Source organism: Helianthus annuus, chromosome 1 (genome assembly GCF_002127325.2).
Source record: "Helianthus annuus cultivar XRQ/B chromosome 1, HanXRQr2.0-SUNRISE, whole genome shotgun sequence".
NCBI lineage: Eukaryota > Viridiplantae > Streptophyta > Magnoliopsida > Asterales > Asteraceae > Helianthus > Helianthus annuus.
Window position 1 is genome coordinate 145,323,550 of NC_035433.2, and position 72,089 is coordinate 145,395,638.

At 36.1% G+C, this 72,089-nt stretch overlaps 6 protein-coding genes across 7 annotated transcripts; 5 read left to right on the forward strand and 1 right to left on the reverse strand.

Moving 5' to 3' along the window:
- Nucleotides 1–574: 574 nt before the first annotated feature.
- Nucleotides 575–1,650, forward strand: LOC110921617 (protein NRT1/ PTR FAMILY 1.1). Of its 2 annotated transcripts, none has more exons than XM_022165966.2 (4): nt 575–729; nt 797–1,014; nt 1,247–1,346; nt 1,427–1,650. In XM_022165966.2, the coding sequence occupies exons 1-4, from the start codon at nt 627–629 to the stop codon at nt 1,495–1,497; spliced, it is 492 nt and encodes a 163-aa protein (XP_022021658.1). In that variant the 5' UTR covers nt 575–626; the 3' UTR covers nt 1,498–1,650. The 2 variants fall into 2 exon arrangements, with proteins under 2 accessions (XP_022021658.1, XP_022021659.1); XM_022165967.2 differs by having other exon boundaries at nt 583–729; nt 1,247–1,331.
- A 2,535-nt stretch (nt 1,651–4,185) lies between these two features.
- Nucleotides 4,186–7,043, forward strand: LOC110923600 (protein NRT1/ PTR FAMILY 1.1). The gene is made up of 4 exons (XM_022167668.2): nt 4,186–4,396; nt 4,488–4,705; nt 5,417–5,949; nt 6,043–7,043. The coding sequence occupies exons 1-4, from the start codon at nt 4,201–4,203 to the stop codon at nt 6,905–6,907; spliced, it is 1,812 nt and encodes a 603-aa protein (XP_022023360.1). The 5' UTR covers nt 4,186–4,200; the 3' UTR covers nt 6,908–7,043.
- Nucleotides 7,044–14,853: 7,810 nt separating this feature from the next.
- Nucleotides 14,854–19,595, forward strand: LOC118481025 (protein NRT1/ PTR FAMILY 1.2-like). The gene is made up of 4 exons (XM_035976104.1): nt 14,854–14,998; nt 15,066–15,283; nt 17,606–17,847; nt 18,472–19,595. The coding sequence occupies exons 1-4, from the start codon at nt 14,896–14,898 to the stop codon at nt 19,556–19,558; spliced, it is 1,650 nt and encodes a 549-aa protein (XP_035831997.1). The 5' UTR covers nt 14,854–14,895; the 3' UTR covers nt 19,559–19,595.
- Nucleotides 19,596–22,737: 3,142 nt separating this feature from the next.
- LOC110933823 (bark storage protein A) lies at nt 22,738–32,226 on the reverse strand. The gene is made up of 5 exons (XM_022177029.2): nt 31,773–32,226; nt 31,592–31,659; nt 31,198–31,353; nt 30,359–30,598; nt 22,738–23,230 (listed from the first exon to the last, which is right to left on the reverse strand). The coding sequence occupies exons 1-5, from the start codon at nt 31,993–31,995 to the stop codon at nt 22,862–22,864; spliced, it is 1,056 nt and encodes a 351-aa protein (XP_022032721.1). The 5' UTR covers nt 31,996–32,226; the 3' UTR covers nt 22,738–22,861.
- Nucleotides 32,227–48,475: 16,249 nt separating this feature from the next.
- LOC110883506 (exosome complex exonuclease RRP46 homolog) lies at nt 48,476–54,965 on the forward strand. Its single transcript, XM_022131240.2, has 9 exons — nt 48,476–48,632; nt 48,887–49,012; nt 49,966–50,079; nt 50,605–50,705; nt 52,672–52,692; nt 52,776–52,848; nt 53,329–53,396; nt 54,475–54,607; nt 54,717–54,965. The coding sequence occupies exons 2-9, from the start codon at nt 48,907–48,909 to the stop codon at nt 54,830–54,832; spliced, it is 732 nt and encodes a 243-aa protein (XP_021986932.1). The 5' UTR covers nt 48,476–48,632; nt 48,887–48,906; the 3' UTR covers nt 54,833–54,965.
- Nucleotides 54,966–60,182: 5,217 nt separating this feature from the next.
- On the forward strand, nt 60,183–61,241 carry LOC110933818. Its single transcript, XM_022177024.1, has 2 exons — nt 60,183–60,399; nt 60,505–61,241. The coding sequence occupies exons 1-2, from the start codon at nt 60,183–60,185 to the stop codon at nt 61,239–61,241; spliced, it is 954 nt and encodes a 317-aa protein (XP_022032716.1).
- The last annotated feature ends 10,848 nt before the right edge of the window (nt 61,242–72,089 follow it).

Here is a 72,089-nt window from a genome sequence, read left to right on the forward strand (position 1 = left end):
CCCATAGATGAAACAACCCAATTGATTAACCTTGTGTTAACCAGTGTTTCAACAATTGGGTTAACTTCATCTATTTTTTTCTGTAACGAGAAAGATAATTCGGTCATTTTATATGGCTGAATTGCCCCTCTAGTTAACAAAATTACATATAAAATAACCGAATTGCCCTTCTCATTAACAGAAAAAATGGATGAAGTTAACCCAGTGAACTAAAATGGCAACGGTGAAACCTTTTTGAACCCACAGACGAAAAATAAAACTATTGAATTAAATTGACAAAATGGTCCAAAACACAAGGACTAAAATGGCATTTAACTATAAAAAAGTTAAATATCAAGAAAAACAAGATTAATTTTTTTTTATTCAATCATTGATTGTTGCTATCTAATTAATAATATCTTGATTTTCTTGATTACAATATCGATCACAGATGTGACAGAAAAAGCATATGCTATATATGTCTCTTTACTCAACTCCCACGTGTATATTTTTAACTTTTGTGTACTTGTCACTCAAAATATTCAACATAATGAATTTATTAGTTCTTTACTTCTTGATGATCAACGAACATGCTTCTGTCAACTCCTTTTTATGTTAACTGAAATCAACCAAACCATCAATCATCAATGGAAGAAGAAGACTTGAATATTGAAGATCAACAAACCAAATCACTTCTTGACACTAATCATGATCACAAGGGTGGTATGAAAACCATGCCATTCATCATAGGTATCACCAAACTGTTTAATCATATTCTTCGAAAACCTTTCGATATTGATTTTGTGTTTGCGGGCAGTGAATGAAGCGTTTGAGAAAGTCGCGAGTTATGGATTGTTGCCGAACATGATACTCTACCTTACGGAGGTTTATAACATGCAAGCAGTAACTGGAGCAACCGTATTGTACATCTGGTCAGCGTTTTCGAATGGGCTCTCACTTTTTGGTGCTTTCGTTTCGGATTCTTACTTGGGTCCATTTCGGGTCATTGCATTCGGGTCTCTCTCCACCCTTCTTGTAAGCCAAGATCTATGTTTTTGATTTAGTTAGGGGTGTTGATCAGGTTTATTATTCGGGTTTTGGGTTGTTTTTGTCGGGTTATTCTGGTTTTTTGAGCATATTCTGCGCGATGCGATCTAATAAAAGTAATTCGATGTTATGTATTTATGTGAGAATGCGAATCTTCAAATACGTTGGAGGGTATGTGTTGCTAACAGTTTTGTTATTGATAATGAAATTAAAAATGCAGGTACGTAAGTGTCGGGCTCTCAAGGATTTAAGGCTCGGTGTAAGGAATGAATCCGAAGAACATTCGATGGAAGCTTATTACAATAGTAGACAACTATCTGGTTATTCGTTATTATGTGATTATTTAAAGATATATGATTTCACCGTTTACTAACATGTTGGTTATTTATGGTGACCGCAGAACATCGGATTTTCACGATGAACAAGTCAACGGGAATTGAGTCGAAGACCAAGGATTGTACGGGGATGTGATCACATGTTTGAAGTCGTTTGTAATATAATTTTCTTGATTATATATGAATGAGATAAAAGATTTAAATTAAGCCGATTCGAATGGCTTATTAACAAGTTGTATGACTGTTAAGAAAAGAAATTTTAAGGCTCGTATTTTCCGCTGCGTCGTTTTAAGGTTAAACATGTCAGAGTCTTACACCAGTACTCAATCGATGGTCACGTTTGTTCGGTTAAATTTAAAAACTCAGACCCATTGCAATTGTGGTCCAATTTGTTCAAATACATAAGGCTCCATAGCACAACATATCACATCACATCACATATCATGTGATGCGCACATCATAGAATCACATCACGTGATCCGATCTCATAACCGCATATTTGATGCTCACATACTACAAACCAAACTGGTCCAAAATATAGAAATGACGGTTATTAATCAGGTTAAAAATGATAACTTAGTGGTACAAATCTACCCATTTAGCTGAGTGTTAAAAAGAAATCTTGTTTTGACATATTATGTAACTTGTCTATTTTGCCACCTGTTTCCGTAATTAGTTGCTTATCTAACATGTGTTATCTAGCATTTTAGGTTTCTTAACAAAACGTGTGTTGTTAGAGATGTGAACATTGGTTCTTCGAGCTCGAACCTTTGTGGTGTCCCCAGAGTCTAAAATGTGGAATCCCTCAAATCCCTAATCTACCAGTGTGATTGGATTATCAAGAGGATATGCTTTCCAATTACCTTATGTAGTTATGTTACTCTAATCCAATCTATTTTGTTTAGTTTCTTAGAATTACTATGTTGTTATTCAAACATATACAAGCTCATTATTATTATTATTATTATTATTATTATTATTATTATTATTATTATTTTATTATTATTATTATTATTATTATTATTATTATTATTATTACTTTTACTATTTTATTATTATTATTATTATTTATTATTATTATTATTACTATTACTATTTTAAATTATTGATTTTCGGTATTCGTGAAAATGAATTCCTGCTATATATATATTTTTCTTCAAGTGTTGCTTCTTAATAATAGGTTTTCAACTTTAGCTCCTTTGTGCACATGAGCCCATCTAATCTAATGGGTGTGACCACGGCGTGGGTGGATTTTTCGTGGGTCGCCCTACGAACACACAAACCTTTTTAATTAAGGAATATGCTAGAGAATAGTAATAAAGTTTTAATAGTGTTTCAATTAAGTCACTAATAAAATTTATTGTTTCGATTAGATCATTGTACTATATTTTGGTGTTGTAATGTTAGATATTTTACCTGAATAGCAGGTCATAGTCCTACATGACATTTATTTAACCTTTTTTTTATAAAAAAACATGATGACATGGAATCAAATAAAAGAAATATAATAAATCAAAACCCAAAACGGTCCAATATTACAAATCGTAAATCAAATCAAACATATATAATAAATTACAAACAAATCAAAACCCAAAACAATCAACTTTAACAATTGTAACCCCTAACAATTGCTTCTTTTGAGTCTCCATCACGCATGCAACCACCCATTTGCTTAGGATTATTTCCATCTCTGTACAAAACATCCTCATCCTTGTCATAGTCTTCCTTCATGGTATGAAGTTCACTATGGAACTCTATGTCGTGGTGTAGGAGTAATTAGTATTTTCTTTTATTAAAAATTTACTAACATCTAACTATTTTTTCACGATTTTATAAAAAAAAAATTGATAACATTTTAGAGATTCTGAAAAAAATCACATTTTTTTATTTTTCGCATTTTTTAACTTTTCTACAATTTTTAAAAATTTTTTTAAACATGTTTCACATTTTTTTTTCTAATCCATTTGGCATTTATGTGCCATGTCAACAAATGTTTTAAATAAAAAACCCAAATAAATGCCATTTAGGATGGATGACCTTCTATTTAGGTAAAATATCTAGGACTGAAACATCAACTGAAACTTGAATGACCTAATTAGAAAAAAAGAATTACGAGTGACCTAATTAGAACAATTTTGAAACTCGGTTACTATTGTACGTACAAAGTTAACCCCTTTTAATTATATCTTTTCAACCCAATCACTCAACCATATCACAATCGTTTTGGCCATATATAGGAAAGCTTATTAACAATCTTTATGTGGAATCCTCAGTCTCACAATGTCATTTTATATGGCTGAATTGCCCTTTTAGTTAACAGAATTACATACAAAATGACTAAATTGGCATTCTCGTTAACAGAAAAAATGGATGAAGTTAACCCAGTGGACTAAAATGACAACTGTGAAACCTTTTTGGACCCACAGGTTAAAAATGAAACCTTTGGATTAAACTGGCAAAATGGCCCAAACCACAGGAACTAAAATAGCATTTAACTCTATTATTTCAAATTATCGATTTTCGGTATTCGTGAAAATAAATTCCTCATATATTTTATCAAGTTTACTTCTTATTAATCAAGTCGAACTCGAGCCTCAAATCTCAGCTCGATTTGTAATTCGAGCTCGAGCCGAGCCAGCTCGAATTGAGTTCGAACCAAGCTCGGCTCGTTTACAGCCCTACTTCTTAATAATACGTTTTCAACTTTAGCTCCTTTGTGCACATGAGCCCATTTGATGGGTGTGACCACAGCGTGGATCGCCCCTCGAACACACCCTTTTTAATTATATCTTTTCCACCCAATCACTCAAACAATATCACAATCGTTTTGGCCATATATATGAAAGCTTATCAACAATCTTTATGTGGACTCCTCAATCTCTCAATGTCACTTGAATCAAGAGACCATCGATCCACCATGGGAACACACTTGAATCAAGAGACATCGAGCATCAAAGCCGAGTTACAATCGAAATTACTCCACGACGATCACCATGTTCAAAAGGGTGGTCTCAGGACAATGCCCTTCATCATAGGTACATACATTATTTGTTCATCACTTTCGGTTTCGGTTTTGGTTTTGGTTTTGGTTTTGGTTTTGATTTAACTTTGTGTTTTGTTTTGTAGTAAATGAAGCATTTGAGAGTATTGCAAGCTATGGATTGCTGGCGAACATGATCTTCTATCTAATGGAAGTTTATCACATGGAAGCTGCAACCGGAACCATCGTACTCTCCATTTGGACCGCGCTTTCGAATGGTCTCTCCGTTGTTGGGGGTGTCATATCCGACGCTTATTTGGGTCGATTTCGGGTCATTGCAACCGGGTCTCTGTTTAGTCTTGTTGTAAGTCCATATCATCCATATTCGTGTTTTCGGGTGGGCATGCAAATATGGGTCGGTTTTGAGCTAAAACCAAATAAAAATCCTAAAATTCGTGTTTTTGGCATGGCATTTGAAGTTGAAATTTTTGGGATGAAAAAATCTGGGGCCAAAATTATTTTTTGTTAGCTAATGATTGATTGATTATTCCACTATTTTGCCTTAATTTTTTTTGTTACACCATTTGTCAACTTCTTAACTTTCAAAAAATAAATCTTTTAATATGTGGGTCCTTAACAACTTTTTTTCTAACCCTTTTGGCCCCTATCACTAATCCCATCCATTTACTTTTAGAGGCCAAAAAGGTTAGAAAAAAGATGTTGGGGGCCAAAAGAGTTTGGAAAAAAGACGTTGGGGGCTCAGACGTTAAAAGATTTCCTTTTGGGATACAAGTGATATGACCACAGGGGCCAAAATCGTAATTTACTCTTTAAAATTTAAAATAAAAATCTAAATTTCAATAATAAACAATATGAAATATATGGTTTTTTTTTGGTTCTGCTTTTTTGGTTTTTAGAAAAGGAAAAACTGAATCCGAACCGTAAACTTTGGTTTAAAGAAATACCAGACCGACCCGTTAGTTTTTAGTATGGTTCGGGTATTACGGTTAATATGGTTTCGGTTCGGTTATATCGATTTTAAATCTCACCACTAGTTGATTTTTTTTTGCAACAGGGGGTGACATTTCTCTGGTTGACATCCATTGTTCCACAACTAACACCTTCATCTTGCCAAGGGCCGGACACGGGTTGCGCCCCGCCAACACGAGCCCAACTCGGTTTCCTCTACGCATCTTTTGGTCTAATGTCGATCGGGTCGGCTTGCATCAGACCGTGTTCCATAGCCTTTGGTGCAGACCAGCTCAAACACCATAACAACCAGAGGCTCATCGATAGCTACTTTAACTGGTACTATGCTGCCAACACGATTTCCATTGCTATTGCTACTACTGTTGTGGTCTACATTCAAGACCAATTTGGTTGGCGGGTCGGGTTTGCAGTTCCAGTTTTGGCCATGTTCTGTTCTGCTCTCATGTTCTTACTTGGGTCACCTCTTTATGTCAAAGTCAAAGTTGACAAGAGCCCATTTTCGGGTTTGATTCAAGTCTTAATCGTTGCGTTTAGGAACCGTAAGATCCTTCTTCTTCCCGATGACTGCTATAATCATAGCAATGAAACGGATCGAGTTGAGCTAACCGACAGTTTGAGGTTCGAAAATTACTCATTACATGACGTGTTATCTAACTTGTCTATTTTGTCACCTCTAATTTTATTTTGTTATTATCTAAATTTGTATTTTAGGTTTCTTAACAAAGCGTGTGTTGTTAGATATGTGGACATTGGTTCTTCGGGCTCAAACTCAAGTGGTATCACCACAGTCGAAAATGTGGAATCCCTTAAATCCCTAATTCGGATAATACCTATTTGGTCATCGGGCATTCTACTATTCGTAAACGTGTTGCAAACGTACCCAACACTTACACTTGAAGCCGAAAAAATGAACCGAAAGATCACCTCAAGGTTCGAGATCCCGGCAGCATCTTTCAGCTTGTTCATGCTTTTGACAATCACAATATGGATCCCATTTTATGACCGTGTTATGATCCCGTTTCTAGCAAAATTTACACACGAGCCTCGTGGCCTCAACCTAAAAACCCGAATGGGAGTTGGGATAATATTGTCAATCATAACCATGGTAGTATCTGCAATCGTGGAAACCATAAGGCGTGATTTAGCAAACTCAAACACGACGGTTGTCATGTCAGCAATGTGGTTGGTCCCACGGTTTGTATTACTAGGTTTAACCGAAGCGTTTAATGCAATTGGACAATTGGAGTTTTATTATTCCGAGCTCCCAAATAGTATGTCAAGTTTAGCAACGGTTATGTTTATGGTGAGCATGGCGGTTGCTTCGGTTGTTGCAAGCCTTTTAACTAATATTGTGGACTCGGTTACTAGCCAAGGAGGTGACGTAAGTTGGTTGTCGAGTGATATCGACGAGGGACACGTGGATTACTATTATTGGTTGCTTAGTTTCTTGACTTTTCTCAACTTTGTCTACTACTTAATTTGCTGTCGTGTTCATCAGAGTTTTTCTTCTTCGGAAAGTAGGTTGTCCCATGCCATCGATAAAGAAAGTTTTGATGGCATTGAAGGCAAACCTTGAGTTATAACTATAAGTATCTAAATACAATTTGTATGTTGGGTAAATAATAGTTAGGATCGTTATAAGTTATAGCGTCGTTTATTTGGAGCTATAAACTTTTGTTGTTTATGTTTATTTTTTCCGGATGTTTATCAAATAATCTGTTAGTATCCTGCTGATATGAACTCGAAATCTGAAACAGAAAAACAGAAAAGTAGAAAAGAATCAGTAACAGTGAACCGAGCTTGTGTTTGACACAATTCCCTTAAACAGATTCACGATCTGTTCCCAGGGTACGCCGGTTCAAAGCAGCAACAGCGCACAGCCGGACTTGAGACTTGCCTGAAAAGAAACATGAGAGATGTCGTTGCAGAGATTGAGAGAGGAGAAGTTGTTTGATGGTGTGTCTCAGCTGTGTTGGTATGATCTAGTTTTATAGTCACAGAACTCATAACTGAATTCTGGACATTAATTGTAGCAAATTAAAAACCAAATAATGGCCATTAGTACCGTTTTAAAACCGATATTAGTAACCGTTTAAAAATGAAACTCAATAATGATCATCATCATCAATACTGAATAATCATTTCAGTTTAAAACTCATTAACAAGAACAAAAGTTTCAGTTTCAAAGACTAATTAAAAAATTAGTCGGTCTAGAGCGCAAAAACTGCCTCACGTGGGCCCGGGTTTTTGGAGCTGCATTCGTGTCCACAGGACGTGCGAGCACACACGAGTTCAACCAAATTCCAGTTTCGAAACTCAATTTGTGCACCCCCTGCACACGCGGGTAGGACTTGTGATAAAACATGTCATAAGACTACATTTGGTTGGTTAAGGTTTTACCTTATAAATAACCTTTCCTTTTGTTCCCACACCAATGTGGGACAAGGTGGTTTTACCACTTGAGACTTTCATTCACACCAAAACTTCCGACAATCCCAATGGAGGTCGATCTCAGAAACAACATTATTCCATTTGATTTCAGCAGTTGAGTTTTGCATACGATAGGTAGGTGTTACCCTTTGAACCTTCGCTCATGAAATGCAAATGCACTTAGCCCACTGGCTCTGAGTAGGCATCAATGTCTTTGAACTCGTCTGCCGTTTATGTAGACGACAATACATTTCACACAAGACTCTCCCTGAAAACTTCAAGTCCTTATAGTTATGTTCATTATGGTCATGAACATGAGCCTGGTTCTGCAAGAGCCATTAAGTATTGTGCCCCAACAATACCCTTCGAAGCGACTCCACTTCTCTCTCACGTAGGTGATTCACTATGTATGGTTACCTTAGTCGAATCATTAAAAGCCATAGGCTTAGCCTCACACTTGTCAGTTTTAGGAATGGGCTAGGAAGTTTATTAAGCTTTGTAATAAACTCCCTTTTAAATACGTAGGGTTATCCCCCACAGTGACCTCACTCATTCATACAATTAGGTTTTCCTATTGAACTCAGTTCTCGGGATCTCCAGTCTATTGAGCTACGTTTCCATCATATGAACTTAATTTTTCAAGGGCTTAAGTTCCATTCCCATAGATGACTTCTGAACTAACTAACTAACTATCTACTTAGTTCAGAACCGAAAGATCACCTCGAGGTTCCAGATCCCGGCAGCATCTTTCAGCTTGTTCATGCTTTTGGCAATCACAATTTGGATTCCGTTTTATGGCCGTGTTATGGTCCCGTTTCTAGCAAAATTTACACACGAGCCTCGTGGACTCAACCTGAAAACCCGAATGGGAGTTGGGATAACATTGTCAATCATAACCATGGTAGTGTCCGCCATCGTGGAAACCATAAGGCGTGATTTAGCAAACTCAAACACGATGGTTGTCATGTCAGCAATGTGGTTGGTCCCACGGTTTGTATTAGTAGGTTTAACCGAAGCGTTTAATGCAATTGGACAATTGGAGTTTTATTATTCCGAGCTCCCAAATAGTATGTCAAGTTTAGCAATGGTTATGTTTATGGTGAGCGTGGCGGTTGCTTCGCTTGTTGCAAGCCTTTTAACTAATATTGTGGACTCGGTTACTTGCCAAGGAGGTGGCGTAAGTTGGCTGTCGAGTGATATTGACGAGGGACACGTGGATTACTATTATTGATTGCTTAGTTTCTTGACTTTGCTCAACTTTGTCTACCACTAAATTTGTTGTCATGTCCATCGGAGTTTTTCTTCGTCAGAAAGTAGGTTGTCCCATGCCGTCGATAAAGAAAGACTTGATAGCATTGAAGGAAAACCTTGAGCTTCAATTATAAGTATCTAAATACAATTTGTATGTTGGGTAAATAATAGTGGGGGGATCATTATAAGTTACAACGTTTATTTGGAGCTATAAACGTTTGTTGTTTTTGTTTATTTTTTCGGGATGTTTAGCAAATAATCAGATACAGAAAACATAATTTTTGTGAATGAATATGAGGTTCACATACATGAATCTAACACTAGCTTGAGCATAGAGTTCGATTCAAATTAAAGCAAGTTCCCAAAGTATTCCATACATCAAATGCATCGATCTTACAAAGAGTTTGTAAGATCGATGTAATGAAAAATGAATAAAGATAAAATAAATATAATAAATTAAATAACTATGTATTGTTGAAAAGATATATAAATTATTATTATTGTTTTTTTACTGAATGAAATTTTTCATTAAAATGCCAAAGTAACAAGTTACAAACAAGTGGCAGATAAACGGGCAACAAGCTGCGCCGCAACCCCCTTTTGAATTGCAAAACCAATCCTGCTAAAGACAAAACGACCCTTAAAGGTTGAGGGATTACTATTCACAACCCGTTGAACCCTGTTTAGGAATTCCACAGCCTCTGGGACTAGGGACCCAAATGTATCAAAAGCGAATGGGATAAACACATGTTGATTCTCTAAACATACCTTCTCATGTTTAGCGACCTTGCTTGATTCCGCCTTCAACGCAGCCTGACCAGCAACAAACCCATTATCCCTGAGCCCAACAAGAGGGGACACTCCTGTAAGGTCCACACAAGCGTGTTTTCCCCTGGCCCACCCAAACACAAGAATATCAGCTGGTCGAAGAGTAGACCTCCCATCGAGCGGGTCCGTCAAAAAGTTCACCGGAGCCTCCTTTTTTGCTAAAATCCCTGCCCGCTTTAAAAGAAATTTTAACTTGTAATATAATTTTTTATATTAATATTTTTTATTGAAAAAATCTAATTTAAAATGTCTACGTTTCAGTATAAAATACAATGTTAAATTATTAGAGGATGATGTTGTATTTGTAGCTTGATACTGCATAAATGAAAGTTGAAGGACACATTTAGTCTTTTGTAAATCTACCCATTAAAAAAGAGTTGTTAGGTAGTTATATCATCATATACATATAATTGTTTTAGAATGATACTCTTTTGAATTTTTTTTTAACTGCCAATGAATCTTTCAAATTGTTTGTTGGCGAAATTCATCACATCGGGATACACTCGTCTCCGAATCAGAGAAAACCCTCACTTAGGACCGAAGCCCATAAACACTTTGAATTCTTTATTTAAATTGGAATTCTTGAGAATCATCTATTGTCCATATGACGCCATTGAATGGGTGTGGCCAGGTCGTGAGTGGATTTATTCTGGGGTGACTCACAATCATTGGGTACAATAACTTATTCATAATTTCATATCACAATCTTTTTCTTTATTTTTATTCTGTCAAAACTGTTACACACTTTAAAAAGGGAAAATTATGGCAGTGGCCTTTGACCAAGGCAATTTACAAAACTAGCCATTTGACCATGCATAAAAAAGCCCGGTCACGCTCCCCCATCCCAGTGAACCGTCATTTTTATGCACCTTCAATCCAGCCACAAGCAAGCGGACACGTGTCCTCCTAGCTGAACCGGCTTTATGACCTCTGACCGCCGAGCCGTTTCATGCCCAAGCCGAGCCGCTTCGCCCCCTGCCCCACAAGCTAGCCAAGCCGCTACAAGTACAAGCCATGACCTTTCAAGGCCAAGCCGAGCCGCTACGTTTTTGTGTATATATATGTTTACCACAATTACAAGCCATGACCTTTCAAGGCCAAGCCGAGCCTCTACAAGTACAAGCCATGACCTTTCATGACTTTGAGATTTATGGTGTTAAATTTTCAAAACTCTTGTTAAATTTCAGTAGTATTTAAAAAAAAATATCAAAATACATCAAAATATGTCAAATTGGTTTTTAAAGTATAGGTGGGACAAATTTTTTCAATGTTGTATTTTTTAAGAAAATGACGTTTTTCTTAGCTTTAAAAAACCCAATCCCATACAGAAGGAGTTCTCTACTCTGTGTTCTCTCCTTTTCTATGGAACCTCTCGATTTTATGCCAATTTTTTCATCGGGTGGGTTACCTCTCGGTTTTATGATGTTTTTCTTAGGTTTAAAATCTCAAACTCATTATATTTGTAGTGGGTTAGGATCAAAGAAAAGCTTTTGTATTTAACAACTTTTCTTTGATTTCATTTTTGCTTTAACCTTTATATACGCTTGGTTAGCTCTCGGTTATTTTTAACTTCAATGTAATACTTTTCTCCATATTTTTTTTATTGTTTTCAGGCCAAATAAACATTACTCAAAATTACTTATCTTTTTATTAATTTGCAGGTATCATTATTGGAGTTTATATCGGCAAGGAGATGGAAAACATGCGACAAATATATATATTTATGTCAATTTCTCATCAGGCGTGTTATGTATTGGCTTTCATGACGTTTTTCTTAGCTTTAAAATCCGGAGCTCACTTTCATTTAATGTTGCCGTAATTTGTAAATTAAATTGTAATTTTCCGGTTAATATATGATAAATTTTATATTTTATGTACATTGCAATAGACACTAAATAAGACAAGACTTTATTTATTAAGATACAATAGCAAATAAACGAACAAGCATTTATATAAACGTACGATTAAACTAAAAGACTAAGAAATAAAAATAGACTATTCCTAAGGCCAATCACCCATAAAGAATGGGGCGGCGAGACCGAACGATCACTGTCACGACCGTCAGATCTTGGCGAGTACCAACATGTACGATGTGGGCTCTCCGGTGTTGGGCATCGAGTGTCCTCCTCCCCCCACCATTCTACGTATTCCTCTCCCGGGTCCGTTTCATAGCCTTCCGGTCTTCCTTGCTCCAACATCTGGTTAGGTTGATGACTGTTTGGCGATTCAATTTGAAGTGTGCTCATTGCTAAATCGTATGCCAAGTTCAAATCTTGAACTGTTAAATCGTCTGGATGTTCTTGCTAGTAATATTCATAAACAATGGTTTCGTTTTTTAGTGGTTGGTTTGCAGCTGAGGTAATTGAAGGTGGTGGGTTTATAGTTTCTTGGTTCAGACGACGTCGTCTTAATCACCCAGGTGCGGGAAGTATTTGGTTCGAAGGTGGAGGGTTCGGCCGACGTCGAGTGGATCGCCGACGGGGTGTGGATACCACTGGTTCGATAGTATCTTGGTTACCTACACCCATGTTGGTGTTCATAGTGAGTTATGTTTATTTTGAAGGTGTAAAGGTGTGTGTGGATGTTGGGGGGTTTATATAAGAACGAAATTTTAAAAATAGTAAATGAAGTCATCGTAATTCCATATAAATAATTAAACACTTAAAATAAATATCACTAAACAACATTTGGACGTGGTAAACATCGTCATAAATACAGTTTATCGGCCATGAAACGTCTGTATGCTAAAAAAATTTGAATTGTTTCACCGGATCGATTAATTGGTTTGTCTGTTACTAGATGCTCCATAAGCATACACAGATAGACTCCCTCATTTCCTGAGAGTGACCTGTTAGACACCATGTATTCTTCATTAAGCTCGAAAGTCATGCATTTTTCCGGTTTGCCCGTCTTTTTCCAATACCGCAAATGCACCAACAAAGCTCCTAAATAAACGGCGATCTTTGTCAACCGTGGGTGAATGACATTTCTGTACTTTTCACCAACACATATGTCTTCACATGCGTATATAACTAATTCTTGAGTTACAAACTCAAGTCGAAGCAGCAGCCATTCCCTATTTTCCAGTGGGAGTGGGAAAAAAACGTAATCAACGTCGATGAAAGAAGGAAATGGGTTTAATTTACCATTAGCATAATAGCCACGTTTTTAGTAACGGAGTCTAATAAATTCTCATAAAATTGTGGTGGTAGAATAGTCCAACGCAAGTTTAGCATTGTATCCCTTTGAAGTTTTCTACTCCTCCAAGCCATTAGTCTTCCAACCCATCCTTCAATATGCTGTACAAGTATCATTTATTAATTGTTAAATATGTTAACACCAAAAATAAATTACTTGAATCAAAATACGACATATTGTAGAAAGATATTCCTTGGCTATTACTGGGTAAGTATAATTGGGTACTGTTTTCATAAATTTTTTTTTATCATTTTCGTCAAGAGATAAATTTAAATCAGGAACTTTGAAATTGTTTAAAGATGCACAATCAGAAGAATCAACATATCCTCCTTGAATGACATATAATTGAAATAATTCAAACGGTTTACTCTGAGCCAAATTAAAGAAAAAACCAACATCATTATCATTCATTATATCGGTCGGATCTGTAAACGAAGACATCCGGTAGGATATCCGAGTAATATTTTGAATATCACACATCTTGCGAATATAACTTAAAAAAGTGATGTAGGAAAAATTGGTTTCAACTTCTAAACCACGTCTAATAATACAATCGTGACCGGCAACATATTCGATGTTCCCGTTAACAACCTCCCAGTTTCCCCCGGTGTATATCACAAACTTAACACCCATGAGTTATACTAAACGCTACCAAAGTATGTATTCAAACAAAGAAAACGAGAAGACAAAAACACATGTGTGCAAAATCCAGATGTTATATATATAGTTACGAAATTATACATAAAAAACACATGTAAAGGCTTGGGCATGTGTTGAAAGGTCATAAAATTCAAATGAAACGGCTTGGGGTAGGTGGCAATGCTGAAGCGGCTTAGATCCAGGGTGTAGCGGCTCGGGATGGGGCGAAGCGGTTCGGCTTGGCCATGAAACGGCATGGCTTGGCAGTACCACAAAGCGGCATAAATCAGAGATTGGGCGAAGCGGCTCGGCTTGGGCATGAAACGGCTCGACGGTCAGAGGTAGCGGCATAAAGCCGGTTCAGCTAGGAGGACACGTGTCCGCTTGGTTGTGGCTGGATTGAAGGTGCATAAAAATGACGGTTCACTGGGATGGGGGATCGTGACCGGGCTTTTTTATGCCTGGTCAAATGGCTAGTTTTTTAAATTGCCTTGGTCAAAGGCCACTGTTGTAATTTTCCCCTTTAGAAATATCAGAATATCTCCAATGCATCTTTTGAAGGATGCTCTGTTGTAAACTTATGTAGTTATGTCCTTAGGGTGCTCTTAGCAACTAAGAGCATTCTCACTTATGGCATCTAATTCTCTGTGTTGTGTTTTTAAATATAAAGCGTATAAAAAATGGTTGTAAATGGAGGAGAGAGAAAATTACCATATAAGATCAAAATTAGAAAAATTTAAGAATTCGTTTGTGTGTCCAAAAAAGTTTCACCGTTGCCATTTTATTCCACTGGGTTAACTTCATCAATTTCTTCTGTCAATGAGAATGGCAATTTGGTCATTTTATATGTAATTATGTTAACTAGAAGGGTAATTCGACCATATAAAATCACCAAACTTCCCTTTTCGTTAACAGCAAAAATGGATAAAGTTAGCCCAGTTGATTAAAATGACAACAGCCAAACCTTTTGAACCTACATAAAAAAAATAAAACTTTTGAACTAAACTGGTAAAACGATTCAAAAAACACAGTGAAAAAAATTACATTTACTCTAAAAATAAGTTAGATATCAAGAAAAACAAGATTTTATATTTTTATATTCAATCATTGATTGTTGCAGTCTAATTAACAACAATATCCTGATTTTCTTGATTACATAAAAAGCATATGCTATATCTCTTACTTTTTAACTGAAATCAACCAAACCATCAACCATCAATGGAAGAAGAAGACTCGAATATTCAAGATCAACAAACCAAATCACTCCTTGACAATAATCATGATCACAAGGGTGGTATGAGAACCATGCCATTCATCATAGGTATCACCAAACTGTTTAATCATATTCTCCGAAAACCTTTGGATTTTGATTTTGTGTTTGCGGGCAGTGAATGAAGCGTTTGAGAAAGTCGCGAGTTATGGATTGTTGCCGAACATGATTCTCTACCTTACGGAGGTTTATAAGATGCAAGCAGTAACTGGAGCAACCGTATTGTACATCTGGTCGGCGTTTTCGAATGGGCTATCGCTTTTTGGTGCTTTTGTTTCGGATTCTTACTTGGGTCCGTTTCGGGTCATTGCTTTCGGGTCTCTCTCCACCCTTCTTGTAAGCCAAGATCTTTTTTTTTTTGATCCAGAGAAGTTAGAGTAAGGGGTGTTGATCGGGTTTATTATTCGGGTTTCGGGTTGTTTTTGTCGGGTTATTCTGGTTTTTTTGAGCATATTATCTGGTAACCGATCCGTATCATAATCGGTAAATCGGGCTCGTGGGATTCAGCTAGGGGTGTTGACCGGGTTTATTATTTGGGTTTTGGGTAGTTTGGGTCGGGTTATTCTGGTATTTTTGGCATGATATATTATCCGGTAACCGATCCGTATCACAAACTGGCTCGAGGGATTCAACTAGGGGTGTTGACCGGGTTTATTATTCGGGTCTTGGGTAGTTTGGGTCGTGTTATTCGGGTATTTTTAACATCTAGGGGTGTTAACCAGGTTTATTATTTGGGTTTTGGGTAGTTTGGGTCGGGTTATTCGGGTATTTTTAACATTATATATTATCTGGTAACCGATCCATATCACAATTGGGCTTGTGGGATTCAGCTAGGGGTGTTGACCGGGTTTATTATTTGGGTTTTGGGTAGTTTGGGTCGGGTTATTCGGGTATTTTTAACATTATATATTATCTGGTAACCGATCCGTATCACAATTGGGCTTGTGGGATTCAGCTAGGGGTGTTGACCGGGTTATTATTCGGGTTGTGGTAGTTTGGGTCGGGTTATTCTGTTTTTTTAGCATGGTATATAATCCGGTAACCGATCCGTATCACAAACGAGCTCGTGGGATTCAACTACAAGTGTTGACAGGGTTTATTATTCGGGTTTTGGGTAGTTTGGGTCGGGTTATTCTGGTATTTTTAGCATGGTATATTATCCGGTAAACGATCCATATCACAAACGAGCTCGTGGGATTCAGCTAGGGGTGTTGACCAGGTTTATTATTCGGGTTTTGGGTAGTTTGGGTCGGGTTATTGTTGTATTTTTAGCATGATATATTATCCGGTAAACAATCCATATCACATACGGGCTCGTGGGATTCAACTAGGGGTGTTGACCGGGTTTATTATTCGCGTTTTGGGTAGTTTGGGTCGGGTTATTCTGGTATTTTTAGCATGATATATTATCCGGTAAACGATCCGTATAACAAACTGGCTCGTGGGATTCAGCTAGGGGTGTTGACCAGGTTTATTATTCGCGTTTTGGGTAGTTTGGGTCGGGTTATTCGGGTATTTTTAGCATAATATATTATCCGGTAAACGATCCGTATCACAAACGGGCTCGTGGGACTCAACTAGGGGCGTTGACCAGGTTTATTATTCGCGTTTTGGGTAGTTTGGGTCGGGTTATTCGGGTATTTTTAGCATAATATATTATCCGGTAAACGATCCGTATCACAAACGGGCTCGTGGGACTCAACTAGGGGCGTTGACCAGGTTTATTATTCGCGTTTTGGGTAGTTTGGGTCGGGTTATTCGGGTATTTTTAGCATAATATATTATCCGGTAAACGATCCGTATCACAAACGGGCTCGTGGGACTCAACTAGGGGCGTTGACCAGGTTTATTATTCGCGTTTTGGGTAGTTTGGGTCGGGTTATTCGGGTATTTTTAGCATAATATATTATCCGGTAAACGATCCGTATCACAAACGGGCTCGTGGGACTCAACTAGGGGCGTTGACCAGGTTTATTATTCGCGTTTTGGGTAGTTTGGGTCGGGTTATTCGGGTATTTTTAGCATAATATATTATCCGGTAAACGATCCGTATCACAAACGGGCTCGTGGGACTCAACTAGGGGCGTTGACCAGGTTTATTATTCGCGTTTTGGGTAGTTTGGGTCGGGTTATTCGGGTATTTTTAGCATAATATATTATCCGGTAAACGATCCGTATCACAAACGGGCTCGTGGGACTCAACTAGGGGCGTTGACCAGGTTTATTATTCGCGTTTTGGGTAGTTTGGGTCGGGTTATTCGGGTATTTTTAGCATAATATATTATCCGGTAAACGATCCGTATCACAAACGGGCTCGTGGGATTCAACTAGGGGCGTTGACCGGGTTTATTATTCGGGTTTTGGGTGGTATTTTTAGCATGATATATTATCCGGTAAACGATCCGTATCACAAACAGGCTCGTGGGATTCAACTAGGGGTGTTGACCAGGTTTATTATTCGGGTTTTGGGTAGTTCGGGTCGGGTTATTCTGGTATTTTTAGCATGATATATTATCCGGTAACCGATCCGTATCACAAACGGGCTCGTGGGATTCAACTAGGGGTGTTGACCGGGTTTTGTTATTCGGGTTTTGGTATTTTGGGTCGGGTTTTATTGATATAACAAATGCAAGAATATTGATACGTTTGTTGCTACAGGGGATGTCTCTTCTCTGGTTGACTTCAATGGTTCCACAATTAACTCCATCTTGCAATCAACCAGACACCAGTTGTAGCCTAGCGACACCGACCCAGCTCGTAGTCCTCTTCTCATCTTTCGGTCTAATGTCCATCGGGACGGGTTGCATCAGACCATGTTGCATAACCTTTGGTGCAGACCAACTCAAACACGTTCGGACCGGTAACAACAACCAAAGACTCATTGATAGCTATTTCAACTGGTACTCTTAGGCCTTAGCTAGCCAAGTTTTATTATTATTAGAGTAAACTGCGATTTTGGTCCCTGAGGTTTGGTCGCTTTTGCCACTTTAGTCCAAAACTCAAACCTTTTGCATCTGGGTCCCTGTGGTGTCAGTTTAATTGCCATTTTGGTCCAAAAATGAAATCAGGTCATATTTGTCTTATAAAATCCTGCAATTTTGTCATTTTTCTCAGGGGCAAATCAGGTCATATTTGTCTTATAAAATATGGTATTTATTTATAAAAAAATGATCATTTTGCCTCTGCGGAAATTGACAAAATAGCAGGATATTATAAGACAAAAATGACCTGATTTCATTTTTGGACCAAAATGACAATAAAACTGAAACCACAGGGACCCAGATGCAAAAAATTTGAGTTTTGGACTAAAGTGGCAAAAGTGACCAAACCAGAGGGACCAAAATGACAGTTTACTCTTATTATTATTATTATTATTATTATTATTATTATTATTATTATTATTATTATTATTATTTAGATGGTTAATTTTATCATTTTAATTTTTTTATATGGTTTTTAGTTATTTAATACATTGAAAATATTATACAACAATACAGTTTTTCAGTTCTTTTGAATTCTTTCAGGTACTATGCTTCAGTATCGATGTCAGCGTTTTTTGCTTTTACTGTTGTGGTCTACATTCAAGACCAACTTGGTTGGCGGGTCGGGTTTGCGGTTCCTGTTTTCATCATGGCGTGTTCCGCTATTGTTTTCTTGATCGGGTCACCTCTTTATGTCAAAGTCAAAGTCAAAGAGAGCCCGTATTCGGGGTTCATTCAAGTTTTAGTCATGGCTTTCAAGAACCGAAGGATCCATCTTCGTCCCGATGACTGCTACAATCATAGCAATGAAATGGATCGGGTCGAGCTAACCGACAACTTAAGGTTTCTCAACAAAGCTTGTGTTGTTCGAGATATGAACATTGTTTCGACCGTTGAACAAGTGGAATCCCTAAAATCAGTAATTCAGATGGTTCCGGTGTGGTCAACGGGTATTCTACTATTCACAAACGTATCATTGGGTTACCCGACACTCCAAGCGAAAACAATGAACCGGCATGTCACGTCATGGTTCGAGATCCCGGCTGGATCGTATAGTGTATTCATGGTCTTGACACTTACAATATGGGTCGCGTTTTATGACCGTATTTTGGTACCAATTCTAGCAAAATACACACACGATCCACGCGGGCTAACTACAAAAACCCGAATGGGGATCGGGTTACTAATCTCAATCATAGCCATGATGGTATCCGCGATCGTGGAATCCATAAGGCGTGATTTAGCAAACTCAAACACGCCAGTTCACATGTCAGCAATGTGGTTGGTCCCACAATACGCGCTACTAGGATTAGCCGAGGCATTTAACGTAATCGCGCTAATGGAGTATTGTTACTCCGAGCTTCCAAAAAGCATGTCGAGTGTAGCCATGGCCGTGTTTACGCTGAGCTCAGCGGTTGCTGGGCTCCTAGGAAGCCTTTTGGTTAACATTGTGGACTCGGTCACGAGCCAAGGGGGTAATGTAAGTTGGCTATCGACCGATATCAATGAGGGCCACGTGGATTACTACTATTGGTTGCTTAGTTTCTTGAACTTGGTCAACTTCTTGTACTTCTTGATTTGTTGTCGCGTTCAACGAAGTTCTTCGCCGCCGGTGTATATTGTCACATAAGGTTGAAAATAAAAGATTTTATTTTAGGAATGTGTAATTATGTGTTCAAACAGGAGCGACTTAACTATTTTGGGGCGTAAAAAAAATAACCAGAGTCCCAAACAACAAGTTTCAAACGAACTTACGAACTAATAAGCAACTAATTAACTCTCTTCACAACATACATGTGTTTTAAAGGGTGTTTTTATATGATTATTATATTTTCTCAAAAATAATTTGTTAATTAATTAAATAACCATTCGTTTAAGCACTGAGTTGTCCTTTTATTTACTGGGAAAAAAATCTAAGAGTCCGAAATTGTACGAGAAATCTACTAGTAATATTAAAAAGTTTTCTTACATTAACTTGGAGCAACAAACATACAATATACTGTCACAATTATAATTTTATACATACAAACAATACTTTAAACCAAATAATAAATACTTTAAAAGGAAATTAAACTATGGTTTTCTAAATTGGGCGTCAGTGAGTGCGGCCCACCATACTTTATTCGTGAATCTTAATGTACTTCTTTGAGCCCAAGCCTAAATCTGAGGCCCACTCACGGGTGATCTCTAAACATAGTATTTCACACATGTATAAAAAATGGGGGATAATATTCACACATCCCTTTCCTTTACGTCTTTCTATATATACAGAGAGATATATATAGAGAGATAGAGTGAAAAAAGAATTTGAAAATAAGATTTAGGGGTGTGAGAATTAGGGCTGGCAATTCTGACACGAACACGATAACACGACACGAACCTACACGAAATTATCATGTTTCGTGCTTAACCTTGACAGGTTTCGTGTCTAAAACAGGTCGACATGATAAGACCTTAACAGGTTTCGTGTCTAAACAGGTTAAAACATGTTAACATGTTAAGACCCGTTAAGTACATGTTAATAATTAAAAATTAAAAAATATTATATGTGGGTGTGGACATGGGGTCATCAATCGTGGGACCTGAGATGCATTATACACAATCACACGCGGTTCTTTTTCCACAATCCAAACCCTAATTTTTAAATCTCTCTCACAAACACCACCATTCCTAATTCAATTCACAGCTTCCCCAATTCGATCGTGTTTGTGTCTTAAAAACGTCATGTTTGTGTCTTAACAGGTCGTGTGCGTATCTTAAACATGTCGTGTTCATGTCTTAAACAGGTCGTATGATACGTTGGTAATTTTTTTGTGTCTTAACAGGTCGTTTCGTGTTACCTATTTATTAACAGGTTCGTGTCCGTGTTTCGAAAATCTGACATGATAAGATTTTCGTGTCGTGTTAGTGTTTGCGTGTTTCGGGTTCGTGTCTTAACAGATCGGGTTGACCCGTTATGCCAGCCCTAGTGAGAATACCATAAAAAATTCAAATAATCCAAAACTAGTTCGATGGGAAAATCAGATTTTGTGAAACCAGATACAATCTGCTAGGATTGGCGCGATCTAATCGAAATTTCAAAATTTTTAATCCTTTGGACTTTTTCCGGATCTTCTAGCATCGGATCCAATCCTGTCTTTTGGATCTAAGTTTAAAAAATCCGGTTTCTTATTTTCCGGATCTTCTATGCCTCAATTTTATTGTCTGGTTCGGGGTTATCCGACCGGCTTTAAGTATATATCATAAACCAGATCGTTTGTTACGGTTTGGAAATTTTGAAGCCAACCGATCAAAAGATTAAAAGAAAAAACAATTGCGAAACCAACCGATCAGAAGATTAAACTAACGAACATGAGCTCATGTTTCGTTCATTTAGTTAAATGAACGAACTTGAACATATATTTCGTTAGTTCGGTTACGTACGTGAACATTCGTTTATGTATTCTCATTTGGGTTCGTTAAAATCCATTTAGGTTTGTTCGTTTATGTACATGAATGGTATGTTCATAATGTTAACAAACGAATATTAACGAACGAATATATGAACACATTCATTTTCCAAGTGAACGAACATGAACACTTTAGTTAACCATTATACTTATGATTTTAAAGTGACGATGAACAGTAAAATTACTATTTAAGTATTTGTTTTAATTGTTTAATAACATATTATTCATTGATACATATAATTTTTAAGTGATTATATATTATTATCTGATTTGATTAGTTATTACAATTTTTTAGGTGTTTGTTTTAACATGTATCACTGCGATAAAAATGATAATGAAAATGGATATTGTGTTGTTGTCATACCAAACTGAATCCAAACCGCCGATTAATAATAATATATTGTTTTAACAGGTTACGTACCGACGCTGTAACGAACTGAATTGATTCCAACTAAATAACATCAGTATCGGAATTTGTTCTCATTTTTATGACCGATATAAAGCATGTCAAAATCTTTTTGCAAATGTCAGGACATTATTTTTTATTTTTTTCTCCTTCGATTATTATGGCGAGTGCTAGAACAATACTGCACGGAATCGATACCAATCGAATTCACGCCGCGTAGTGCGTGGGAATATCACTAGTTTCTCTTTATTAACAAAAGAAACGAAAAATGTTTTTAAAAAGGGCTAGAACTCTTTAAATATTATAAAAAAAAACACCTTCTAAAAAAACTGGAACATTTTTAATTTGATAATAACAATTATTTGATAATAACAATTCTAAAAAAACTAGAACTCTTTCAAGATTTTAACCTACTCACTTACAACCGGCGTCCCCACCATTAGACCACCACAAAATGTAGCCCTAATTATATCCAAGTTCAAATCTTGGTAAAACCACATCCACATGAACCATAGCCAAATTAAAATCTGAATATTTATGAAAAATAATCAATGTTACTTGGAAGCCTTTTGGTTAACATTGTGGACTCAATCACAAGCCACAGGGAGATAATGTAACTTAGCTATCGAGCGATATCAATCCGCGCCACATGGATTACTATTCTTGGTTACTTAGTTTCTTGAATGCGCTTAACCTTTTATACTTTTTTGAACGACCAACAGAATCAATCCCGAGCATTCTTGGGACACCCACAAGACCATTCTTGAAAAACCCGGTAACCCATCCGTCCGTAGACACGACGGTAAAATTACCGGTAACCTTTTATACTTCTTGATTGTAGGAATGACAAGAATGTGTTATTATGTATTCAAATGTTTTTTTTCTTTTTTGCAAACTGCCATATAATTATTGTAACTAATAATCTAATAATAATAAATTATCAAGAATGCATCATATAAAAGAGTTCATGATTCGACAAACCAAACAAGGTGTTTATTTTCATTAAGCAAAAGATCGACAAACTACACCATATTCAAATGGTGTAACTTATTACAATTCATAATTAGATCCAAAAGCACTAAATGCTAGCAAAGGAAACATCTTTCCTAGGAGACGGGATCAACTTGATAAACTCCACCGCGGCTTTGACAGAATTGTTAGCGGCAAGGTTGATGAATGTATCCGCCTCGTTGGAGTGTTCACCGCCACCCGCTAAGTCAGAAAGTGCCCTAATAACAATGAATGGCACCCTTTGTTGGTATGAAATGAGAGCCACCGCCGCACTTTCCATCTCCACGGGGCTAACGTTGAACTTGTCGAAAATGAAGGTCCTATAGGCCGCGTTGTCTAGGTAGATGCTAGCACTTGTTCCTTTATCTACGGTAGTAACCTTTGGTGGGGTAGATAAGCATGTTGTTTCATTCAAGCATCCTTCTAATTCCAATGACTATATGATGTAGTTTATATAGTGAAAAAAAAGTGTTAGAATATTTTAAAGTAAAGTTTTTGAACAAAAGTTATAAATGCTTATGATTATATAATTAGCGTGGGGTTCTAGAATGAACACTAGTGTATTTGCGAACTGAGTGAATAAATCGCTGGCCATTGATCTACACACGTGTATGGCCAGGATCTCATCATCAAATCGTAAAATACACTAGTGTATTTCAACATCAAACCTTGGCCATTGATCTACACACGTGTATGGCCAGGATTAGTTCACTCAGTTCGCAAGCTACACTAGTATTCAAGAGCAAGCTACACTAGTGTTCACTCTTGAACCTGATCTTATATAATTATTATTGTTATATACAACTTAACTTTAAGTTGTAAGATTAAATATATTATGTTTAATATTTAATCTATAGCCATCTTAATCATTTACATTATAGAGATCAAAATATATTAGAACCTATTATTTAATTAGTTGGTAATTGTTGATGGACCATATTACCCTTAGTAACTAATTAGGTTTCCTCCTGGGTGCTTATATAAGGAGAGTTATGTGGAGGTTTAAGGGTTACTCAGTTTCACAATTCACACCCCATTAGATCATAACATCATTAGTTTCGGCCTCCTCTCCAAAGCCGATATCCCTTTTCGGTTTCTTAGCACCATCATCAGTTAGCATCCTAAGGAGGAACCAAATCAAGATGACAGGCATGTCGAACTCCCTAACTGGATTCTCCTCTGCACTATCTGCTGTGACAGGTATGATTTATTTGTTTTCCTTCATGCACAAACAGAACTGAACCAACATGTGGTATCAGAGCATATGTTGATTAGTCAGTTCTGTTTTCGTATCCATAATTCTGGGATTGAAACTTGGAAAACGGAATTTTTTGAAACCGTATGAACTTGACAGCCGGTTTCGAGTCATAAGAATCGACTCGAAATCATGATTTTCGATGAAAGGATTAATTGTTTGTTCACCGAATTAACTGGATCATGTTTTAGCCGAAATCTGTTTAGTAAAATTATTAAAAATTCAGGTTTTGGGTTCCAGAATTTTATTTTTTATGATTAGGGTTCATCATGTTCATGTGAAAATTCGAATATTCTGTTATGTTTTGGAATATGATTTGGATTATTAAGTGTTTTTCCTGATTTTGATCTAATTTTGTCCTCTAAATTTTTTAGAAAACTGTTAAAAGATAAAGAGATTGAAATTTTCGAAATCTGTTAACAAAATTAGATCAGCTTAAACAGGAAAGGATATCTCTTAATCCCTTAGATTTCGAATTTTCGGTTATGATATCACAATTACAGCTGTTAACGAGGTTGCTACTCGCAACCACGAGGTTGCTACTCGAGACCACGAGGTTGCTACTCGCAACCATAACGTCATTAGTCGAGACCATGAGGTTGCTACTCGCAACCATAACGTCATGACTCGCAACCATGAGGTTGCTACTCGCAACCATAACGTCATTAGTCGCAATCATGAGGTTGCTACTCGCAACCAGAATGTCATCACTCGCAACCATGAGGTTGCGACTCGCAACCATAACGTGATTAGTCGAAACCGTAGTTGCGACTCGCAACCATAACGTGACTAGTCGAAACCGTAGTTGCGACTCGCAACCATAACGTCATTAGTCGAAATCGTGGTTGCGACTCGCAATCTCATTATTTTAACGTCATTAGTCGATCCGCGCTAACGGGTGGTTTGCTATTAAATAAATGGTTTTTGTAATTTACTTAGTTAATTAATCAGAATCAGATAATGTTTTACAAAACCAGAAATAGCTTAACTTGAATGAGCTTTTGATATATCATTTCTGGCCAAAGCTGACTTGATACATCTACTTATCATTCAAGTATTACGAAAGCTATGCTATGTGTGCATCATAAGCATGAATGTTTTAATATCTGGCCAAAGCTGATTTAATTCTTTCATAGATGGCATACTTAGCAAGTGCATAACTAAAGTGATTGTTTCAATTTCTGGCCAAAGCTGATTTGTTACAACCACTTTGCACATATGCTTAAATGATTACACTTCTGGCCAAAGCTGTTTTGTTTTCGTTTAAGTAGAATTTCTTAGTTAAGTCTATTATTTTGATGTTAGTAATAGACATTATCACAGCTTCGTTATGTAAAATGGTCATTATTTTGCCTGCCTTAGTTTAACGTGCCCATAGATCACATTAGAATTTCTTCCTTAGTATCATAACTTGCTCATCTTATTTCCACTATCAGCACCCAACTGCGGGATTCCACCCTTGACTGGTGATAACTTTGCTGCATGGAAGGATGCTCTCATGCTTACTCTCGGATTGCTTGATTTCGATTATGCTCTAAGAGAGAAAAAGCCAGCGGACCTTACCACTCAAAGTACTGCTGCTGAGCAGTTAACTCATGAAAAGTGGACTAGGTGTAACCGCATGTCTCTCATGTTTATGAAGCAATCCATAAGCAATGCAATCAGGGGAGCTATTCCTGATTCTGAAGATGCTAAAACCTACTTGGAACATGTGGAGGCTCAGTTCAAAGGGACGTCTAAGGCGCATGCTAGTACTCTTATTCTCAAGCTGGTGACAACTAAGTATGATGGGAGGAGCGGCATTCGCGAGCACATCATGATGATGAACGACATGGCCAATAAGCTGAAGGGGCTGGAAATGGAAATCAGTGATGGTTTCCTTGTTCATTTCATCATTACTTCGCTTCCTTCTTCTTTTGAAGCATTCAAGATCAACTACAACACTCAGAAGGAAAAATGGACGATGAGTGAGCTGGTCGCCATGTGCGTACAGGAGGAGGAGCGTATGAGGATGGATCGCCATACTGATGTTGCCAATTTCACTACCTCCAATCCTAAGAAAAGGAAGCACAATTATCAGAGGAAGGATGCTTCTAAAGTCCATAAGTCTACTCCTAACTCTAATGCAAGTGCACCTTCCAGCTCTAAGAACTCCTTAGGCAGTATCCGCTGCAAGTTCTGTAAAAAGACAGGACACATGCAGAAGGAATGCCCTGACTTTAAGGAGTGGCTGGCTAAGAAAGGTAACGATTATTTTATGATACTTGAGTCCTATAATTTAAGTGTTCCTGCTAATTCTTGGTGGTTTGATTCTGGTTCTATGGTTCATGTTACCAATTCTACTCAGGGATTCCTTTCAATCCGAAAGCTGGAAAGAAACCAAAGAACGCTTAAGGTTGGGGATGATCGAGAATTAGAAGTGAAGGCCATTGGAACATTACAATTAGTTATGAAAACTGGTTTATGTATTAAACTTTATGATACCTTATATGTTCCTGAGGTAACTCGGAACCTTGTATCAGGACCAAAGTTAGACATGGACGGTTTTATTGTTTCCCATGGTCATCGCCAACTCTCTATCCATTATGATTCTGTTCTTTATGGTACTGGTGTTCTGGATGGAGGTCTCTATAGATTAGAACTAGATGATGGCTTTTCCAAATCTTTGTTGTCATATAACATTAATGAATCACTCACAAAGATGGAAGAGAAACGAGACTTAGAGACTTCATCCATGTTGTGGCATCAGCGTTTAGGCCACATTTCAAAAGAACGATTAAATCGTCTTGTGAAGGATGAAGTCTTACCTCCTCTCGATTTCTCTGACTTTGGAACATGTGTCAAATGTCTTAAAGGTAAAATGACATTAGCGAATAAGAAAGGTGCCACTAGGAGCTCTAATTTATTAGAACTCATTCACACTGACATTAGTGGTCCCTACCAAATCGCTGGCATAACAGGACATACTTCATTTATCACTTTTATTGACGATTATTCTCGTTACATGTACTTGTATCTTATTAAGGAGAAATCTGAATCTCTAACAACTTTTAAAGATTATAAGGCTGAAGTTGAAAAGCAATTAGATCGTCAGATTAAAGTTGTGAGATCAGATAGAGGCGGTGAGTATTATGGAAGACATACTGATGTGGGTCAAGCTCCTGGTCCATTTTATGAGTTTTGTAAGGGCCAGGGGATTGTAAACCAATACACCATGCCTGGTACACCTCAGCAGAACGGTGTCGCTGAAAGAAGAAACCGTACCCTTATGAACATGGTGCGCAGTATGTTAGCCAACACTAACTTACCATTATTCCTCTGGACTGAAGCGTTAAAAGCAGCTGTTCATATACTCAATAGAGTTCCTTCTAAGTCTGTCCCTAAAACTCCTTATGAACTTTGGACAGGAAGGAAACCGAGTCTTAAATATATGAAAGTATGGGGCTGCATTGCTGAAGCAAAACTTTACAATCCTTTCCTAAGGAAACTTGACCCTAAGACAGTTACATGTTTCTTTATCGGGTATCCTGAGAACTCTAAGGGTTATCGTTTCTATTGTCCTTCCCATGTCACCCGTATTGTTGAAACCAAGCGTGCTGCGTTCCTGGAGGATTTCAAGGTCAGTGGGAGCAGTACCAACCCTTACGAAGAATTGCAAGAAGTACAAGACGCGGGGGGGAGAGACTCGTCGCTTACCATTACTCCGATTACTCCTCTTGTACCCAATGCAACTATTGTTCCTGAAGCTACTGCACCAACTCCAAATTCACCTCTACAATCAGAACCCATTATACCTCATGACGAAGGCACATCAAACGCTCAAAACCAAGACAACGCTGAACCCGATAATCTACTCAGGAGGTCATCCAGGCAAAGAAGGCCTCCTAATTGGGATGATTATGTTACCTACCTGACTGAAATGGATCCCGGAAAGCTCAATGATCCTATCTCTTACAATGAAGCCATTAGCAGTGATCAGTCTTCTGAATGGAATAAAGCAATGATTGATGAGCTTGATTCCATGAAGAAAAATGACGTTTGGGATTTGGTAGAATTACCCAACGGAGTCAAACCCGTAGGATGCAAATGGGTGTTCAAAACAAAACTGGATCCGAATGGTAACGTTGAACGCTACAAAGCGAGATTGGTCGCAAAGGGCTACACTCAGAAAGAGGGAATTGATTATCAAGAGACGTTTTCACCTGTCTCTCGTAAAGATTCATTAAGGATCGTCATGGCCCTAGTAGCTCATTTTGATTTAGAGCTGCATCAGATGGACGTAAAAACCGCTTTCCTTAACGGAGATTTGGACGAAGATGTTTACATGAAGCAACCTGAAGGCTTTGAACCTGAAGGTCAGGAGCATCTAGTCTGTAAGCTGAAGAAATCCATTTACGGGTTAAAACAAGCATCACGTCAGTGGTACCTCAAGTTTGATGAAGTCATGAAGAAGCAAGGTTTTATGAAGAATCAAGTGGATCAATGCACCTACCTCAAGATGAGTGGGAGCAACTTTACTATACTTGTCCTTTACGTTGACGACATTCTATTGGCAAGTAATAGTTTAGACATGTTGCATGAGTCGAAGCGGTTACTCTCGCATAACTTCGACATGAAGGATCTCGGAGATGCATCTTACGTCATTGGCATCGAAATTCACCGAGATAGAAACAAAGGGATCTTAGGATTGTCCCAAAGGGCCTACATAGATCGTGTCCTTACACGGTATAACATGCAACAGTGCAAACCCTCCGTCGCTCCAGTAGTTAAGGGAGATGTTTTCGGTTCGTTTCAGTGTCCGACAACAGAGGTTGAGAAGGAGCAAATGAGCCAGATACCTTATGCATCAGTAGTCGGGAGCTTGATGTATGCTCAAGTCTGTACTCGTCCAGATATCGCTTATATTGCTGGAATGCTAGGCCGTTATCAGACTAATCCTGGCCTAGATCACTGGAAAGCAGCTAAGAAGGTACTTCGATATCTGCAAGGGACGAAAGACTATAAGCTGACTTATAGAAGAAGTGATCATTTGGAAGTGGTGGGCTATTCTGATTCTGACTTTGCCAAATGCAAAGATGACAAGAAATCCACTTCGGGCTATATCTTTATGTTAGCAGGCGGCCCTATCTCTTGGAAGAGTCATAAACAACAGTTGACCACAACTTCCACAATGATGGCAGAGTACATTGCTGTTTATAACGCAACCTGTCATGGAATGTTGATTAGAAACCTGGTCACTGGACTCAAAATTGTTAATTCCATTTCTAGACCATTGAAGCTTTACTGTGATAATTCAGCTGCCGTTAGTTTCTCGAACAGTAACAGTTCGACTGGAGCTGGTTTATATCTCGATACAAAATATCTATTTGTACGTGAACGTGTTGAGGAAAATAATCTTTGTATCGAGTATATTAGTACTAAGGATATGCTTGCGGATCCGATGACTAAAGGTCTCCCTCCTAAGGTTTACGAAGAACATGTTCGGAATATGGGATTATGTAAAGACCTTATTTGAGCATATTGTACTAGCTTATGTTTTATGTTTAATGAAATTTCCTCAAGTTTGATTTTGTATGTCTGTTAGAATATGTTCAACCGGTATAATGGCATATAGACAAATAAAAGGTTACAAATCAAACAAAGGGCTTACGCGTATTTTGATCATAACGACTAGGTTTTAAATTAAGGCTATAGTATGATTAATGGGGGTCCTGAGTCGCATAATGATTCAACGGCTGTATTTCTCTGCTATAGTACTTGTTTAAGGCTAAAATGAGTGTTAACTCCTGATCAGGCTTAGCTAATACTCATAGTAAATGATTACTCGGCTAAGTGGGAGAATGTAAGATTAAATATATTATGTTTAATATTTAATCTATAGCCATCTTAATCATTTACATTATAGAGATCAAAATATATTAGAACCTATTATTTAATTAGTTGGTAATTGTTGATGGACCATATTACCCTTAGTAACTAATTAGGTTTCCTCCTGGGTGCTTATATAAGGAGAGTTATGTGGAGGTTTAAGGGTTACTCAGTTTCACAATTCACACCCCATTAGATCATAACATCATTAGTTTCGGCCTCCTCTCCAAAGCCGATATCCCTTTTCGGTTTCTTAGCACCATCATCAGTTAGCATCCTAAGGAGGAACCAAATCAAGATGACAGGCATGTCGAACTCCCTAACTGGATTCTCCTCTGCACTATCTGCTGTGACAGGTATGATTTATTTGTTTTCCTTCATGCACAAACAGAACTGAACCAACATAAGTTACAAGTTCAAATTAGGGTTTTAGTAAATTACCTCTAGAGTTTTGGCTAGGTTGAAGTAAACATCCTCAACAGGCACCCAAAATACATGTTGTCTCTCCTCTGGTGTTCCATCCACCGGAAATACTTCCTCCGGTTGATACCATATGTTGTTCAAGAAGTTGTCAGATCTAAAATTCGTCGAATACTCTGCAATGTTTAGGTAGCCGATGTCTCGAGTGTAGTCATCTTGGTCTTCAAGGGGTAATGTGTTTTCTGGACCATTTCCATACCTCTACAATATGTACCAAACATTTTCCGTCATGAAAACAAATTTATACGAAGTTGATCCAAGAGCTAGCGAGCTTATATACTTAGACCAACTGAATAGATGCAAATGAGCTATTAAATGTTCCAATAAGAAAAAGGTATAGTTTAGGATATATCTTGAGTTAGTAGATCGTTGCATAATTGGTAGATCGCCAGAACGGCCAGATCATGTGTCAAACAGTCATAAGTGGTTCGTTTCAGACTTTCAGCTGATAGATCGGAATTTCATCATCTGGACTCAAAAACAAAAACAAAAAAAAAATCTCCGGTTTTATAAGTTTTGATTTATTTTCTTTTCTCTTTTAAAACACATGAACCTTTACTTTGAGTAATTTACATGTTTATTTAGGAAAAACATTAAAAATATAAAGTTAATTTAAATTTTGGATTGAATAGACAAACTTAGAGCTACCCTATATAAATAAAGGGTGATTTTAGAGTGAGGGTTCATTACTCTAGAGATTATTCTCTTTATTTCTTGCTTACATTATAGGCCAGAATCCAGATTAAACTTTTATTGTTATTAATTTGATAAAACTTAATGTAGAAATGTTAGTAATTTACCTGCCAACTCCAAAGTGCAGAATGAGCCCAATAATGAGGAATGACAACATCTCCAATATTAAGTGAAGGGTTTGCATTCCCAGCAATTCCATAATGTACAACTCCTTCTATGTCAAACAAACTCAACAATAGTTGTGTTGTAACTCCTGAGTTAAGCTGTTGTGCAATCAAATATAATTAAAACCTTATATATAGTTGTAGATTTTTTAAACCAAAGTGTTTTTTAATTTGTTTTCTAACAACAAGAGTGTTTTGTAATGTTTTATAGAACAAAAACAAGATAGTAACTATCTTGTTTAGTAGTATCTAAGTAAAACTCTACATTTGTTAGTAAAACTTAGTGTTTTTCTAAATATATAACATGGTAACTTGAGAAACATCCGATCGACAGTACCATGCCTAAACCAGTCATAACCAAAATGAGTCGTTTGTTGCCAACTGATCCAAACCGAAATCTTCTTCCTACACAAATAATACCAAATTAGCAACAAACATCTTTAAGGTATGAAAGGAAGCATCGACGTCTTATCAATCGATCAGATATAACGTTTTATTTTTTTTAAATATATGTATACCTCCAACATCGATGATGAGGTTACTAGGCTTGTATTCGGGATAATTTAGAAGAGGGTTCATCTCAAAGAGGTTAGGAATCACAACGCCAATATACGGCCCTTTTTTATTAGCGTTATCGATTAACCTTTTGGTTTCTCCAAACACTGCACCATTGGCTTCTTGAACCAACAAAACTATAAGCAAGACAGAAACAGAAAAGGAAAAGAAATTAACACTTCTCATCTTGGCTTAGAGATGGAGAAATTGGGAGACTGAATCACATTTATAGAGTTGAATGTTATGGAGGGAGGTTTGTGTATATTACAAAAACATAAGGGGTTCTTTCTTTAGTTTGAATAATTTAGACATGTGTTGTTTGATGAATTGTGGTACATGTGTTGTTTGATGAATTGTGGTAGGTTCAAATACATAAATGAGACATTGCAGATTTAACGTTCTATAGATTGTCACCTCATATCAACATAAATGAGACATTGCGGATTTAACGTTCTATAGATTGTCATATCATATCAAGATGGAATCAAATAAAGTTGTGGTAGACATTCCTTGTGTTAAATTCGCTTCTTTTAACTTCTTACATCAGTAATATTCTCACCATTTAAGACCACTCGTAGTGGAGAGGGTTTTGGGCGTTTTTTCCCCTAAAAAACACCCCTCCACGCCATCCTAACCGCCCCCTTGGGCGTTTTTTTTCAAAAAAATTCGAAGAGCGCTTTATTTAAAACGCCTGATTCAAAATGGATGAACATTAGAAATTTTTTGATGTTTTTTTTATTTTTTATTTAATTTTATTAGAATATTTAATCTTTGCAAGATTTCAAGTCACACTACACCCCTTTTTAACTTCAAGCCCCTTTGATTACTAGGCACCATATGTCGCTCCATGCCCAAGGGTGGGGCATTTATTTCACTCACCACTACACATGATCTAATATCATTATTTTCAAAGAGTACGATGAATATTTAGGGGAGGGGTTAGGTGTAGTCAATCTCGCATCAATAATACATATAAAATCAAATGACCAAATAACCCGTTTGATCTATTATGTAAGATTTGAAAGGATGTTTCTATCATTAGATTTATTTGAAATGGCTCTATAAACTATCAAAATTGGTAGGAGAACTTGTCATAATCTTTTGAAAGCAACATTGTCTAGGTAAACCGTAAATGATAGCAAATGTTCCTTACACTAGTAACTTTTGTTGGATAGTAAACCTTTGTTGGTTACATGTAATATCCAGAAAAAAATTTAAATGCTAACAGATAAATATAATAATAGAAAAAGACTCAAATAGTTACATAAATAGTGAAAGTTTAAAATACAAATGAGTTTTAACATACGAAGGTATGAAGCGAGCAAATAACGTGTGTAATAATGTTTTATAACATGCGTAATTTTGAGTTTAACCCATGCGTAATTTTTATGTTTGATGGCATGCGGGATTTGATTTTTGTAACATGCGTATTTTAAACTCCACATGCGTAATTTCAAATGCATGTGCACTTCCTACGCTTTGCATGTTATTATATATATATATATATGGAGAGAGAGAGAGAGAAAGTGTAGCGTACAATAGGGCTTATGTACGAGCGTATGCGACATGAATTCGTATGTTATAAAAAAAGGCGCGTGTATGGAAGCAAAATCGCATGTTGGTACATATGCAATGAAATCGCATGGGACATACTATTTTCGCATGGCGGTGTGTAGATGATGAAATTGCATGGGGTAAACACGAAATCGCACATTGAAAAAGTCTCGCATACGGAGCTCGTACGTTAAGCCCAATTGTACGTTAACCGGCTTGTTAAAGTATGTATTAACAATAATAATTGATAAGAAATCATATAATTAGACATATCACAGCTTGTTAAAGTTTCTAATTTATAAATCTAAATGTGAATTTGTAAATTTTCTATATACATGTATGTGTATATATAAAATCTTACTAGTATTAAGCCCCTGCGTTGCAACGGTTGTCGTAAAACTGTGTCAATAAGTACCAATGCTATACCATTATTAGCGATCACCAACACCGGAAAACTCGTATAAACAAAATAAATAAAAACGGGAAAAAATAAAGCCGAGCGAAAAGCAGACGTAAAATCTTTGAATTACGCACGCTCGTTGCAGAGAAATTAAATCGAAACGTAAAACATAGAAAAAAATAACTACGTTAATCCAGGACCCGTGCGTAGCGACGAACGTGTCAAACGGAGAAAAATAGATTTGTTTTGATGTGCCAAACGGGAAAAATATACGAAAAATGTTGAACCCCACACGCACGGTGCGGTGCGTTAACTCACAAAATTTAGAACGAAACGAAAAACTTGGGAATGATGAAAAGTATAGTGGAACAAAATTGAAAATTAAAAAGAGTTGGGGTTAAATTGGAAAAGATGAAAATCTTTAGATTAATCAGTTAAAAAAACAAAGAGTCTAAATTGCAAAAGTATAAAAGTTTTGGGTAATATTATTAATAAGTAAAAAAACAAAGGGTCAAAGATATTAATAATTTATTAGATATTAGATTTAGATATTTGTAATATTATTAATTAAATTTATTAATATTAAAATAAAGATAAGGATAAAAATAAAGATAAGTGATATTTATATATATTGGTTATTATTATTAAAAGAAATATATTAATTATTAATTAAATAAATATAAATCAAATTTATGTGGTTGAAAGAGAGAATGTCATGTTGTGGCATATTTGTAGTCTTTTATTAATATTTAGATTAATTTGAATTTAAACACAGTTTAGTTTTAAATAAATATTATATAAATAGATTAAATTATAAATATGTAAATCTATAAAGATTTAATATATTGAAGTATTTAACATAAAGCAAAATTAACTTATTTTAGTTTTAAAGGAAAAATAGTGAATAAAAAGGTATTATATGTGTGTATTACGGACCTAGTCACATTCTAACACCTTGTATTTTCAATGGCAAATCAACTGTGCGCTCAATGTGAAATGTAAATGGATATGATATTATTGTCTTTTATTATTGAATCGGTCTTGTTAATAAATTAATTTTTAGAAACTAATAGTTAAAAATCATCCCTTTTCATCATGAGTAAAAAAGGTTTTTTAATGATTTAAACAAAGGTTTTATAATTTCATTTCTATGTTTTTTTTCGTTTAATTAATCTTTTATTAAAAAAATTAGTAAGATAACTATTTTCACCTTTTCTTTAATTTTTCGTAACAATACAAAATAATAAAATTTAAATGGAGTAAATTTATATATTTAGAAAAGTTACATGTGAGTAATAGTAAAATAAAGTCACGTACGAGAAAAACGTACAAAGATACAGTTAATCTTAATACTAACATAAAATTAATAAAAATACTTCAAATTTGTTTTTTAAAAGCAATGCATCTATATGCATACTTATTTTCAGGAAAAAAAAAAGCGTAGTTATTATAAATTCTAGTAATTAGAAGACTAAAGAAAAAAAATCGACTTTATTTCCTTAGTTATTTTTTACTTATATTTAATTATCTATATGTATATTTAAAACATAAAAATAATATTAGTACTAGCTAGTAGTAAACAAGTAATGATGATAATAGCAAAAGCAAGAAAAAACTAATAATAATATCAAATGAATTTATAAAAGAGTGATGAAATATATTAAAAAACGGAAATTTATGATGGCCTGTTGTAAGCAATATGTTTTACAAAGTTTAATAATGTACAAACAAGATTAAATTTCGAAGCATAAATACATATTGACACATTTTTTTTTGTTTTATTATACTAAAAAATCAAACGTATGCGATATATATACGAGGAAATGAAACGTTTGTCTTTTTTTTTTCTATTGTACAAACCAAATTGTCTATATGTTTGGACCACTCACGTGTCATCTACTCATCTTCGTCTATACTCCACAGGCTTGAATCCCACATGCTCTAATTTCATGATCTTTTAAAAGAAGTTTGAGGTCGTAACATTTCTACTTTTATGATAATATTATTAAAATTTATTGTAATTTTCATCTTTTACTCACGTATCACTTTCATCGTACCACCATCGTCCCCACCATTAAACCATCAAAAAGTGAAGCCCTAATTTCCAATTTCAAGTCTTGGTAAAATCATATCCACATGGATCCTATCCAAGTTAAAATCTAAATATTTATGAAAAAAAAAACAATGTTGCTTGGAGGCCTTTAGGTTAACATTGTGGACTCTATCACGAAAAACAATGTTCCTTGGAGGCATTTAAGTTAACATTGTGGACTCTATCACGAACCGGGAATATATGCAAGTTGGCTATCGAGCGATATCAAAGATCGCTACGTGAATTATTATTGCTGGTTACTTTAGTTTCTTAAAATTATTGGTTACTTTAGTTTCTTGAATGCGCTTAACCTGTAGACTGTAGTTATTTTTGATTTGTTGTCGTCATGTTTGTCCAAGTCCGCTTTGAACCACCGTCATCGTTAGTCAACCTAACTAGATACTTTTTTGTTGGTAATGGTCTTGTACCCTTTACTAGAAAATTCATGTGAGCCATCAATACCCTCCTAACAAATGAGATTAAATAAATTGTAGCTTATGTTTGGTGTTAGAAATCAAGTCTTCTTCAATATGATCAAACAATTAATTAAACAAGAAAAAACTCTTTGATTAAAATTGAAGTTACATAAACCCTAAACTACATACAAGTCTTATTTATAATGAACAACCTCTTTAAGAAAGTAAGAACAAATAACTTCTATAAGGAAACCAAATAAATAAAACTAGTATAAATCCTAAATTTTCCTATTAAAATTAAGGGGTAACTTTGTAGAAAATATAACCAAATTTAACATCCGTTCCAATTAAGTCACTGAAAACAATTTTTTTTTGTATCTTTATAATTACTAAAGTTTCATTTGTTGTTCTAATACTATGTGATTATCAGGTTAATAGGTTTCCAATAATGATTTGTCAGGTTTTATTAGTTTTTTAAACTTTAACATGATGTGAAAAATATAAATAACGACATGAAATTTTTAATAAAAAAACTCACGTATTTATTCTAATATTTATTAAAATCACTTTTAAGTTTGAAAAATAGTTTTTTTTCTTATATTTAAAATCATAAATGGAATTCCAATATGGTTCCAAAATGCAGCAATGATACGAGTATGGTTCCAAGAAATCACAAATAAATATATTTAAAATTATAAATGGAGTTCCAATATGGTTCCAAAATGCAGCAATGAGTCGAGTATGGTTCTAAAAAATCACAAACAAAAGAAATTATAGTGATTCTAATATGGTTCCAAAAAGAAATCCAAATGATTCACCAGCGATTTCATTAATAGGATGGAGATAAAATAGGAAGTTTATTTGACTAAGAAGGCTAGGAAGTGATCTTGATCATCCATTTAGTTAATCAAGGGCTAAGATTAAATGATGGAAATCGAAGGGAAGAAAAGAGACGTGTGAGTTTGTCACACCCTCAAAATACCATATAGGGAATGTCCCTGTTAGGTGTGTGACGACCAGCAATGAGCCACTAATTACATTGAACCCATACATGTTTCAAAACAAAGTTCTCGATTATTAATAAAATACCATCCAAGTTCAATGAAATCCAAAGTGTTTAGCGGAAGCAAAAATAAAGTTGAATAGTTTAAAAACCAATAATAAGTATCAAGAAATCATAAATTCCTCCAGTCTGCCCATGACCACTCCTGCTACTCCAGATAGCAAGTTCCAATGCAAGACAGCTAACGACCTACAAGCATGCAAACAAGTGTGTCAGACAACGCTGGTGAGTTCAAAGTTTTGTTACCGAGTTTAGTTACCAGATACATGTATAGAACAGTTTCACAAATTGATTTGATGTTGTTATTAACTCGATTACCGAAATGGCTACAAGATGTGTTTGCCCAACCCCAATGTCTCTATCAAAACATTGGTCATGCTTTAAGGAAATTAGTTCACGCCCGTCCTCCCCGGTACGGTGTGAGGGTGCCAAACCTAATAGCGCTATCAACTAATAACCTCGTTGCCTCCTCGGCAACTGTCGGTAGATGTAAGGGGTCTTATATGATAGAAACTGAGTAATAATAACAAACATCCCAATAAACTAGCATTCCTCCCCGGAACGTTACCCGATATCCCTCCCCGGGATGCATGCTTGGAAAAAGAGTAGTGAACTCACCTTTGGCTTGCTCGGCAAGATTAATTACTTGTTTAATGATTGCTCAAACACGTCCTAGAATTGTTACCGATAACGATCAGTTTTACATACACACACATATATAGTTTTAATCACAAACACTACAGGCTCAATATTTACACGTGTTCAGTCCAACTTGAACAGACTCGATGACCTTGTGGGGCGGCCCGCTGTCATGCCAGCCCACTTACAATAGGTTTCAACCCACCTAATTTGTATTGCATAGTCTAGTATGGCCCAAACAAGTTATAGCCCCATCAACTAATCGTTAATTCAATGTTATCAAACACTAACAGTTTATGTTTATACAATCCTACTAATCAGCCCACAACTTGTCGACCCACATAAGCAGAAAAGAGGTGCGACCCAATACTTTGCTAGTCTAACCTATCCCAAGTTAAGCCCAAACACAATCAAACTAAGCTATTGGTATTATGACTTTAAGAGACAACCTGGATCATATGCGGCCCAATTCAAGTATTCATGACATGCCAAAGTTAAATATATACTCATCATGATTAGTCCATTCATAATACATCAGTAGCATGTGTGTGTATAATCGAAGCCCAAGTCAATTTAATCACAGTCCAATCCACCCGGTTATCTATTAATCCCGAGAGCCCAAAGCAAAGCCCAAAATAATCTACTTATTGTTTTTCTCTAATTGTTTGAGCAACACAACTAATTAATTGTAACGCCCGGCTATTTTGTACTTTCCATTTATAGGAAGTTTCGTTCGTAATTCTATTTTTGGAAACCTTGTATTCTTGTAATCATTTCCTTTCCTTGTAATCTTTATCAAATCGAGACTTGGATCATTAATGGAACTGGTATTTTGTTATGTAAATGTTGTACGCACTCTAATTTTGCTCGTATGTTCAACTTCGTGAATCAATCAATGTTTAATCATTATTCTTGGAAACTATGTGTGAAACTTGTGATCAAACTAAACTTATACTTTGAACGTGTTTTGAACAAGAACGACACTTGATTTGATACTATTACGCTTTATTATTCTTGGGTTATACTCCTCATACTTAATCATAACCTAATCTATGCTTTTGTAACAAGATTGGCCCTTAAAACCCCTTAAATGCATCAACTACACAACTATAGGGGCCAAAAGTGTAAAAATGAAACTTATTGCCGGAACCCAGGTGGCGCGCGGCCCGGGTCCACTAGCCTGGATATCCCAGGCGGGCCGCGTGAGGCTCGTGTCTGCAGAACTCTTGGATGGTCGCGACCAGCCACCATTTTGAGCGGGATTTTTGAGTTTAAACCGTGTTTTGGCTCTTGTAATCACCTCTAAACAACCCTAATCACCTCCCTATAAATACCCAAGCTCCTCCAAGCACTTGGACACTTTCACCACTCTCAAATCTCACCAAAACACTCTCAAATTCAAGCAAGAATCTGCATTTTCGGACAGATTCACACACTTGCACTAAACTTGGTATAACTTGCTCATTTCTTGATGAAAACACTTGATTCTTCTTCCTATTTGCTTGGTTAATCATGGAGTTTGATTCCTTGACTTCTCCATGGAGAAATCAGACCTGGAATTGCTCCGAAATTGACCAAAAACTTTCTGTTTTGTTACATCTTATGCAAACTTCATCCAACTTGTGTTTAACACAACTCAAGCCAATGTCCTAATTCTTACAACCCCTCTTATGGTTGGTTAAGCTTAAAAACATGGTTGAGACATCTAAATCAGAGGTTAAAACCTCATAAACTTTCTGTTTTTAATTAGGGTTTTACCCACAAGTAGTGTTCAAGTATGAAACTTGATGAATGTGTGATGGTTCGACTAGCTTGGGCTATCCTTCATGAGAATCCACTCATTACTTGATGTTTTCCATAGATTAGTTGATGTTACTTCCTTAATGCTTGTATGTTCATGACCCTCCTTGTTGTTTATAACAACAAGTGTAGTGGTGAACAATAGAGGTGCCTAAATGGAAGCTTGTTCTTCCTACCTCATGTATGAACTCCATGTCACCAAGAGGTACCTAAATGGAGACATTAATCTCCTACCTCATGCTTGAATCGTAAGACTTGTAAACTATAATATTTAAGCTATTCTATATACATATATACCTAAGTAACTAAACTTGATAATAACTTAATAGTTACTTGTCAAGAATATGTTACATCATCTATGACCACGCTCTTGTTACGACTCTAATGGACCTTTTAATCCATGAAATCATACCAACTCTTTCGAGTTCTAATAGTGTCAAGAACAAGGGTTATGTGTACAAGATGATTATTTTACTTATGTTATTTTCTATACAATTTAAAACTACGAATCTATTATCTTCCGTAAACGCCAAACTCACACACCTTGTTTGCCTCGTGTAGAAGGACAAGGTGCTCCGAACTAATTCATCCATCAACTTGCTCTCGGAACTTCAAGTCACAACTTGTAAACCGTGAGTATACTCGTATTCCCATTTTTTACTTTTACCACTTTTGGGGTGTAACATGTTTATCTATCAACAAACTTACACATGAACATTTTGCTTAAACACATGAACATTCCTATAACATGCTTGTATACGTGATGACTTGATGATTTAAATAAATGTAATTTTGTATATAAAATACCCAGATTAAATAAATGTAATTTTGTATATAAAATACTAAAAACGTCGTATCTTTTAAAAAACCCGTGTATAGTACGGTTGAAAAATCTACCAAATAATATATATCATTAAAATCCCCGTGTATTACAAGAGCTTCTGAAATGCAAGAGCTCTCGAGTCAACTTCAAGAGCTTCTTGACAAAGGCTTTATACGACCTAGTACCTCTCCTTGGGGCGCTCCCGTTTTGTTTGTCAAAAAGAAAGATGGATCATTTCGTATGTGTATTGACTATCGTGAGCTCAACAAGCTTATCATCAAAAACCGATACCCTCTTCCTCGCATAGATGACCTCTTCGATCAATTGCAAGGCGCAACCTGTTTTTCAAAGATCGATCTTCGTTCTGGGTATCATCAACTTCGAGTCCTCGAAGAAGATGTACCTAAGACCGCCTTCCGTACACGTTATGGTCATTACGAATTCGTGGTCATGCCCTTTGGTTTGACCAACGCACCCGCTGTATTCATGGATTTAATGAACCGCGTGTGCAAAGCATACTTGGACCGTTTTGTGATCGTGTTCATCGACGATATTCTCATCTATTCCAAGACGCAAGAAGAGCATAAGCGACACTTGCACCTTATCCTTGAACTCCTTCGTACTGAACGTCTATACACCAAATTCTCCAAGTGTGAATTTTGGCTAAAAGAGGTTCAATTCCTTGGTCACACCGTCAACGAACTTGGAATTCACGTTGACCCCGCAAAAATCGAAGCCGTGAAGAATTGGATCGCACCTAAATCTCCGTCTGAAATTCGCTCGTTTCTTGGTCTTGCTGGTTACTATCGTCGTTTTATCTCCAACTTCTCAAAAATCGCTGTTCCTTTGACCTCCTTGACTCAAAAAGAGAGACCTTTTGTTTGGGGTCCCGAACAAGAGGAATCTTTTCAAACGCTCAAGGATATGCTTTGCAATGCTCCTATCCTAACGCTTCCTGATGGTAACGATGATTTTGTCGTGTATTGCGACGCTTCAAACCTTGGCCTTGGTTGTGTCCTTATGCAACATGACAAGGTTATCGCTTACGCATCGAGACAACTCAAAATTCATGAGAAAAACTATACTACCCACGACCTTGAACTTGGTGCAGTCGTTTTTGCATTGAAGATTTGGCGACACTACCTTATGGTACTAAATGTGTGGTCTTCACCGACCATAAGAGCCTTCAACACATCTTCAACCAAAAGGAACTAAACATGCGTCAACGTCGTTGGGTGGAATTGTTAAACGACTACGATTGCGAAATCAAATACCACCCAGGTAAAGCGAATGTAGTAGTCGACGCTCTTAGTCGTAAAACTCATGTCAAAAGTATCCGTTGCTTCCAACTCGTTCACGATCTTCAAAATCGCATACGTAACGCTCAATATACATCTGTTAATGATGGTAACCTCTACAACGAGATGCAATGTGGAGCTGAAAAGAGTCTCGTGTCCAAATCTGATGGTATTTTATACTATCTCGATCGTATCTGGATTCCTAACCGTGATGATCTTCGCAAATTCCTGATGAAGGAGGCCCATGACACGAAGTATTCTATTCATCCTGGTGCCGAAAAGATGTACCATGATATGCGTACATCCTATTGGTGGCCTGGAATGAAGAAGGATATAGCCACTTTCGTCTCAAAATGTCTCACATGTTCCAAAGTGAAAGCTGAACATCAGCGTCCCTCTGGCTTGCTCGAACAACCAGAAATTCCTGTTTGGAAGTGGGAGAGCATTGCCATGGATTTTATCACTAAGCTTCCTCGCAATACTGCTGGTCATGACAGCATTTGGGTAATCGTTGATCGATTGACCAAGTCAGCTCACTTCCTCCCTATTCGTGAAGATTTCAAAGTCGAGAAATTGGCTAAGGTCTACATGAAGGAGATAATCTGTCGTCATGGTATTCCCATCGACATCATTTCTGATCGTGATGCTCGTTTTACGTCTCGTCTCTGGCAAACTTTTCAATCTGCTATGGGTACTAAACTCAACCTTAGCACTGCCTTCCATCCTCAGACAGACGGTCAAACCGAGCGTACTATCCAAACCTTAGAGGATATGCTTCGCTCATGCGTAATAGATTTTGGTGGCAACTGGGATTCACACTTGCCTTTGGTCGAATTCTCGTACAATAACAGTTATCAAGCAAGTATTCAAATGGCACCTTTCAAAACATTGTATGGTCGCAAGTGTCGTTCACCTATTTGTTGGCACGAGATTGGTCAAGCCCAAATCACCGGTCCCGAGCTTATACAAGAGACGACGGGCAAGATTTTACAGGTTCGAGACAACTTATTGAAAGCCAGGAAACGACAAAAGAGTTACGCTGACAAGGGACGCAAACCTATGGAGTTCGAGACAGGTGACTTCGTGCTTCTCAAGGTATCCCCTTGGAAGGGCGTGGTTCGTTTTGGCAAGAAAGGGAAACTCGCACCTCGCTACGTTGGTCCTTTCAAAATTCTCGAGAGGATTGGCAAGGTTGCGTATAGACTGGACCTGCCCGAAGAACTCAGCAATGTACACCCTGTCTTCCATGTATCCAACTTAAAGAAATGTCTAGTTGACGAAGGACTCCACGTTCCTCTCGAAGACTTGCAAGTCAACGAAACGCTTCACTTTGTAGAAAAACCGGTCGAAATCATGGACCAAGGAACCAAGCAATTGAGGCGCAGTCGAATTCCTATTGTCAAGGTTCGATGGGAAGGAAAACGTGGCGTTGAATTTACTTGGGAGCTCGAAAGTGAAATGAAGTCGAAATATCCTCATCTTTTCCCTACGTCTTCCTAAATTTCGGGACGAAATTTCCTAAAGGAGGGGAGACTGTAACGCCCGGCTATTTTGTACTTTCCATTTATAGGAAGTTTCGTTCGTAATTCTATTTTTGGAAACCTTGTATTCTTGTAATCATTTCCTTTCCTTGTAATCTTTATCAAATCGAGACTTGGATCATTAATGGAACTGGTATTTTGTTATGTAAATGTTGTACGCACTCTAATTTTGCTCGTATGTTCAACTTCGTGAATCAATCAATGTTTAATCATTATTCTTGGAAACTATGTGTGAAACTTGTGATCAAACTAAACTTATACTTTGAACGTGTTTTGAACAAGAACGACACTTGATTTGATACTATTACGCTTTATTATTCTTGGGTTATACTCCTCATACTTAATCATAACCTAATCTATGCTTTTGTAACAAGATTGGCCCTGAAAACCCCTTAAATGCATCAACTACACAACTATAGGGGCCAAAAGTGTAAAAATGAAACTTATTGCCGGAACCCAGGTGGCGCGCGGCCCGCGTCCACTAGCCTGGATATCCCAGGCGGGCCGCGTGAAGCTCGTGTCTGCAGAACTCTTGGATGGTGGCGACCAGCCACCATTTTGAGCGGGATTTTTGAGTTTAAACCGTGTTTTGGCTCTTGTAATCACCTCTAAACAACCCTAATCACCTCCCTATAAATACCCAAGCTCCTCCAAGCACTTGGACACTTTCACCACTCTCAAATCTCACCAAAACACTCTCAAATTCAAGCAAGAATCTGCATTTTCGGACAGATTCACACACTTGCACTAAACTTGGTATAACTTGCTCATTTCTTGATGAAAACACTTGATTCTTCTTCCTATTTGCTTGGTTAATCATGGAGTTTGATTCCTTGACTTCTCCATGGAGAAATCAGACCTGGAATTGCTCCGAAATTGACCAAAAACTTTCTGTTTTGTTACATCTTATGCAAACTTCATCCAACTTGTGTTTAACACAACTCAAGCCAATGTCCTAATTCTTACAACCCCTCTTATGGTTGGTTAAGCTTAAAAACATGGTTGAGACATCTAAATCAGAGGTTAAAACCTCATAAACTTTCTGTTTTTAATTAGGGTTTTACCCACAAGTAGTGTTCAAGTATGAAACTTGATGAATGTGTGATGGTTCGACTAGCTTGGGCTATCCTTCATGAGAATCCACTCATTACTTGATGTTTTCCATAGATTAGTTGATGTTACTTCCTTAATGCTTGTATGTTCATGACCCTCCTTGTTGTTTATAACAACAAGTGTAGTGGTGAACAATAGAGGTGCCTAAATGGAAGCTTGTTCTTCCTACCTCATGTATGAACTCCATGTCACCAAGAGGTACCTAAATGGAGACATTAATCTCCTACCTCATGCTTGAATCGTAAGACTTGTAAACTATAATATTTAAGCTATTCTATATACATATATACCTAAGTAACTAAACTTGATAATAACTTAATAGTTACTTGTCAAGAATATGTTACATTATCTATGACCACGCTCTTGTTACGACTCTAATGGACCTTTTAATCCATGAAATCATACCAACTCTTTCGAGTTCTAATAGTGTCAAGAACAAGGGTTATGTGTACAAGATGACTATTTTACTTATGTTATTTTCTATACAATTTAAAACTACGAATCTATAATCTTCCGTAAACGCCAAACTCACACACCTTGTTTGCCTCGTGTAGAAGGACAAGGTGCTCCGAACTAATTCATCCATCAACTTGCTCTCGGAACTTCAAGTCACGACTTGTAAACCGTGAGTATACTCGTATTCCCCCTTTTTACTTTTACCACTTTTGGGGTGTAACATGTTTATCTATCAACAAACTTACACATGAACATTTTGCTTAAACACATGAACATTCCTATAACATGCTTGTATACGTGATGACTTGATGATTTAAATAAATGTAATTTTGTATATAAAATACCCAGATTAAATAAATGTAATTTTGTATATAAAATACTAAAAACGTCGTATCTTTTAAAAAACCCGTGTATAGTCGGGTTGAAAAATCTAACAAATAATAAAAAAATATATCATTAAAATCCCCGTGTATTACACGTGTTGAATAAATCTAATTTTACATAGCAAATGATAAAAAGTTATATGTTCAAAAAATTCGTGTATTACATGGGTTATATAAATGTAACTTTGTATAATAAATAATAAAATAAAAGTTAAATCTTTTAAAAACTCCGCGTTTTACGAGTTGAATAAATATAATTTTGTATACCAAATAATAAAAAAAGTTATATTTTTAATAAATTAGGATAACATTTAATATTAGTTAATTATTTATATATTTAGTATAAGATAAGTAGGAAAGAGAGGTATTTGTTTTAAAAATATATTAAATTAACAATTTAGATTTGAGGATAATATTTTATTAAAGTATGATAAGATTTAATATTAATATTATTATTTATTTAGTTAATATAAGATAAGTATATATTTGAGAATACCTTCAATGAATGACACGTGTTCAAAAGTTAGTTTCTTTTATTATAGTAGATAGATATATAAAAATCTAAACAAACTCTAATAACAAAATGCCGCTAACTAACCTATATTAATTATCCCCCCACTTGTGGCCTAGTGGTAGGAGACTTGGGTTTTCCAATGGAGACTCAAGTTTTATACTCTCTTAAAGTAGAAAGTCGGTGGCCAAAGCCACCGACAAAACAAATTGTTTGCTTTTTACCTTTTCATTTTGTGATAGTATCCTTTATATTCTCAACTTTGTTATAGTTTCTTTTTATCCCGAGTTTTGTCCAACTTCATTATTACCCTCTCTTAGCACTTAAGTCTACGAAATGTAACTTTTAACCACATAACTTTTTATAAACTTTGTAAAATGTCACTTTGACCCCTCGAGAGTTTTTGGCTCGACGGTATAAATTCAAGTTAGTCGGGTCGCATATAATACGTTATGATTGTACGATATAAATTTGATTTGTGTTATGTTTTGAGCCAATCTCAATGCAGCTATATGTTACGTTGAGTTCAACCGGATACGTCAAAACGTGTGTTTTCATAAGGTTAGCGCATCACATAACGCTTTGACTAATCCGTTCGACATTTGCAATGTACCCGCGCCGCAACACGTGCGGGTCTTATTACTAGCTATGTCTTAAAAGACAAATTCGGTGGTACTTTTACAAATAATTTTCTTTTGACACTCCAACTTTGTGGTAGTTTTTTTTTTCAGCCCCCAACTTTGTTATAGTTTCTTACCCTTTATTAGCCCTTAAGTTTAGGAAATGCAATTTTTAACCACTTAACTTTTTATGAACTTTGTAAATGCCACTTTAACCTCTCGAGAGTTTTTGGCTTGACGATGTAAATTTGAGTTAGTCGGGTCACGTATAATACGTTATGGTTGTACGATATAAATTCGATTTGCGTTATTTTGATCCAATCGCAATGCAACTATAAGATACATTGAGTTCTACCAGATACGTCAAAAACTTGCGTTTTTATATGGTTAATACATCACATAACGCTTGAACTAATGCGTTGTCACAGATCTTATTACTAGTTTAGCTTAAAGCAAACAGAAAACAAACATCCAATTTTCTCTCTCTCTCTCAAAAAATCAATTGAGAGGATCCACCCTGATCCAAGATTAATGGGGTGGCTCAAATTGTGTAAAAAACGTGGGGCAATATGAGGCCCAAGATTGTGGCCCAAAGTTTGTAAATAATGTAGGATAGAATATACGAGGCCCAAGATTGTGGCCCAAAGTTTGTAAATATGCTGGATAGAATGTAGGATATAATATAAGATCTAATGTAGGATATTGAAACCCGATGGAAGAACACAATGTAAGCCACCACCACCAAAAGCAAAGCTAATTTATAGGGAATGTGGAGGATAGGAAGGAGTTGATTTTAGTGAGAACGACAAGTTGACAACAAAGTAATAAAGGCGTTACTCATGATCTTTATTTATTTAAGTGTATTTCGAGTTCAAATCAGCTAATAAATTGAGGGTTAGTAGTTGATCAATGAGAATAATGTTAATGGAGTAGATGACATTAGGTCAACAATGATGATGCCAATGACCCATCTCATCAACCACAACCTATGAATGGGTTTGGGGCGTAATATCTCTTTACAAAGATATAGAAAGTTAAGCCATCAACTCAATATATTTTTGATTCATCCAGAGGATGCCAACAAACGATATTAGAGCATTCACATCTTGTTCACCAAATTCTTTGAGAGGCTACACCATATTATAAATAGTGGTTACGAGGGATTGTGGGTGAAGGAAGAGAAAATGTTCATCTGTAAATATGAAAAGACATTGTTCACCCCTATAATTTTTTTAATATTTTTAGTGAAAGTGTTTGTAAATAGAGGAGAGAAATAAGGTAACAATAAGGGTAAAAAATATTATTTACATGAAAAGAAGAGAGAAAAATAGTGATTTTTAGTTTAATTACATAGATGAAGACGATGAATAGGATGTGAATGCTCTTGGTAGTGTTATTTTCCCTGATTTCTCATTATTAACACATTTTTGAAATGAAGTAATTTGTATTTTTACAAAAACATGACAATCCGCTTTTTATAATAAAGTAGTAAACTCATCATTTTTTAAAAAATATCTTCTTTCACTATTACTTAATTATAAAATAACATAACAAATACGACCAAATAAACGCCTTTAAACTTTAAGGCTGGACAGAGCGGCATGCACAATAGAAAGAATCCGACAAGTATTTACCGCACGAAAAGGCCGATATTCCTGCACCCACTTTCACCGCATCTCCTCCGACTTTCTCATAACCCATCAGGCAAATGCAGCGACTTCATCTAGCACACTCCCAAGCTCGAGTCCACATAGAACGTTCTAATGCGTGGGAAACTTCTTTCCCAAAGGTGTTTCCAAGAAGGACCAAAGAAATCATACATCGGCTTTATTATACAACAAATTTTACATTATATTATTTTATAAATTTTACAAATAATAAAATAATACAACAACAACCGTACACAGTATAATCTATACTCGGTTTTACCTTATAAATAACTCAAAAAATACGAAATTTAATTGAAAGAAAAAAAAACACATTTTATAGCATAAACCCTAAACCCTAGGGTGTGTTTGGCACACCAGAACCGTAAAAGAACAGAGAAACAAAGCCCTAATTTCCTCTCCGTCAATCAGAAATCGATTATCTGCAACAAACAAACCGATTCACAGGTTAGTTTCTTCGAATTTCAGAAACCCCAATTAATCAATTTCTAGGGTTTCTTTCTTTAATTTCTTGTTCAATCAATTCACTGCGTATGAGATTTTGTTACTCAATTCAATAGTTATATCTTTAACTTTTGATTATTATTAGTCAAAAACACTAAACCCATGATCCCAATTTTATATAAGTTGATTATTAATCATTATTTACAAAAATGCCATTATGGTTCTTGCTGTAGTAAACATTAATCTGGTTGATACAGATACCCATTTTGCAAAGATTATGGAAGTTGATAGAGCAGACGGGCGGACCGCGAATCAACGGAGACCGGTGGTTTGTACTCGAGGCGTACTTCATCGGGCTCATGGCTCTGCTAGCTGGGCTCAAGGTACTTCAATTTGATTTCAATTTCATAAGATTTATAAACTTGTAAATGTTACAACTAGGGTTCTTGTTTTGGAATGAGTTTAAATGTGTGTGTGTATATATATATATATATATATATATATGATATTATGTAAGTATCATCATCATACTCAGTAAATCCCACCAATAGCAACGCAAAGGTAGGGTTTGAGGAGGGTAAAGGTAGGGTCTGAGGAGGGTAAGATGTAGACAGTCTTACCTCTACCCCGTAGGAATAGAGAGGCTGCTTCCAGTGAGGCCCCCGGCTCGATAGTAGTTTTGCATCAAGCCTTGGACATAAGGCACATAACACTCAACAATTGAGACAATTGCCGATTAGTGCATGTACCCCCTTGTCTTTCGGCTATCAGCGCCACCACATGATGCATGATTAACCATCCCCCTCTTTTAACGTTATTCTCACGAAATTAGTAAAATAACGTTAAAATTAGTGCACTTTCACTTTTTTATTATAACATAATATATATTATTTAGCTATTTATGCCATTAATGTGTGTGTATATATATGATATTATGTAAGTATACATTTTATATTATTAAAAACTTTACTCGTGAGCCTACTTTTAGCTCGATAAGTGAAGTCTCGGGCTCGGGTTAGGTTTGTTAAACGAGCTTATTTTTAGGCAAGGGCTCGTTTAAGCTTTGTTTGATTCGAGCTTTTAGCGAGTTGATTTCGAGTAGCTCATGAGCGGCTTTTAGTGAGGGTTATGGTTTAAGTCAAACGGGTAAAATAAAGAAAATAGAACGGAAACGGGTCAAATGGTTAAACAAAACGGATTTACATTTTCCCCAATGATTATATTAATGCATGCGGGTATGAAATGATTCTGTTCAAAATCTATATTAATATAGAATAACTTTGAATTGAAAAACGAGTTGAATTCAAAATCACATGTCGTTATTTTATCGTATCAGGTGAGACAAAGGTGATTGCTGCTGTTTATGGACCAAAAGCTGGAACGAAGAAAAACGAGAATCCTGAAAAAGCTTGCATTGAAGTCATTTGGAAGCCAAAAACAGGGCAGAGTGGTGAGTTTTTTTTTTTTTTATTATATTATTATTATTATTATTTTTTGAGTGTATTACAAAAATCGTCCTTTATGCATGTCACTTATTGCAAACTGTGTCTTTTGTCTTCAATAATTACAGAAAACGTACTTGATGTTTGCAAACCCTTGCAAGTTATGTCCTTTAGCCCTAACTCAGTTAATTTTTGTGGTTAAATCTGACCAAATGGACCCCGCATGAGGGTATTTTGGTCATTTTACTCTCATGTGGGGTCCATTTGGTCAGATTTAACCACAAAAATACCGTCATGTGGGGTCCATTTGGTCAGATTTAACCACAAAAATTAACTGAGTTAGGGCTAAAGGACATAACTTGCAAGGGTTTGCAAACATCGAGTACGTTTTCTGTAATTATTAAAGACAAAGGACACAATTTGCAATAGGTGACATACATAAAGGACGATTTTTGTAATTTACTCTTGTTTTTTTTTCACGGCGTTAATTTTTTTTAACTAAGTACTTAACTGGGATTGGTTTGATTGATTAGGGAAACAAGAGAGGGAATACGAAATGGTACTAAAGAAGACGTTGCAAAGTATCTGCCTTTTGAATGTTCATCCTAATACAACAACGTCGATTGTCATTCAGGTATGTTGATTCTTAATTCCTTGTTTATATAGGGGTGCGTTTGATACGTAACCGAGTTTAAGACGAGAACTACTTTATGCACGCGTGTACCTAGAAGTATAATGTACAAAGTGTGCATGTGATTCTCCACTTAATATTTTTTTTTTAATTTTTTTTACGACGGTTAATTGTAACACACTTTTTAAACCTACTCCTAAATGTCCACTATGGGACTAGACCCCTCAACTAGGGATGCGATTGGCACCCGTACACGTACCAAACTAGTACCATAACGCATAGTACCGATACCGAAATTAAGCTAAAACCAAAACCGAATCCCGTATCGTATATCTTCCATCGGTACTGCACCGATATGGTATGGTACCATTAAAAGTCCTGAACCGATACTGCACCGCATAGTACCGATACCGAATTGAGCTAAATTAAAAACCGAATATCGTACCGTATATGTTAAGTCAGTACTAGTATGGTACTGTCCGGTACAATATTGGTATGGTACCATTAAAAGTCCTGAACCGATACTGCACCGCATAGTACCGATACCGAATTGAGCTAAATTAAAAACCGAATATCGTACCGTATATGTTAAGTCAGTACTAGTATGGTACTGTCCGGTACAATATGGTATGGTACCATTAAAAGTCCTGAACCGATACTGCACCGCATAGTACCGATACCGAATTGAGCTAAATTAAAAACCGAATATCGTACCGTATATGTTAAGTCAGTACTAGTATGGTACAGTCCGGTACAATATTGGTATGGTACTAGTCCGGTACAATATTGGTATGGTACTGGTATTCGGTTCAAAATTTCTCATCCCTACCCTCAACCACTTGGAGATGAACGCCTTTACAACAAACCTTGATACCAGTTGGCTACGAACCCTTTGGTACATAAAATTGGTTTGACTATGATATGTAAGGTGGTTATGTAACCGCATAAATGCCTCCTTTTTTTCTCACTGTATCTAAAATGCACCAAGTACACGAGCTCATGAAATTCTCACAATTTTCTAATTAAAATTTGTGATGCTTTATATATATGTATATATATATATATATAGAGTAAGGTTAACATACAAAAAGCCTTATCATACATCACGTAGGAGACAATGGTAACCGTTGGATCAGGGGTATAATCACGCATGGGACCACATAATCACGCATGGGACCACATAATCATGCATGGGACCACATAATCACGCATGGGACTATAATCACGCACGTTATATGATAATAACGCACGTTATATTTTTTGTCATGTATGTTAATGTAGGTTAAGCCTTGAAGTACATTATACTTTCTCTATATATATATAGAGAGAGAGAGAAAGTGTACTGTACAATATTCCTTATCGTACATTACGTACGCTACAATCTCAGCCTTCAGATCATCTTCCCGCATTGAAATCACATGTTGTTTTTTTGTAACAATTTCGCACGTGATAATTTTTGATGAAATCGCATGTTTTTTTTAACAATTTCGCATGTGATAATTTTTGATGAAATAGCATGCTGTTTTTTTGTAACAATTTCGCATGTGATAATTTTGATGAAATCGCATGTTAAAAAACCAACATGAGAAATTGTTACAAAAAAACATGCGATTTTCGATGCGGGAAGATGATCTGACGGCTGAGATTGTAGCGTACGTAATGTACGATAAGGGTATTTGTATGTTAACCTAACCCTCTATATATATATATGTGTGTGTGTGTGTGTGTGTGTGTGTGTGTGTGTGTATTGTGGTTAGTATGTAACGCAGAGCGTCATGTTTGTTTCAGTTTATTGTATTAGTTAGTATCGCTCATCTATTGTATATCTTAAAGCTCTCGATATCTATAAATGTATATACTTTCTGATTTTTATTTTCTCGCAATTTATGCTTGCTTGCTTTCATCGTTGGTTTCTGTTTTTTATTTCTTGAAATTTATGCCCCGTATGATTATTATCGTTTATGTTCAGGTTGTCAATGATGATGGTGCTGTATCCTTTTAACTATAAACATGTTCTAAATTTTTAATTTATTTTGAAGTGTTTGTGGTGTTTCTTGACTTATATTTCTTTAGCTTCTTCCATGTGCAATAAACGCAGCCTGTTCTGCTCTTGTGGATGCTGGTATTCCTTTAAAGCATCTTGCGGGTACGATAAAATATTAAAACTTACAACCCAGTTTTATAGCTTTATTAAATGGAAAAATTACAAGTTTTGTCCTTTATCTTTATACCACTTTTCAGGCGGTGTCCTTTTTAACGAATGTTAACAGGCGGTGTCCTTTACTAGGTATTTTGTTGCAAGTTTAGTCCTTTACACCCAACCCAGTTAAAAAACCCTGTTAATTGTTGACAGGCGATGTCCTTTACTAGGTATTTTGTTGCAAGTTTAGTCCTTTACCTAGGTATTTTGTTGCAAGTTTAGTCCTTTACACCCATCAATTAACAGGGTTTTTTAACTGGGTTAGGTGTAAAGGACTAAACTTGCAACAAAATACCTAGTAAAGGACACCGCCTGTCAACATTCGTTAAAAAGGACACCGCATGAAAAGTGGTATAAAGATAAAGGACATAACTTGTAATTTTTCCTTATTAAATTCATATTAAATGGTTGTACTGGTTTTTGTAGTTGCAATATGCTGTAGTGTAGCTGAAAGTGGACATATTGTTCTTGACCCCAGTAAGTTAGAAGAACAGGTTAGCGTAATTTTTAGATTTTTTTTCATGAATAAATATTTTAACTCTAAATCTGTAACGAAAATGCCTTTTTTGTCTTGTAAATGATGATAAGTTAAAGAGTAAATTGCAAAAATCGTCCTTTAATAAATTACATAAAGAACCTTTATGTATGTCACTTATTGCAAACTGTGTCCTTTGTCTTCAATAATTACAGAAAACCGTACTCGATGTTTGCAAACCCTTGCAAGTTATGTCCTTTAGCCCTAACTCAGTTAATTTTTGTGGTTAAATCTGACCAAATGGACCCCACATGAGGGTATTTTTGTGGTTAAATCTGACTAAATGGACCCCCAGATGAGAGTAAAATGACCAAAATACCCTCATGTAGGGTCCACTTGGTCAGATTTAACCACAAAAATTAACTGAGTTAGGGCTAAAGGACATAACTTGCAAGGGTTTGCAAACATCTAGTACGTTTTCTGTAATTATTGAAGATAAATGACACATTTTGCAATAAGTGACAAACATAAAGGATGATTTTTTGTAATTTACTCTAAGTTAAATTATTTGTTCTTGGAAAAATTAATTAATGGGCTTTTTGCAAGAAAGGTGAAGTATTTTTCATTTTAAATTGGTTCGGATTATTTATCATCAAATTTCTGCTGGGAAGGATCTTTTCGTCAAATATTCATGCAAAAATGTGAAAGAGTAAACTTCCGTTTTGCTCCCTGTGGTTTGGTCACTTTAACGGTTTTGCCCCAAACCTTTAAAAATAGCCATTTTACTCCCTGATGTTTTGGTTTTGTTGCCAGTTTGCTCCCTGCAGGGAGCAAAATGGAAAAACAAACAATTTGAATGGAGTTAGAGGCGGGGAGCAAACTGGCAAAAAACCGAAACATCAGGGAGTAAAATGGCTATTTTTAAAGGTTTGGAGCAAAACCGTTAAAGTGGCCAAACCACAGGGAGCAAAACGGAAGTTTACTCTAGTGAAAGCATATAAGGATTTTTTTTTTATATTTCCCCAATGTTCTAGTATATATATTTTAACTTTATTAATGCAACACAACTTTTTAGTAACATTTGGCTTCACTTGCAGAATATGAAGGCATTTATATATTTGGTCTTTCCCAACTCGATAACATCTGTTCTTCCGGATGGTTCAAAAAGACCAGGAGGTGAGGCGATGGAGCACGGTATTGTTACGTCCCTCACCCATGGCGTAATGGCAGGTACCTTTTGAGCGCGCGCACACTTGCCTTCTATGAAGTCGATTAATGTTATTTAAATATGCGATTTATTTGTATTAATTTATCAATCTCATTACTTGTATTGTATTAGTGGATGAGTACTTCAGCTGTGTGAAGCTGGGACGTGCTGCTGCGGCGGAGTTGTCGGATTTCGTCAGGAACAGTTTAAAGTTGAAAGCTGGGAACGACCCATCTAAAGCCGGCTGACTGTTGACCCGATTTGGAATAGGACAATTGTTAACATGAATGTTGTCAGTTTTATGAATTGGAATTAGTTAAACATGTTGTAGACGGTTCGTTTAAAATATCGGTTTTGTCGGAAGTTTTCTAGTTTGGCACTTTTGATATGTTTAACTCGTTTAATGAAATATGTCAACCCGTTATCCTTCTTATGACCCACTTAACCTATTTTTTCACATCTCGATTAACAAGTTAACTTGAACGTTACCTGTCAACCCGTTCAATGCTCTTGATAAAACGGACAAACGGGTCGTGTTTGGGATACATGATTTTAAGTGTGGGCTAGAGTTGATGTTTCTGACAAAAATAAAGTAGTAAAGTACAATTCCCGTCCTTCAATTCCAATCAGTAACATGCCTGGGGCTAACTGGACGTTTGTACTCCTGTAATAAGACTAAAATACCCCGACAAATTTATTTACCATATCAGCAGCCCCTACAGTTATAATTCATATATTCCTCCAAATTCAAAACTAATTCCTAATCTAGTAACTAATCACCCAAAGCAATTAATTAACCACCAAAACGATGTTACTAACAACAAGAACAAATCAACACATGTAGCCGGAATTGAATGTAGTTTATAACTTGAACTAGGTTTGACTTTTTGGAGTTTAAAAAACGAAGTCATGAGCTTTTTGAACAGTCATGGAAATTTAATAGCCTCAATATCGAGTTAAAAAAAATGCAGTCACAGGCATTTTTGTTAGTTTTTCTAGCTTCAACAAAAGATGATTATAATTGGTTTATAATGAAAATTTCAAGTTTTCACCTATCTCCTAATCACGGTTACAAGACGGTTGATTTTTATCACGGCTATGGTCAAGGGTCAGTAGAAAAACAAAATAAGTTATCGATAATGAAATATAGAAAGGTTTGAACCAAAATACCAATTTGATTTTAAAAATATTAATAATAAAATATTACGAAAGGATAAATATTTTGGAGCTCAAACATGGTAAATGAATTCTTAAAAACGCCACTGATCAAACCACCTCTTTTTCAATCGCCTAAATGAATCATATGTGACAATATAAAGTGCATGTATGATATATATGTTGATGCAGATTTTGTGTCCGATGCTGTTCGAATAGATTAGTTTTATTTTTATGCTGATAATGTAATAGTTAGTGAAACGGTCAAACGCATGTGTATTGACCCGCTCGTTTGAAGTGGTCAAACGAGAGGGTTATGTGTTTGACCATGTGTGTTTGCTAGACAAAGGGGGTGTGGCTATAAATAACAACCCTTTTGTCATTTGCAAACTAGAGAGAGAGAGAGAGAGAGAGAGAGAGAGAGTAGTGAGAAAGTTCAGAGTGAGTTGTGTGGTTTGGGGGAGAGATCACCACTTGGTCTCTCCCCGGATGTATACTCCTTTGGTATTAGTTCGGTTAGATTGTAATGGGGCCGCTTTGTAATGTTATACTACCGGATTAATACAAGGAAGTTGTTTGTTCATATCTAATCTCTCCCTTGTTGAACATAATCACTTACTAATCACGGTTTCGGTCCGGAATCACGAACCTACAATATAATATACATATACGTTTACTATAATTGACACATGGTTTTTATCTTCTCAAAACAACTTCATTATTACAAAAACCCTTGAAAGAAACCATTAGGTGGTTTTTATCAATGTTTTTAAAACCGGACCGGACGAACCGGCGGTGTTACTGGTTCACTGGTTCAACTGGAGACCGGTCGAACCGTTATTGAAAACCGGATCACGTATTGTTTTAATTTATTATTAATAATATATAGAAAAGAAAAATAATAAAAGCTATTTTTTGGGCCTTTTGAAATCTTCGTAAGTCTTAAACCCAATATTTTTTTAACCTAGCCTACTAGTTCACTGCCTCCAATTTGATAATCGTCTAACACTCAGTCACAATATGAACGGCGACGGAGACAAACAATCGACGGGAGTATCATCATTCTTTATTCTTCTCTTGTTTCTTCTTTGTGGTCTTCGAATTCCAAGGTGGAGTCAACGAGTAGCAAAACAATTAGTTTTACTAATTTAACTGCTTGAATCAAGCCTTGACAAACATCTGACCGACCTAACCGCTGCTACCGATCTACCACTTTAACCAGTGATCGCGAATAACCGGCCGGTCCAACCGTAAACGGCTCAAAGGTGTGCAACCGGACCGCCAGTGTTGCCGATTCCCGGTCAAACCGGTTCGGCCGCCCGCTCCTATCTTGAAAACACTGGTTTTTATCCTCTTAAAGCACCTCTCATTTATTACAAAAAAAACCCTTAAAAGAAACCATCATTTCTTTTAACAGTGCAAAAGATACTTTATTCTCTTCCCAATAAATCTTCTTGGTCACTGTTACCGATGGCGTTTTGGAAAACTACATTATCCTCTTCACGAAACCCCACCAAACCACCTAACCATAAAAACCCACTAACCATCGCAGGAACTCATCTTTTTCGAAGAAATAACTCCCCTAAACCCTAATCGTCAAAAAAGATCAAGAAGACGATTCAAATGTGGATACTTCTCTATTGTATCAGCATTTTTCTTGATTTCATTGCATGAGCCGCGTTTTCCTCACCGGTTGGAGCATTTGAACCCTGTTGAAAAAGAAAATGAAGAAGTTAGAGTTGCAAAAGAGATTTGAAGTATCAAAAGTTGAAAAAAGGAGATTCACAAAAGAGGTTTCAAAATGGGAAAGAAAAGTATGTAGTTTTTGTAATCTTTACATCCATTTATTATTTATAAAGTTCTATTATGTGGTATGTAGTTTTTATCATCTTTATTCTGCATTTTTTATTTTTAAAGATCTATTTTTTGTTTTCCATCTTATTTTCTTGTTGGTGTTCTTTATTTTGCGGGTTGAAAATGGGAAATAAAACTATGTAGTTTTTATATATTTTATCTTCTGTGGTATGTAGTTTTTCTCATCTTTTATCTCCATTTGTTATTTTTAAAAATCCACTATGTGTTTTCAATCTTATTTTTGTGTTTCTATTTTTTATCTTGCCGGTTAAAAATGGGGACGAAAAGTATGTAGTTTTTTATCATCTTTATTTCTTATTTTTAACTGTCCAGTATGTGTTTTCCACCACATTTTCTTGTTCATGTTCTTTCTTTTGCTAAATTAGTCTTTTCTGGATCATTTATAGTTCGTCTGAACTGTAGGGATGGAAGTGTGTCTGAGGTTGAACTAGGGGTGCTCGCCCAACAGTCGGAAAGGGTCCGATGTATGCTGATCCACTGTCGATTGAGTTCAGAGATGAAATTACCATGCGGTTCCAACAACAGGTCTATCTTGATATCGTTCTGTAGGAATTTTGATCATAACTTCAATATGCGGGTTCATTTTCCGAACCCGAATTGGTGGGCTGAGATGCCGCATTTCCACCCATGGAGTCTTGTTGTGGCCTCAAAATTTCTGGAGATCGAACCTTTGTTGACCTTTTTGTGGATATATTAACACAACAAATGCCAAACAGAACCACCTTCGATGAGCTAAGGCGCCTATGTGGATTTTCTTACAAGTTGGACTCAGTTGAAGAAGAAGAGGATGTTTGTAGCATCTTAATGGAGCGTTACTTGGACTATCAAAACAGCGAATCCTATCTTGAGAGACTCGCATGTATAATCTACCATTAAGTGGTTTCCGAATTTCAGGATGTTATCCGCCTGGTACAACCATTACTACTTGATAGTTTTTGAAGATGTTACTATGTTTGATTTGGAGTTTCAGTTAGATATTATACTTTCATTAGTTTGATATGAAATTTTTATGTTCACTCATTAGAACATTTAAAAAAGTGAAGCCAGTGGAAAAATTACTGGATCCGCCACTGATCCTGTGAGATTTCAAGAACACGACCAAATGTAACGGAGTTAGTTTTTCAACTCGCGTGCGACCTTAGACTACCGTCTAAGTAAGCCTTGTCGACTTAGTGTTGTTGGGTTTTAGTTGTGAAAGTCTTTAAAATGAACGTTGGATCCCTAGTAAACTGCATGTAGTACCCATGGTTGCAAAAGTCGTTTGGCGCTCTCTAGCCGGTCGACTTGGGAGTTGAGAGTACCCGGCCGAGGCGGAGAGTACTCGGACATGTTAAATTATAAAGAATTAGTTTTCAGAAATTAAATATATGTCAAATAATATAAATTTACTAATATTTATTACAAAAAAAGTGAAAATGATATTTATTTTTTTTAATATTATAGGCCTAGATAATATGTTTTATTTTTTTTAAGTCAAACTCGGCTCGGGTTAACCTACTAGATCCGATTCTGGCCGAGGTTGATCACGTTTGATCGATTCCCAGTAATTAGGCGGAGTTGAAGAAAGTCGCCTCGGCGGCCTACCTTGTAGCGACTACTCGGGGAGTACTCGGCTTGAAGACCTTGTTTTACAACCATGGTAGTACCTTAAACACAAGTATACTAGTAAAATGCTTTGTATTGCCCAAAAAAGTTTACAAGAGAGTGTTGTTGTTTACAAGTGCTAGGGATGTATCAAATGAAACCCCAAAGTCCCAATTTGTAGTACTTGGACTTGATCTAGATGGTTCCAGGTCTAGGTCCTTCTCATACAAAGATCTGCATACTAATATCTATATATTTCTTTCGATATATCATGATATTTTGCTAAACTTTTAGAGTTGTCCATGGTAGATTCTTATGGATGTTTTGACAATAATTTTCTAGGCCAATATTGGCTCGAACTTGGCATTTCTTATACCTCCAAGTTGCTTGAACATTATGGGATGTTCCGGAGTCTTCCGGGCAGCTCTTGAAGTGACTAGATGGCCCCATAATATTATAGAATCTAGAATTTTTGAGCTGAATTTATGTAGGGTGTGACAGAAAGCCTTAGCTTGTCTATTCCCGTTAACCATCAGTTCCGACTAGCAACCAAATATAATCGTGAATTCACATGACACTCGGCTTGACATATATAAACCACCGCCGTAGCCCTATCATCCTCCACCGCGTCGGAAAAACTATATGAAATAATCAATGTTTTGAAAGGGTCTTACAAGTTGGTAATCAGAGCCTAAGGTTTAAGACAAATGTGTTCGGTTCAAGGCTTGATCAAGACATCTGGTAAGAATTAATTATAAATGAGTTAGATCGAAAGATTTAAATGAAGTAAAAGATGTAAAAGTGCATGGGAGGAGTGTATTAATACGCTTGAACCCGGGAAATACACTAAGTATAAAAGATAAGGCAAGTTATATACTTGACCAAATCGAAAATGAATAACACATCACTTATGATTAAGTGTGTGAGATATAAATTTCCATGTAACGGGATGGAAATGAATTGAATAGTTATTAATTAACTATTATGGACATTTCAGTTAAAGAAATGTTTGGTGCAACCGGAGGTGATTCGGCATCTCACCTAACTGAAGAAATGAAAGATATGATTTCCAAGGAGGTCGGAAAGGCTTTAGAAGCTAGTCTATTGCAGTTCCTCGATAGACTACAAACCATGATCTTATCGGTGGTGGATGATAAGATGAGTGAAATGAAAGAGAGTCTCACACAAGAAAGAGACAAGGGTAAAATGAAAGCATGCCCATATAAAAAATTTATGGCATGTAAACCCCCAATATATAATAGCGAAGTTGATCCGATCGTTTTTCAATGATGGATTAGCGACATAGAAGGGGTTTTCGAGAGAACACATTGTGATGAAACCGATTTCGTGGCGTACGGGACCGATCAATTAAGAGGTCATGCGAAAGATTGGTGTGATAATCTTAAAAAGGAACAAGGAATCGAGGCCACGAGAACTATGTCGTGGGAGGAATTCAAAACACCGTTCCTTAAACACCATAGCCCAAAAGCCGTGATCAACAAGACCAAAGAAGAATTTATTCAGTTAAGGCAGAGGGGCGAGTCGATAGACAAGATTACTGGAGTGTTTCTAGACAAGCTCAGATTTTGTGACGAGCTAGTTCAAACAGAAGAACATAAGATCTACTATTATTACAACATGTTAAGTGCGGAGCATCGGGAGTTTATGGCTCCCTCGAAATACGGACATCTTATGGAGATCGTAAATGCCGCACGCGAAAGAGAGATCAGACTAAAGAAACAAATTGAAAGAGGCAAAAGGAGGGTGTTGGATGTGAATCCAAACCCCGTGAAGATGCAAAAGCCTAATGAAATTCTGAAGAAAGGAATCATCAAATTGGGGACACCCCAATGCAAGATATGTGGGAAAGCTCATAGAGGCGAATGCTATTTTAAGAACAAACCATGTCCTACTTATGGGAAAGTGGGACACGTGGTTGCTAATTGCCCGAGAAAGGTGTCGGTGTGCTATAAATGTTACAAGCCGGGACATAAGAAGTCTGAGTGCCGGAATTGGTTTGAAACAACAAAACAACTGACATGAAGTCTGAAATCCCGAAGTCAAGGGCAAGGTCTTTCCACATAACGGCCGCAGAGGCCAAAGTTAAACCCGATGTGGTTTCAGGTACATTTCTTGTAAATTCAATCCCAGCACGAATTTTATTTGATACGGGTGCGAATAGATCCTTTGTTTCACATCGATTTATTCAACACCCAACATTTATGTTAACGAAATTACATGTGCCTCTAGAAGTGGACATAGGTAATAATAAAAGTTTTATTGTTTGTGATATGTGTCAGGATTGCAAACAAAGCATTGACGATGAAGAATATTTCATTGATTTGATTCCCATGTCGATGGGAGAATTCCAAGTGGTAATCATGATGGATTGGTTATCTCGACATCACGCAAAAGTAATATGCTACCATAAAGAGATAAAACTAACATCTCCGAGCGGGAAACATGTTACTATCTATGGGGAGAAAAGTTGTAATCCCATAATATGCTCGTTGATGGAAGCTCGTAAGCTTGTTCAACATGGATATAAGGCCTATCTGACTTACATACATGATTCAACTAAAGAGTTACCAGAGATTAAAGACGTACCGGTTGTACGAGAATTTGAAGATGTTTTTCCAGGAGATCTGACGGGGATACCACCTGAGCATGAGGTGGAGTTTGGAATTGAGTTAGTCCCGGGTGCAAAACCGGTAGCTAAAGCACCGTATCGATTAGCGTCATCGGAACTACAAGAATTACTGTCTCAATTGCAAGATCTACTCGACAAGGGATTTATTCGGCCTAGCGTCTCTCCGTGGGGGGGGGGGGCGCCGGTATTATTCGTAAAGAAGAAAGATGGAAGCATGAATGCACCTGCGCTTTCATGGACCTCATGAACCGTGTTTGCAAACCAATGCTAGATAAGTCGGTGATAGTATTCATCGACGACATTCTCGTGTATTCTAAGAACGAAGCAGATCACGCGCGTTATTTGCGTGAAGTACTAGAAACGGTTAGGCGGGAAAGCCATTACGCAAAGTATTCGAAATGTGCCTTTTGGCTACGCGAGGTACAGATTCTTGGGCATGTTATAAGTGCCGACGGGGAGTTGGTGGACCCGTCCAAAATAAAAGCAGTGTTAAAATGAAAACCTCCGAAAAATCCATCAGAGATTAGGAGTTTCCTAGGACTTGCGGGTTACTACAAGAGATTTATTCAATATTTCTCCAAAACCGCGACGCCATTAACTAAGTTAACCCGCAAGGATGAAAAATTTGTAGGGGGAAGCGCACAAGAGGATGCCTTTCGAATACTTAAAGAAAAATTGAATAATGCACTGGTATTAACTTTACCAGATGGAACGGATGACATGGTCGTATATTCGGACGCATCCCATATTGGTCTCGGATGTGTACTCATGCAAAGGGGAAAAGTGATCGCATATGCTTCAAGGCAATTGAACATTCACGAAAAGAATTACCCAACTCACGACCTCGAGTTGGCGGTAGTGCTTTTTGTCTTAAAGATTTGGAGGCATTACCTGTATGGTGTGAAATGTACTATCTTCACCTACCATAAAAGTCTCAAATAATTCATTGATCAGAAGGAGTTGAATATGAGACAAAGACGTTGGCTAGAGACGGTGAAAAGATTACGACTGTGAAATTCAGTATCATCCGGGAAAAGCCAACGTAGTGGCAGATGTATTAAGTCGAAAAGAAGAATATTCACCCATTCGGGTGCGGTCGATGCAACAAATAGTGACCTCAGGTTTACTCGAACGAATCCGAGAGGCACAAATCGAAGCTGCAAAAGAAGAGAATTGGAAAAAAGGGAAAACATAGTGGGCCAGCTAAAAGACTTGGTGGATGGTAATAATGGATTGAAAACCCGTTTCGGTAGAATATGGGTTCCAAACACATGTAATGTTAAAAAGCTTCTTCTTGATGAAGCTCACAAGTCATGTTATTCCATTCATTCGGGAGCTACCAAAATGTACCAAGACTTAAACAAAACTATTGGTGGCCCGGAATGAAAAGAGACATAATTCAGTATGTCAAAAAATGCTTAACTTGTTTACAAGTAAAGGAAGAACACCAAAAGCCTTACCATAAACTGCAACCGTTAGACATTCCGGTGTGGAAATGGGAGCATATCACCATGGATCTATTAACCAAACTACCAAGAACAACACGTGGATTCAACGCCATTTGGGTAGTCGTGGATAGATTAACAAAGAGTGCTCACTTTATTCCGATTCGCGAGACATACACATCGGAGAAGATGTCAGAAGTTTATACGAATGAAATCGTAGCCCACCATGGAGTACCAGTGTCTATCGTGTCTGATAGAGATACTCGGTTTACTTCAAACTTCTAGCGTGGTTTTCAAGAACAAGTGGGTACTAAGTTATTTATTAGTACCGCATGTCATCTTCAAACAGACGGGCAAAGAGAAAGAACAATTCAGACGTTAGAGGATATGCTACGGGCATGTATTATTGATTTTGGGGGTAGGTGGGAGGTTTATCTACCATTAGTTGAATTTTTCGTATAACAACAGTTACCATTCCAGTATTGGAATGGCTCCATACGAAATGCTTTACGGCAGAAAATGTCGGACCCCGGTATGTTGGGGTGAAGTGGGTCCTCGTGAACTTGCCCACAAAGATGTAGTCAGGACCACTAATGAGAAAATTGAAATGGTCCGGGCTCATTTGAAAGCTGCCCAAGACCGACAGAAGTCTTACGCTGATAAAAGACGAAGACAAATCGAGTTTCAGGTTGGTGATAGGGTCATGCTCAAAGTATCTCTGTGGAAAGGGGTCATTCGGTTCAGAAAAAAGGGGGAAGTTGAGCCCAAGGTTTATTGGGCCCTTTAAAATCGTTGAACGGGTGGGAAAAGTAGTCTACCGACTAGAACTACCAGAAGAATTAAGCGGTATACATAGCACTTTTCACGTTTCCCATCTTCGAAAGTGCCTAGCTGATGAAACGACTTATATAAGCTATGACGACATTGAAGTAGACGATAAGCTGAACTATGTTGTAAAGCCTATTGCAATTCTTGACCGAAAAGTCAAAGGCTTAAGGAATAAAGAAATTGACCAAGTGAAAGTCAAATGGGAACATCGGAAGGGATTGGACACCACTTGGGAGTCCGAATAAGAGATGAGACGCCTATACCCTTCCTGTACGTATTATGATTTTGAGAACGAAATCCTCTTTAAGGGGGATAGACTTGTAACACCCCAAAAATATTAAACTATATATGTGTGTATACATGTATAATTAATTATATTGATAATAAATTTGCGAAAATAAAACTAAGGATATTTAACCTAGTTAATTATATGTTATAAAATGATAAAGAATCAAGAGATTCTAACCCATTTTACAAATCTTAAAAGTAGAGGGACTAAAAAGGGGCAACTTGAAAGAGACTTAATAAATTGAAATTTTAAACACAAAACACACACTTGTGTGTGCTCTGTTCGATCAAAACCCAGAACCCAGAGAGTTCTTCCCTCAAAACCCTAAAATCACCAATTTCTCTTAAAAATCAAAGAAGGAAACAAATTTGAGATCAATTCCAAGTTAAATTCGTGATCACTATTGTTAGGAGATCACAATGTATGTTCAACTTTCATCTTTGGTGATGTTTTGAATTGTCATGAACTATAATAATGAAATTCTTGAATGAATGTTTGAAGTTATGGTAAAATTGAGATGATTATAAGTCTAGAAACAAACCCTAGATAAGAAATTAAGGATTTTATGTTATAACATAGTGATTTGATGATTTACCATATGTGTGCTATATGGGTGTTAAGAATAAAAGAATGAACACTTGAATTATAGTGATGAATCAGTGTTATCTAATTGTTATGATACAATTCTAGGTGTTGTTTATACATACTAGACATATGATTATGAAAATGATGATTTAGCATGGTTAATTGATTAACCATAAACTTGATAATGTTAGTGAAATAATCTCGCCCATAAGATGTTTGACAAAATGTCTAAGTGATCTTGACATATTAAGAAATACGAAAGAATCACTTAATTGATTAAGACACGTTGTGTGTTAAATATTGTGAATTTAGTTCTAAGTGATATATTCAAATTGAACTCTATAGGCAAATTGGGCGAATCATCGAGTGGTCAAGGCGGAACGGATAACCGCTTAGAAGGAAAGCTTTAAAGGTACGCGACTATATGCTTCGTAAATTTTCGTTAGTACTTTTATGTCTATTTATGTTGAATGACAAATGAAATGTTATGAAGTTCGGTTGATACTAAAATGGAGTATTCAGTATGAATAAATCGAACGGATTAACTAGAGTCTAACTATAAGTTAGAATGTAAAAGTGATGGATTTCACTATAATATTCAAACGGGTCAAAATGACTCAAATGATGAAGGTTTGGTAGTATGAAAGCGATGGATTTCGCTAATAAAATCAAATGGGTCAAAATAATCAAAGTAATTAAACTTTGGTTATATAAAAGCGATGGACGTTGCTAAGTAAATCAAACAGGTCAATATGAAGTCTTGATGTAAACCGGGAAGGTTGCACAATTAATGAGTTCGAAGTGATACTCGGATTATGAGTTGAAAGTCATTATCAGCATTAACTGAGAATTGGGAACGCGGAATATAAGTTAAAAACTTAGGTTTGAGTATGACTAAAAGATGCGCAATTCCATATAAGGGATTCGTGTCAAGTTCGTTCAACTAGTTATAGTTGAATAGGTCAAATAAACGACACACATATAGATAACAGGCGCATAAATTTCACGGATAAAGCCCCGAAAATTTAGAAATGTTCATAGATATCAATATCATACAAATTTGAAAGTAATAAACCAAGTTTGATTTTTAAAACATGAACGGGTCAAAATAAGTTGAAATTAAATATAAAGCCGTGAGCTTAAAATCAAGAATTTTGTTAATTCGGATATAGAATTTTGACTCCATATGATGGAGAATCAAATTACAACCATGTAGAAAATACGGATTGTAAAACGGACGAAAACTTGAGAAGTTATGACCATTTTGGTAAAATTTTACATAGCTGGGAATTTGCAGCTTTGCTTATAAACTTTCTGTCGAATTTAGTGCTTCGTGCCCCGCGACAGGTTATACATATCTCGGTCGCAGCCCGCCACGATCCCTCGTGGCCCGCTAAGAATTTTAAGGATGCCGTCGCGGCACGCGACGACCTAAAAGCTGGCAAATTTTTGCTGTTTGTTTGTTTGTTTAGGTCTTAGGGACTTGTTTAAATATGTATTAAACTCTCATAACTGATTATTATGATCATTTTGATTATAGGTAACTATGAAAATCTTTTGGATAGCGATCAAGCTTGCTCGAGAACCGAACACACGAACTAATGAAGCTTCCGCTACTATATTAGTCTCTTTTGTTACAAAACTTGCGTAGAACTTTTATAAACATCTTTTAAATGTTTTTAAACTTTTGTAAATATAGTTGAATGTTTTGAACGCTATGTAAACGTTGTTAAACAACATTTTGATATATAAATGCACAATGTATTATATGAAATATTCAATGTTTTGTAAGGGTCTTACACATTTTTTTCTGCATGATATTTAAAACAAAAGAAATCCCTCATACGAGTTGCAAGATAACAATTAGGGGCAGACGTATTTTGGTCTCATCGTAGTGACGTACAGGACAACATTTATTTTTCGAGCGTATATAAATTTTAATGTTAATTTTCCTTTTTATTTTTTTAGAATTTTGTAACTTATTGTTAGATTTACAATTTATTGTTTATTTGTTTTAAGTTTGACGTCTCTTTAGTTTACCTTTTAATATATTATTTAACTTAAGCTCATCGTAAAAAAGTTTCTTTGTAAATATATATATATATATATATATATATATATATATATATATATATAGGGAAACTATAATGTACTTCAGGGCTTAACCTACATTAACATATATGACAAAAAATATAACGTGCGTTATTATCATAGAATGTGCGTGATTATAGTCCCATGCGTGATTATGTGGTCCCATGCGTGATTATACCCCTGATCCAACGGTTACCATTGTCTCCTACGTGATGTATGATAAGGCTTTTTGTATGTTAACCTTACTCTCTCTCTCTCTCTCTCTCTATATATATATATATATATATATATATAGTGGAGAGTTCAAATGAGAAGAAATTTTTTGTAAGAAGAAAAAAGAACAAATTTCAACCAATAAGAATGCTTTATTTTACTTCATTTAATATAAGTATTTAATGTTACTATAAGGGTATATTGGTAAATCTACAAAGGTCATTAATTTGTAGTCTTCCTCTATAATAGCTAATACATTAAATTTTTTGTAACTTATCTTCAAAATATATATTTTTTTCAAAAAAATTAAATAAAATAATTTAAAGTGTAGGATAAATTAGAAGTTGTGTAGGATAAATTACGAGTTGTGTAAGATAAATTTCAACGTGTAGGATGAATTTTAAAATATGTAGGACAACTTTTTGATGTGTGTAGGCAAAAAAAAGTTAATGTGGAGGATAATAGTCTTTATGACTAATTAATTAGTCAAAAATGATAATAAATGAGATAAGTGAAAAACTATTTAATATTTTACAAAATTACCCTTTGTTCTTTTTCTTCTCAATTAAATTTTCTTCTCAAATGAACCTTCCCCTATATATATATATATATATATATATATATATATATATATATATATATAGGGTAGGGATATGGTAAAAAGTGTCTAAAATGTAAGAATGGTAAGAAGTGTTTTAAACCATTGGATATTTGATCTAATGGTTGAGATCAATAGGGTATAAAAATGTAAATTGTGTTTTAATTAGAGGGACCTTATGTAAAATTGAAGGGCAATAATGTCTTTTTCAATGTTTCAAATATGGTAACCGTATTCTACACAACCAAAAACACCTACATTCACTCATTTTTCCTTAATTATAGGAATTAATTACCAAGATCTAAATCGGAAGCCTCTTTGTTTTATATAAGATTCAATGCGTGGTGTTTTACGTTAAGAAGAACTGTAATCAGATTCATGGCGTAGTGTTTTATCTGGAGACATTGTTCATGGTGTGGTGTTTTATCTGGAGACATTGTTCATGGCGTGGTGTTTTATCTGGAGACATTGTTCATGGCGTGGTGTTTTATCTGGAGACATTGTTCATGGTGTAGTGTTTTATCTGGAGACATTGTTCATGGTATGGTGTTTTATCTGGAGACACTGTTCATGGCGTGGTGTTTCAAAACATCTGGAGATATTGTTCATAGCGTGGTGTTTTATCTGAAGACATTGTTCATGGTGTGGTGTTTTATCTGGAGACATTATTCATGGCGTGGTGTTTTATCTGGAGACATTGTTCATGACGTGGTGTTTTGTCTCCAGATGTTTAAAACACCACGCCATGAACAATGTCTCCAGATAAAACACCACGCCATGATTCAAGTCATGGTGTTTTATCTGGAATCCCAAGCAACCTTCTATGAATATAACACCATACAACTTAATAGAACCCGTTTCATACCAAACATTATATAAAACAAACTTTATCAAATAACTCATGTTTTTTCATGAAAACAAATATAGATGAAATCCATGAAAACACAGTAAGTTTTATTGTATATTTTTCCTCAACGCAATCGGTATATAAACGACACCATACAAACAATTGTTTTATGCAATAAAACACCACATATGAACCTGTATCGCTTTCTTCCATTTGTGGTTTTCGTAATGAAAAAACTGCTCCAAAATTGCAGAGAAAAAAAAAATACTTTTGAACCTGAATTAATGAACGAAGATGATATAATACTAGTTAATGATTGATTCTAATGATATAATCTCCTAAATTAACTCCAAAACAGTTACACACAATTAATTGATAAGAAAAGGTAAATTACTAATGTACCCTTTTGAATTAATTAAGAAGAGGGACACTTGTCATTCCAAGATTATTTCTTACACTTCTTACAAAAGTCCCACTTTTTACAGGATCCTCTACCTATATATATATAGGGGAGGGTTTAAATGAAAACGCTAAATATTGTGAGAACCGTGAGAACAAATAAAAAAACCATGAGAACTTGGTCAAAAACAATTCAAATTCAATTTTATTTTTCTACACTTATCATTATTATTCGAATACAATGTTAGAAATTCAATTTACACGTTTAAATTTACGTGAATTCGTAAATAAAGAAAATTTACACATGTGTAAATTTACACATGTGTAAAAAATCTAAAAAGAGTGATTTTGAAAGGAGAAATGAATTATTTGATGTTATAAATTCTTGTTTTGATGATGTATCTTAATTACAATGAGGTTTGTATTAAAAAAAAATGGTTTTGATTGCTTTTTTCATTCGTTCTCACGGTTCTCGCAATATTTAGCGTTCTCAAGATAACCCTCCCCTATATATATATATATATATATATATATATATATATATATATATATATATATATATAGGGTAAGGATAGTGTAAAAAGGGCCTAAAGTGTGAGAAGTGTGAGAAGTGTATTATAACACTATATATAATACTATATAACACCATATAAACACCGTATAACAATATGTAACACCATATAATACCATATAACACTATGTAACATTATATATCATTATATAACAAATATAACACTATACATCTATCATAGACATGCTATCAGACAACCTATAGTGTTATATTTTTTATATAATGATATATAGTGTTACAAAGTGTTATATGGTATTATATGGTGTTATATATTGTTATACGGTGTTTATATGGTGTTATATAGTATTATATATAGTGTTATAATACACTTCTCACACTTCTTACACTTTGAGCACTTTTTACAGGATCCTCTACCTATATATATATATATATATATATATATATATATAGAAAAAGTATATCGTAAATTATGGCTTAACGTACTTCACGTACAACAACGTGCGTGATTTGTTCTATAACATGCGAGATTAATGTTTTCAATATGCGTGATTATTGTGTTTCAACATGCGTGATTTTGGATTTTTAAGTTATAACGTGCGTGATATTAAAATAAACGTGCGTAATTACCTGTTGTACGTGATGTAACACAATGTAATTCCTCTATATATATAAACCAAGTATCGAGGCTTTATTAAATCCATATAATACCAATTAAAGTAATAATAAAAGATTTTAAGTTCGTTTAAACTTTCAAACAAGTCAAAAATATTAACCTTATTAATCATAAGTTTATAGTGGACGCCTTGGTGGCAATTAATGTTCCTTGCATCATTGATTTTATTCTTTACATTTTTTTTTTGAAAAATGCGTATCATAGAAAATAAGAAGAAACAGTAAACTACAATAACCCAAGCAAGTTGTTGCTATTTAAAAAGGGGTAGCGGCGCAGCTTGTTGCCCGCTTACCGGCTATTTTGGTGTAATTGTTCTTAAAGTTTTTATTTGAAATGAAATGCAGTATGAATTTAGATTGTTAGAAGAAACAGTAAACTACAATAACCCAAGCAAGTTGCTCAGGTTTTGAACAGAAAGCAAATTACAATCATGAACCTTCAGCTAAAACAATTAAAACTACTCCATTCAATCCAACCAATATCTGTTAATCCAGCTCTTGCACTTATCCACAGATAAGATAACGCCTTTATGCTGGATTGTTCCTGATCCTCCATAGAATCCAGCATGTTGCAGCAACAATTACTTGAATCGCCTTCTTTTTCACCTTTTCAGCTGGATAGTTATTCAAAGACTCCAGTAGTTCCACCACGCTTAGTAAGTATCTCGGTCAAGGAATCCTCACCCATAGCGATAATGCTACCCAAACCTGGTGGGCAAACGCGCAAGAAATCAGCAGGTGATCCGCTAATTCTTGAGCCGAGTTGCAAAGGGCACAAGTTACCGTTGGAATCGGGATGTTTCTTATTGCGAGAGCGTCCGGGGTAGGTATCCGGTAGGGGTGTGCAAAAAACCGAATTAACCGAACCATTACCGAATTAACCGACAAAACCGAACCGGTAAAACCGAACCAAATAAAAAACCGGTGGGTCTGTTAATGGGTTTTTTGAAAACCGAATGTAGCGGGTCGGTTATGGTTATCATTTTTTCCATTCCCATCATAACCGACCGAACCGAACCGAACCGACATGTAATAAATCTTTATAGGATTTAGGACTTTTCGTCATACTTTTAATATTTGATGTTTTTGACCGAAGAGTTTTAGTACTTATTGTTTTTTCATATCATTTTGTGATTTTGGTTGAATGTTTATTTGAATTTATGGAATTTATCATATCACTTTTTTGAATATTCGATAATAATTGGTATTAATATCCATAGATTATATGTATTTTCAATACTATGTAATATATGAATATATACAAATATGCAATAACAATTTATTCCATGTTAAAAAAATTAAGCTATTTTTAGCTAAGCTAAATACACGGTTAACCACCCATAACCGTCCCGCTATAACTATCAAAACCGAATAACCATAACCATCATAACCGATCAGTTATGGTTATCAAGTAACCGACATTGCGGTTATGGTTATGGTTGTTGATCAAAACCGACCCAAACCGACCCATGCACACCCCTAGTATCCGGTTCAGTACCACACGCCATAGGAAGCAGTTTGTTTTCTTAGGGATCCAATTAAGCCACTGCAAAAATTTTGCTTCTGGTATGAAGGGTATACCATCCAGTTCTTTCCTGAGATTGCATACCTTGAACTCTTCACTCAAACCCCCCTCTTTCCACAGCCACGTGTCTTCATCTTTATCCATGTTTATGTTATCCAGTAGCGTTACCAAATCTGCCCAGTCTTGCATATGAACACAGGATTTGCGCTGCCCATAA

Excerpts from the sequence above, each read along its gene's own strand:
- LOC110921617 (XM_022165966.2), top strand. The coding sequence starts at position 627 with ATGGAAGAAGAAGACTTGAATATTGAAGATCAACAAACCAAATCACTT. Across the intron at positions 730-796 it reads AACCATGCCATTCATCATAG|TGAATGAAGCGTTTGAGAAA; the intron begins GTATCACCAAAC and ends GTTTGCGGGCAG. Across the intron at positions 1,347-1,426 it reads CAATAGTAGACAACTATCTG|AACATCGGATTTTCACGATG; the intron begins GTTATTCGTTAT and ends TGGTGACCGCAG.
- LOC110923600 (XM_022167668.2), top strand. The coding sequence starts at position 4,201 with ATGAAAGCTTATCAACAATCTTTATGTGGACTCCTCAATCTCTCAATG. Across the intron at positions 4,397-4,487 it reads GACAATGCCCTTCATCATAG|TAAATGAAGCATTTGAGAGT; the intron begins GTACATACATTA and ends TTTGTTTTGTAG. Across the intron at positions 5,950-6,042 it reads GAGCTAACCGACAGTTTGAG|GTTTCTTAACAAAGCGTGTG; the intron begins GTTCGAAAATTA and ends TTTGTATTTTAG.
- LOC118481025 (XM_035976104.1), top strand. The coding sequence starts at position 14,896 with ATGGAAGAAGAAGACTCGAATATTCAAGATCAACAAACCAAATCACTC. Across the intron at positions 15,284-17,605 it reads GGTCTCTCTCCACCCTTCTT|GGGATGTCTCTTCTCTGGTT; the intron begins GTAAGCCAAGAT and ends TTGTTGCTACAG. Across the intron at positions 17,848-18,471 it reads ATTGATAGCTATTTCAACTG|GTACTATGCTTCAGTATCGA; the intron begins GTACTCTTAGGC and ends GAATTCTTTCAG.
- LOC110933823 (XM_022177029.2), bottom strand. The coding sequence starts at position 31,995 with ATGAGAAGTGTTAATTTCTTTTCCTTTTCTGTTTCTGTCTTGCTTATA. Across the intron at positions 31,660-31,772 it reads CCTCATCATCGATGTTGGAG|GAAGAAGATTTCGGTTTGGA; the intron begins GTATACATATAT and ends TTATTTGTGTAG. Across the intron at positions 30,599-31,197 it reads CTGCACTTTGGAGTTGGCAG|AGGTATGGAAATGGTCCAGA; the intron begins GTAAATTACTAA and ends TACATATTGTAG.
- LOC110883506 (XM_022131240.2), top strand. The coding sequence starts at position 48,907 with ATGGAAGTTGATAGAGCAGACGGGCGGACCGCGAATCAACGGAGACCG. Across the intron at positions 49,013-49,965 it reads CTCTGCTAGCTGGGCTCAAG|GTGAGACAAAGGTGATTGCT; the intron begins GTACTTCAATTT and ends TTATCGTATCAG. Across the intron at positions 50,706-52,671 it reads CAACGTCGATTGTCATTCAG|GTTGTCAATGATGATGGTGC; the intron begins GTATGTTGATTC and ends GTTTATGTTCAG.
- LOC110933818 (XM_022177024.1), top strand. The coding sequence starts at position 60,183 with ATGGACATTTCAGTTAAAGAAATGTTTGGTGCAACCGGAGGTGATTCG. Across the intron at positions 60,400-60,504 it reads CACACAAGAAAGAGACAAGG|AAGGGGTTTTCGAGAGAACA; the intron begins GTAAAATGAAAG and ends TTAGCGACATAG.